Source organism: Hakea prostrata, chromosome 8 (genome assembly GCF_041222555.1).
Source record: "Hakea prostrata isolate BN-2017 chromosome 8, UWA_Hpros_2, whole genome shotgun sequence".
Lineage (NCBI taxonomy): Eukaryota > Viridiplantae > Streptophyta > Magnoliopsida > Proteales > Proteaceae > Hakea > Hakea prostrata.
Genome location: NC_142607.1, coordinates 2,839,955 through 2,893,631, shown reverse-complemented (window position 1 = coordinate 2,893,631; position 53,677 = coordinate 2,839,955). Strand labels below are relative to the sequence as shown.

Here is a 53,677-nt window from a genome sequence, read left to right as displayed (position 1 = left end):
GTGGGCTACTCGAATGATTAATTTGCAAAGATTTGTGGTAGAAACGGAGGGCTTGATTCGACCTGTTTATCTGAGTGGAGTATATATGTGTTTTTTATGTTCACCTACCGCATTATTGAAAGATTTAAAATTTTCGATTAGAGTTTTGGATAAGAGTTCTTGTATTGCCATTTTTTGTGATTATTTGTGAGATCTCCTTCTGTTCTTCTTCTACGTAGTGAAAAGCTCTTCTTCTCATCCCTGATCCTGAATGTACGTAACATATCATATCGGTGTGTGAACCACGTTAAACCTCCTTGTATTACATTTCAGTTGGATTCCTTCAAGTTGCATTGAACCGGATCCATAACATATATTTTTTTAAAGTAGAAAGATAAAATATATACAAATAAACCGTGAAAAAACACAAAGCCGAGTTGCATCAAATTGGCAAGCCACATCCACTGGTCAAATTATATATCCTTGACAAGCTTTTGCCCATTGTGGGCTAGGCCAGCTGCATATTAATGATTCCAGAAATTAAGAGTGAAACACTGAAAGTCTCTAGGACCGACGAACCCATCATCTGCTCCTGCATGTTCCTCAGGTTCTGTCTATCTGACATAAGATATTATCGGTAGTCCATAATCCAGATGTTATTTGTCAGCGTTTCTCAAAGTCTTTTCTTCCCTTCCACACAAAAGCTATTACTAATACAAAATTTGGGACACCAACCACACCAACCATAAAACTCTCACTTTCTCTCTCTCTCTCTCTCTCTCCCCCCCAGATACAGGTGATGTTTTTGGAACACTCAAACAAGGCTAGTAGCCAACTCCCACCAATAGGAGACATTAAAGAAAGAAATTAAATCTGCAAACAAGAAATTATGTTCAGAGCCATACCCAAACAAGGGAACTTCTCTTATCTCCCCTTCTGCTCCTTCAACTTCCTCCTATAACCTTTCGTTTTCATACTCTTAAACAAGAAAGTTAACCATTTTGCTCCAGCTCAGCATACTCTTTTTTTGTATATAAGCTCTTTCAAGTTTCAACCCCTTTCACTAGAACAACTCCTCAATTTTTCAGTTCAACACATGCATCTGTAAGATACCATTTATTCTGTCAGGTATGTTTCCTATTGGGTTCTTAGATATCTCTTCTGTGTTTCATCCTCACCTTCTTTCTTTTTTAACTTTTTACGTGTAATAAAACATAACACCTCTGTGCTCTGTTTAAGCTTGTGGTTCAGCATATTCATACATGGTTTGTCTACTCGACCAATCAGGCTTATCACATTTATGTGCATTGAATGGAAGCTACTTTTCTTTCATTTTGTTGCGAAGAAATGAACTGACCCAATTAATTTCTGAAACTCCACTGTTGACAAATTCTCCCATTTAGTTTGCTGAACTTTCCTATATATTGCTTCTCTTCTGCTGCATTACAGGCCCATATTCATACCTCTAGAGCTTGAATAGACTTTTCAATGGAGGTGTCAAGTGGGCACATGATCGAACTCAGTGTTGAGCAAGGAGAACCAACTCTGGTTGCTCCAGCAGAGGAGACACAAAAGGGCTTGTACTTCCTATCAAACCTTGACCAGAATATTGCAGTGATTGTTCGGACTATTTACTGCTTCAAGTCCGATGAGAAGGGGAATGAGCTAGCAGGTCAAGTCATCAAGGATGCCTTGGCAAAAGTTCTTGTCCATTACTACCCACTTGCAGGGAGGCTCACAATTAGTTCAGAGGGAAAGCTTATTGTGGATTGCACAGGGGATGGTGCTGTTTTTGTTGAAGCAAAGGCAAACTGTACTATGAAAGAGATCGGGAACATCACAAAACCTGATCCAGCAACCCTAAGTAAGCTGGTTTATGACGTTCCTAGTGCAAAGAACATGCTCGACATTCCTCCTCTGGTAGCTCAGGTCCGTGAATCCTTTCTAGTATTATTTTGCAGAAACAGATTTCTCATGGAAGATTTTTACTATAGTAGCGCATAACATGTCCAAGAGATGCATGTATTTAACAAATGTGTGGGTTATTTTCAGCCATCTACTCTGTAGGACTTTTTTTTCTTCTTTTTTCCCTCTCTCTGTCTCTCTAAATGATACAGCTAAAGTGAGAAATCCTATATGGACATCTTAATTCATATCTTCATACAGCTGCTCAAAATTTGTGAGATCCTTTGATGGATGGCTACCATACTATGTTTTTCTCATTTATTTTAAGTAAAGGGTACCCCTCAAGCTTATGATGAAGCTAGACTTGGAAGAACTGTTTGTTTCTAGTTACTCTAAAGAAGGTTCCCCTGAAACTTGAACTAGTCAGGAGGATCAGGACCCTGGTTTATTATGGTATCAAGATTGTCTAGTTTCTCAGCTATTTGACTCCTTTAGTTTCAAAATTTTCTCACTCTGATCTGAAAATTTCATTCATTACTCTTCTACTTCCACCCCCTTTTTTTGGTTTTTTTTTTGTTTTTCTAAGTTATTCAGCCACTGATTGATTGCACTGGGATCTTAAAAACATCTTTATGTCCCAGGTGACTAAATTCAAATGTGGAGGATTTGTCCTTGGCCTATGCCTGAACCACTGTATGTGTGATGGAATTGGGGCTATGGAGTTTGTCAATTCATGGGGGGAAACTGCCAGAGGTTTGCAGCTAAGTGTTCCACCTTATCTTGATAGAAGCATCCTAAAAGCCAGGGACCCACCAAAGATAGAGTTTCCTCACCGTGAATTTGAAGAAATAGAGGATATATCAAACATTGCCAATCTTTACCAGGAGGAAATGCTCTACAACTCCTTCTCTTTTGATGCGGATAGACTAGAAAAACTGAAGATGAATGTCATGAAAGAAGGAATTCTTAAGAAGTGCACTACTTTTGAAGCTCTCTCTGCATATGTGTGGAGAGCACGTACCCAAGCACTGAAATTGAAGCCTGACCAACAGACAAAGCTTCTTTTTGCTGTTGATGGAAGGTCTAGATTTGATCCACCATTACCAAATGGGTACTTTGGCAATGGAATAGTGTTAACAAATTCTGTATGTAGTGGAGGAGAGCTGCTGGAGAACCAACTATCATTCACAGTTGGGTTAGTCCAGAATGCAGTGCAGATGGTGACTGATAATTATATGAGATCAGCCATTGATTATTTTGAAATAACAAGAAGTAGGCCTTCTTTGGCAGCTACCCTTTTGATAACTACTTGGTCTAGGCTCTCTTTCCACATCACAGATTTCGGATGGGGAGAACCTCTTCTATCAGGACCTGTTGCACTGCCTGAGAAGGAAGTCATATTGTTCCTGACTCATGGAAAAGAGAGGAAAGGCATAAATGTGCTACTTGGGTTGCCTGCCTCTGCCATGAAGATCTTCCAAGAAATTATGCAATCTTGGTGAAGATATTTATGGAAACTCTTTTCGGGTTTTCTCTACTGGAGCATCTATCCTAGCTAGATTATAAGTTTATGGTCAAATAAATGACATTCATGGGGTGGTCACTTCATGCACAGTGTCTGTTCAAAAATGATGAAACCATTACAGTCATGTACGTATGGTCAGTCAAAAGAAGAATCCGTGCATGGAGTTTTTTTTTAAGGTTTTTCCTTTTCCTGTTTTTGCTAGGAATGTTAAATTTTCATTCTTGGGAGCTAAGTACTTGAATATTAGGTTTATTAATTCTGTTTTGGATCCATTTACATGTTATGTTTTGTTTTACTGTACAACAAGTTGTTGAAATAACAACCATGGCCAATTGATACGTATCAGAAAAGAATCCTCGTGTGCGCATGTAAATTCAAAATAGATTTGAAGTTCTACAACATACCAATGTTATGAAACCCAATAAAGATTGGATATAAACATATAAAATGTCCAACGCAAGTTTCTGGGACTCTGAGATCTCAAAACGATTTAAGATGTTCATCCTTCCAATGCGTCATAATGATCTAACAGTATTATTCTAACACTCAAGAGACACAACAAACATAGATCGATTACAATGTTACACAAGTTACCCAGAAGAAAGAAGACACTTGCAGCCACATATGGGTTGGCAAGACAAATCAATCACGTAGAATTGAGAAACCTTTTAATTGATGGGTAACATCTGAGATGGACCGAGAAGGTGATAAGAAGCATACCCCTTGGCAAAGCTGCGACCTTGTGGGTTTTCTCTCAGTCATTTCGGACAACACCTTACAGAAGAGATCAACGTCACAAGGCAATGAAATAGGGCCTTGGCTGCTGTAACCATATTCCAGTTCTGCCTCATCCAAAAGCATCTTGAAGAGTGGATGGTTGATGTACTCTGTTTTGATCACGAAGCGCTGTCTCTGTGGCCCAACATAGACTGTGAAGCATCCTTCTGGTGCAATTTGGTGTCTCTTTCTGCTGCTACTGCTCTCCTCAGGGGAATTGGCACTGCGAGGCCATGATTTACTTCTCAAAATGGGAAAGAACTGTTTAGTTTCTGTCTCCATGATTACCCATTGATCTGCATCGTTCCCATGTCTTGGAGATCAGGCCTTTCTTCCCTCTTTTCTTCTCTATTCGTTGCATCTCTTTGATGACACCACTACTACTCTACAACGTTTATAAAATGTGGAAAGAAAAGCAAATCTCTTCAAAAGATGTAGAATTGGATCTAACCTCTGTCATAGACCAAATGGAACATATTTTTGTTCCTGGGTCTCATGGTGTTACTCATTCTCTCCTGAATAAACTCTGGTTCAGAACCTGGGTTCTCAATTCCAGATTACAGAAGCCAACCCAAGTGTATCTGGGTAAGGAGAGATATTTCTCTGCAAAAGATGGAGACCCAATGAACAATACCCTGAAGAAACCCAGACCCAGAAAGAGAAAATAAAAAGGAAGACAGTAGCAGATGAGAACCTCACGAGCAGAGCTCTCAACATCCGATCAATTGCGTCTCCATAGCACACCGCATTATAATTTTCAGCCATCAGGATCAAATCGAGCTCATTAGTCAATGACAAAAACAGAAGTGGTTAATCTTTCTCAAAATTATTATCATTTGTTAAATCCATTAGCCTCACGTCACCTCGATATGAAGAAGCTATTTTTTTAGCTATTTCCATTGTATAAATTCAACGCCGGCAGACAAAATGGACAAAACGCCCACACTTGAAATAAGATATTACATTGAATCATTTCCTCCTGAATCCTGATTTTGTCTTTTGTAGTGGGGAACATTATTTGGGCGGCCATGAAAGGGGCTGCTGGGTCAGGTTCTCATGCAATCAGGATTAATCAATTGTTCATGGAGTTGATAAGTATGACAAAAATAATCAAAGTAAACGCATTTTAGTGTCTGTTGTGATTGAATCTTCCACGCACCAGCTAAACGATCATTTGGATTATGAAAAAAGCCAAGGAAATATATTACATGGAGAGATTAATTTTCATAACAAAATCATCTCTCCCCCCACAGGAGGGGGAGAAGAGCAACACTAGTTGCCAATTTCTTCAAGAATATTATTTCACTCTTAAAGTTCTTTCAAATCTTTATCATGGTACATCTAAAGTACCAAGTTTTGGTGCACTACCAATTAAAAAATCTGTCACTATATTTGTCTCGCGATGAAAATGTGAAATTTTCCATTCTATTTTACCTCTAAATATGCTTCTTTGATGGAACTTTCCATCTCTATATGCCCCACATCATCGCAACTGAGTCACACTCAATCCACAATTTTAAACATTCATTGATATAGTGTAATTGTTGTTGAAAGCCTGTCAGGGGTTAGAATGTCATTGTGAGACATAGGTCTGGGTTAGGGAATATGAGATAATATAGGGGTAGAAAGGTCATACTACTAGATAAATACCTTAGTCTTAATCTCTTAACTTCCTCTCTGCGTTTTTTCTTCTTCTTCTCCAATTTCATCTTCTAAATTGTTGTTCGATCTCTCTTCTAATATTCCTTTGCTCTAAGCTTCAGATACGGGATCGTTACATGTAACGCTACATTTTATCACATGCATTAGAGTTTCAAATTCCTCCTCATAATTTGTTTTAACTCCTAAATAAATTCTATAAGAAGTTAAAATCTCAAAAAATCCTTCTTGCTCCTGTATTCCATGAGTTACCCAATGAAGATCCCTCAATATTTATTTTTCTCCATGACAATAGTTCAATCAGTTCATAACATAGACTTATAATCACATCTCTCAAATTCTTACTCTGACAACTGAACATAACCTAACTACCAATGCCTATCATGTTTAAAATTTTAAATGTATTTCTTTGATTTTGAGTCAGTTGGGGATTAACTTTACCAAACAAAAGTTGGGAATTAATTGAATATTCTATGCTAAATGATTAAGAGCTAATAGTAGAATAACATGGACATTGGGTGTTTTTTTAGTATTATGTCAACATTGCTGACTTTGCACTTTGTATATGCATTGAATTTGTTAGCAGAACGCTAGGCTTCTTTGTTAATCTCCTTTTATTAGTGGTTAATTAATCAGTTGTTGAGGAATTAGTAAATTCCTTTTGCTTGGCTACTTGCTCAAAGAAAGAAGTTTTTTCTTTTCCCTTTCAGTTTGCGTCAGTTCATGATTAATTGGTATACATTACAAGAAAGAACGCAAAGAAATCAAACCTCTTTCGTTTCATATTTAATTTTAAGATACTTAATGGTAAACTAAGAACAAGATACACAACTGAGCGTTTGATGGAACCACAATATCAATCTTCCAATACTTCGAGTCCCGATCATTTCTCCGGACCATAGCACTCTGTACACTCCGATAACTATTGACCACAAATTATAGAAGACCCACAAGATTAAGGTGATGGATTTATTTTTTAAAAAACATTTTATTATTTTTTACTTATAGGTCCTACATAACTTATGATTGTAACACCATTAGGAGAGCACAGGGTGCTTCCATTGAAGCACAGGGGGGATGATCCACACTCTACTCTCCTTCATGTAAACACTTTGAAACCAAATAAAGAGAACATTCATAAACGCATGAGGCCAAGATTTGTCAGCAAAACATTCACAAATATTGACCTCATGTGTATGAACATATACATGGAAATCATGTTTTCTTTATTTGGAATTCTGATCTTTCCCATTCAAGCAGGCCCTTATTCCATCCTTGCACACTTTATGCTTGTTGAACTAACACAGTCTTGCTCGTATACAAAGAGCAAAGTTTGCATCAGTTCTATGACAGGAGAAAACAATGTGCTCCCTGACACTTCTAAACTACACAAAAAGAAGTGGAGCTCATAGAAACCCCACAACAATGAAGAATAGAATGAACTGTTGAAATCAAACCTGGTGAACAAAGGAGTTATAACTTATAACACATGCCCATGTTCGAAAGAATTTTGGGTGATCTTTAAGTTCAAAGTCAACTATGAAATATCAGTTTCTCCATATTGAAAAGCACTAAAACTAGAAGTAGAATCTAATAATAAATTCTTTTATTTATCAATAAATAAAAGAACGTAGGAATATTATGCTTTCCTAGCCATATTTGTCAATCGTACGAAAAAAAAGAAAGAATATTTATCTTTCAAAATTTTAGAATCACTTTCGAGAAAGTGAAATTCTCTTCCTTGTTTACCCTAAATTGAAATTCTCTTACTTTATTCTTGTAAAATTATTTTCCAAAACTGTATGATTTTGAAAATTATTCAGGAGAAGCAGGATATAACATATATATTCGTCTTTTTTATTTGTTTTTATTATTTCAGATGGAAAATCTATAGAAATAGAATTACACATTTGGTAAAACCAGGTCCATATGGTTGCAGTCTTTTCATGTTCCTATCATAGGATAGCAAATTGTAAAATATAAGAATGAAGAAGATTACAATAATTGAATTCCGAATATATCACATATCACGATTTAGTTAAGTTGAATACAGGAGAAGTCTACACGACATCAAATAAAAATTTCATGGCCAATGTTGTATTTTTTTTTTAATTTTTGATGATCCAGAGCCAATCCCCCTCCTTAGTTTCGAGTTTGATCCTTTATCTGTCAAGATATAGGTATGTGTGGATGTGTTTTAAGCACAGTTGTAACAATCTTATATGTAGATGCAATAAGTTCAAGGAAGGCATGGGTTCAAATCTTCAACCTTCCACACCTTTCCCCTTCTCCTAGGTCTGTGAGCCCCCACTTGTTATGACTAGTTTGAGATGAATCCCCACTCAAAGAAAAAAAAAAGAAAAAAAGAAAAAGAAAAGAAGAATAAAGAGTAGTAATCTATGCTTTCTTTACACTTTTCCAGTACATAATAGGAATATGACCCATGTAGGATACACTCGAGGTTCCACCTTTGATTCATCAAAGGTAGAGCTAGGATTCAACATTTGGTGACAATCATGACCTTTCTACCCATTGTCTTTAACCTAAAAGTTTATCTCCAATATGGGATAGAGGGGATGGGGGGAGGGACAAGTGCTGATATTTTACACTGAAATATGGCCAAAAGACCCAAAAAGAGGGGAGGGGAGGGCCCAAAATAGGCTTAAATAAAGAAATATGAGGGGACCACATACCCCGGGGAACTCCACACTTGTGATTCATTTATCCACACTCAAAATAAGTAAGTTTCACTTTTATCGTGTGATGAAAAAATATGAGGGGACCACATCCGTAGATGCAGACTTCTTAATTCCTAGTTTTATACTTTTATCGTTGAGAGTAAGGTCAAATAAGGGATCACCCCCCTCCCATTGACTGTTGATGCTTTTTGGTCATACGTATTGTCTGAGGCGGGCATCTAAAAACTAATTAGGTCTCACATAAACAAATATAATAGAATTTAAATTTCCTCCACCCAATGCACAGTGCACTCAACTTTCTCTTCTCATATTTTGCACACAGGCCAGCTTGGGAGTATTTTTTTTTTTTTTTTTTTTTTTTGCCTATGTCAGTGAATTGTGAGAAGAAAAAAAAATTAGATCCACCGTATAGATTTTGAACGAAACATTATTTGAGTGGTGAAAATACAGGCTCCTAATAAGAACAGATCAAGACTCATCAATCTCCCACACACTTGCGTTATACAAGTAAACGTACACAGCACACGTGCACACAAGCCATACCCACCCTGATATTCTCTTAAGTTCGATTCATTCTCTTCCTCTACATCTCCATCAATCAAACACTCACGCATGCACGTCTTCCGACAGAGATTGAAGAGCGATCTGGAGGTGCGTGACGAAAATCCTAAACCTTTTATAGCTCCAATCGATTCGAACGATCGAAAGATCGAAAATCTAGTTCTGTGGGGATTTATAGCTGTATAAAACCCTAGAAAACTGAAAACCAGTTTTTTTTTCCTTATTGTGTTATTCTAGTTTCTCAACAGCTTCGTATTTTTGCAGTATATCATCTGTAATATTTGTTCTGTCGACTGCTGCAAGAAATCCGGCTCTGTTTTGCTATTTCGATGATTATTTCGATCACACTGTGATTTCTCAGCTACGCGTTGTTTAGTTTCTGGTTTTGTACTTAAGTTTCAGCACTCTGCATCCGTTTTTCAAGGATGTTTGTGGTTTCGAAGACAAAACTCCCTTTCCAGCAGGTTCTACTTTTAACTGCAACTTTTTGGCTTTTTTCCAGATAAACTAGAAGAAAACGAAAAGACGCATTAGTCCATGCTTTACTTTACTTACTTCTGAGGTGATTGCCGAAAATGTTTCTCCGGAAGCTTTTCCTATTTTGGTCGAATGGTGCTGGAAGGGGTTAGCTGCAAAACTTACTTTCCTTTATCGTGTTTCTTCACAAGCTCAGTTGATTTCCAACAGCTTTTGCGTGATTGTACTGTTTCAAGTATACTTAGAGCTCATCCTCCAATGAATATTTTTTATATATGTCAAAACAAATCTCACCAGTTTCCAGTGTTTTCTCCATTAAATTGTTGATGCCTTGGTTTTGGCTGATCTTAATTAATTTATTAATGACGGTAGAGCCATGCTATTTATTCTTTATTCTTGTAATTAAACCACTTTCTTCAATACAGGCAATATATCATCTGTTCAGAGGTGAGGTCGTTCCTACTTTCGGTTCTCCCGCATTAATTTCTTGAGATCGAGTTTCAGAGGAGTCCAGTTTCCGGTTGAGATTCACGAGGATCAAGCTAGTAGTTCTATTGGGAGAATGAAATGTTTGTCGATCCAGATCATCATGAAATCATTTAGCGACTATAGGAATTATTAAGGATTTTGTTCTTTCTCTTCTCCAACGAAGTTACGAACGAGACGATGAAGAACCTTTCAAGTCGGCGAATCTCTCTATTTGCAGTTGTGTTGGTCTCTACAATTGGATTATTGTTCACGCATCACACCGGTACGTACGTGCGTCAAAGTCGAACCATTAACCTCTCTATAAGTTTGCGATCGTGTGTCCTTTCTCTACAATTGGATTATTTTTTGTTTCTGGATTTTGTTCTTTCTCTCTCAAATTTCTTCTTGCTCTAGATTTCGTCCATTTTAAGAAGACTAGGGTTCGCTAATAATTTACGAGAATTGAGAAGTTTATATTTCTCTGTTGTCCCTTTCCAGGTATGCAGCAGCATTCGCATTTGCGTTCAGTGTATTCAGGACTCGCGAGGATCCAGAAACAAAATAGTCCGAACTCTTCTTCTTCGCATCGCAAACTACTCCATTCTGGTAAGAAGAAAATCGTTACTCGAGATCCAGTTAGTAAAGTTTCTGTTATTCTTCTTCTTCTTCTTAGTCTCTTTCGTGTGCAAGTTAGAAAACCAGATGAGATCATAAAAGCAAAAGCTTGTTGCCTCTGTAAACTGCGAACTGTATAAGATCTTGTCGGCCTTTTCTGCTTTTCTTACCTGAACCAACCGGCGCAATGCGAATTTGGGCGCATGCCCCTGTTGGTGCCGATACGAAATCGTACTTGTTTTTGTCTCTTTGGTTTGGGGCGGACCATGCCTCATTACCCAAGTTTCGTTATTATGTAGTCAGTGACTCAGTGGTCCTTCATCTTAGGGTTTCAACTTGATTGGTGCGCATTAGATGCTCTAGCGGCCTCCACACCATTAGGTCCGATACCCGATTTTGGGGAAAAATTACTCCATCATTGCGTATCAGTTATATCGGCCTGCTAAAACCGATTCGAATTCGAACCTATTCACTTCATGGCTGGTTACCAAACTCCAGAAGATGATGAAATGATGTGGAACCAGATCCGCTCCTAATTTATTCTAAATCAGAATAAGATGTCGTAATAACATAATGAAATGACCCCACTGCTCTGTTGACTTCATTTTTAAAATCTATTTTTTCCATTTGTGATTTTATAATATTAAGATTTATTTGATTCATTAAATTCATAACTTTCATCTTTTCTTTATTTTGTTTTGAGATCATTTTTTTTATTATTCATAATAAAGGAAAATTTGTAACCATATAGTGAATTTAACAATTCTTATCATTGTTCCTCTGTTTCGCTTCCAATTTTTGGGTCCTCTTTCAAATTGGTATCTAATTATTTTTAAGTCGATTTTTATAGTTTTTCCTGCTTCCAATTGTTGAATTTCATTCTAAACTTCCTAAATACAAGCTGATTTCATGGTAGCCATCAAAATCATCCTAGACCACCAGTACTCTTGCCATGGGACATCATTTTTTTTGGAGGTTAACTGGGACATTATAGATGTAGTTTATGAGATTAGGGAGCTGAAGTAATTTCTTGAGCATTGTAGTTTTGTTTGTGCATTATATTCATAAGATAATCTCTTATGCAGACTTTTTGACGATTTCCTACAATCACCTTACAATCTTCACTTTGCAGTTGAGGCTTACCTTTGACATTATTCTCTCTTATTAGGGATGATAGTCTTCTAATGGAAAATATTATAGTTTGTAAGTGTATTTTATGTAGTGAACAGAAGGCATATTTATTACTTACCAAAAACAGAAAAAAGAAGGCATCTTTATTATTTTATTCGGGGGTACATGAATGAAGGTATCTTGATTTATTTATTGGAATGATTAATGGTTCGATCATGACAGAAGGAGCGGTGAAGCCGAACAGAGTGTGGGGAGAGAAGTGTTCAACATCGGATATAGTAGTGAACCAGGGACCAACGTCTCCACTGCCAAACGGGATTCCAACTTACACAGTGGAGATAGTGAACGCATGCGCCACGGGTTGTAAAATCTCCGGCATTCACCTCAGATGCGGGTGGTTCAGCTCTGCTCGCCTCATCAATCCAAAACTGTTCAAACGCCTCCGCCATGACGATTGCCTCGTCAACGACGGAAAGCCACTCCAAGGCGGTGCCATCCTCTCCTTTCAATACGCGAACTCCTTCCCTTACCAACTATACGTCTCCTCTGTCGTCTGCCACGGTTGAGAATCTCTCTCTGTCAAATGTATAAAGAAACTTACAAAAGGTTACCACTAATTACCCGTTTTTCAAATGGGTCTGTTTTGTTCTACATTGCTCTGTTTACTTCGTGGTAAGGTTTCAGTTTATTCCTTTTTGCCTTTCTGGACTCGGATCCGGGGGGCCGATAAGGTGCTTCGTACTAACAGCTGTATAGGATTCGAAATTTTGGTTTTTACCGAAAAGGGGATTTTTTTTTCTTTCTTTCTTTGTTTTTGTTTTTCTTTTACTCCATTGATGATAATGGAGTTAAAAGATGATATAGAAGAGGTTATTGTAGTTAATGAGCTGCTGTAAAACATTAATGACATACTCCGATGGACGCATGCTAGCCTGGCACTGGGATGTTGGCCTGGTTTTCTTTGTGTGTTGTCTGTCTTTCTTTTGTTTTCAGGACAGGATATTTCTTCTTCTTCTTTGTTTTTGGGTATAGATAATATATGTATATCTGAAAACTTTTACTGTTCGGCATATTGCCAGGATAGAATGTCTCTCTTTCTTTTACTTTTTTCCCTTTTTGGTGTCAAAGGCCAGGTATTGAACTGGGGTTTCAGTGTGTAGAGTGGAATTACTATGATGACAGGAATAAAAAGAAAATAATACGAAAACCCACAAGTGAATGGGTGGGCTGGGTTGGGGAAAAAAGTAAAGGGTTATGGGCTGAGGTAGGCCAGCATAAGAGAAGCATTAAGAAGAGGAGGGGTAGTTATGGGGTGGATCATTTTGATGGACGGCTCTTATTCTTCCTCTCTTGTTTCCATGTAATGCAGGCTATGCAGCCCCACCCCATCTTACAACCCGTGTGTCTACTTGCCATTTGATGTAGAAAATAATACAGTTAATTTCCATTAACTTATGTAAAGAAAGAAGCCGATTGTCTAGTCGAAACATATCTGATGTTCTTCAAATGAGTTCAAAGGCCTTCTTCGCTCGAGCAAGACGAGACCTGATGAGAAGAGTGTCAAACCCTTGTAATGATGACTGACACTGCCATTATGAATAATAATACTATAAGAATTACAGACACATTGCTGTCCGGCTGTCCGCCGTATGCGTTCATCAGAAATGAATCAGCTCTCATGGGATTTCATTTTCCAGATCCAGGATCTGGCTTCAGACGGTCAAATGATGCATTCTAGTACATGGTCAGGATCATCAATTCTTTGAGCCCCCAGGAATCTGAGGTGAGAGTGAGACCCATCAGATTATGGATTAAATTCTCTTCTTCTACACCTCTCTTTCTTGCAGTCCCGATGCCAAATTGTCAGTTTTATTACTTCAGGCGTTCAAAGATCATTAATTTGAGGGTCACTATTTTTTTGGGGGGTTACTAATGAGTGTAGTTCATCTCATTAGTATTAAACAAAAAAAAACAAAAACAAAAAAAAAAATCTTGTAAGTCCCTGTAATTTGTGGTCAATCTGTGCTTCCTATCGGGGAAGATGATCTGGAATCATTACTAATAGCTACAACCGACATACCTACCTTTTTAGGTAAATGCAGGCAGTGATGTTGCCATCCTTGGAGTCCTGACTTCCTTGAGCTCTACTTGGTGCGTAGCACTGTGTGGTCTATGGATGGTCTAGATGCAGTTAAACTTTACTAAAAAAATTCTCTTACACGAAACGAATGGTTGAGATTTTGTTTGGATCACAAGCATCAATTTAAACCATAAAAATACTTGTTTAATAAACACCCTTACGTCTCACTTCAATGATATCTCACTATAGGTTATATTAGTCGCTGTTTAGATTCTCCCTCAAATAGTGGTTTGCTTTACATTTGGATGTGGAAAAAAATTACCCCATTTCTTTTAAGAAAAATTACATATAAACTCTTTGAATTTGCAATCAATTACATCTACTTGTTGAGAACTTGTAGAAGAATATGCACAAACACTTGAAAGGTTGTAGTAATCATGATATTTTGTCAAAGCTGAAACGTACCATAGGTCTTAAGGTATTTAGACACCTTGATTTGTGTAATACAGGTACCAAATTTGTCTTCACCTCAAGATCAGTCAGCCCAAACTTTTAAAGTTACACCCCAAAAAGGTTACTTAAGGTGTAATCAGGTTATGTTCGCTACTTAATAGAATAATAACAGGGAGAGAAAGTGAGAAAGAAGAGGAGAAAATTCAATATAAAAATGTACTCAAAAAATTTTATATAAAACCCCAAAGGTTGTGAAAGAAATGGTAAGGTTATCTCCCTTTGTGAGGATATCTATTCAGCTCAACCCCTACAGGAACATACCTATTTAGTTGACCTCCCTAAGGAAAGTACCTCTCTAATGACATCTCCATATTTTCACCCCACAGTGGGATTTCCGGATTAGGGCCCATGACAAAATGGGCTTTCCGGATCAAGGTTATGAACCACAACCCCAAGTCTCAAGACCCAAGTCATATAGAAATATTTATTAATATTAATAAATGCATAGCTCTATAACTATGAATAGATCATACCAAGGTTCAGCCTTGGTTCACATCATACTACGTAAGTACGATCCTGAACCCTAAAAATATATTACATAGATCCTTGCTGTATGTAAACGAGATAACTAGCTCATTTCTACCTGATGTGGAACTAATGTTTCTGTATAGAAATCATAACATAAATAAAACATATATTTAAATAATAAAATGATATCTTACCAAAAAAAAAAAATAATAAAATGATATACATAGTTTTTCAAAACAGGCAAGTGGTTGCCCTCCAAAACATGTAGTGGTAAAGCCATAAAAGGTGTGACCGGAGCCAATCCTCTATTCGTCAGAATGGAAGATCCCAATTCCCAACTCTAATCTGTACATATTGTCTAGCTTTTTAATTTACAATGAGAGAGGCATCCATGAAAACCATAAGACATAGGAGTGGCCTTGAGATGCATGCTCAACTGTACATATGTGCAGGTGTTCTATTAATTTTCTTGCCTATGTAGGGTCAGATAAGGAACAAGAAAGTAATAACATTTTAAATTTTCTTTTCAGACACTTGATGGTAAGAAACCTAGGGACAGAGAATCACATACATCAAAAGGTTTATTACAACATTCTTCTACCAAAAGAAAATGTTTATTACAACATTCTATCTATTTGTGGCATCTGGTTCATCTTCACACTCCAGTAGAGCCTGCACTACAGCATCCATGGTTGGTCTTTCACTTCTATCCTCTTCTAAACAAGAGATCCCTACCTCAATCATTGTTGCTGCTTGGTTCCTGTTGAATTGCCCTTTCAATCTTGGATCCACAGCATTTTCAACCCACGTATCTTCTCCATTTTGAATATTTCTTCTAGCTTCTCGCAAAAATCTTGCAAGCATTGCCTCTTGCTCTTCTTCATCATCCCCCAGGACCCAACTTGAAAGCCGAACCCCCTTCACAATCTCCAGAAGTACAACTCCGAAACTATAAACATCAACCTTTGCAGTAATGGGAAGGTTCAATGCCCACTCTGGAGCCATGTATCCCTTGGTTCCTCGTATCCTAGAGAACTCAGATCCGGAAGCACCTCTTTGGGACAATTTTGCGAGTCCAAAATCTGCAATCTTTGGCTCAAAATCATGGTCCAGTAGTATGTTTTCAGGTTTCACATCGCAATGGATAACCCACTCTAGGCATTCATGGTGAAGGTATGCCAAGCCTCTGGCAGCCCCTAAAGCAATCTTAAACCTCTCCTTCCATCCCAGCAAAGTATGCCCATCACTGCTGTGATGACCACTGCTGTTGACCCTGGAGAACAAATGCTTATCCAGTGATCCATTCTCCACATACTCATAAACTAAGAGTCTGTGGACCGTTTCTGAACAAAACCCCCAAATTCTCACTAGGTTCATGTGATTGATTCTCCCAAATGTACTCACTTCAGCCCAAAACTCTTCATCACCATGAATGATGTCACCTAGTTTCTTCACTGCCACTACCCTGTTGTTGCCTAAAATTCCTTTATAAACAACTCCAGAACCTCCCCTTCCCAGTTCTTCTTTGAAGTTATTGGTTGCTCTCTTCAGCTCTCTGTATGTAAATTTCCTGAATTGGTTAGATATTGCTCTGTAACCATCCTCTAGTGGTGTTGAGGTTTCATTTTTCATAAAAACTAACCACCAACCCAAAGTGATTAACAAAATTTCTATTGCACCAATGATTGCAACAAATGAATATAGATACACCCACTTCGTCTTTCCACCAGGCGTTGCATTTGGAATAGAAGATGTAGTATTTTGATATTTTGAAGATCCACAAGAGGTATCTAATCCTTCCAAGGAGAACTCCTCTGAGATTTTCAAAGTTTCAGGCAGTTTCAAATACAGGCTACCTGGAAAGCTTGGAGATTCATACCCATTGAAGAGTGCACTTTTCAAGTAACATTTTGCTTCCCCTGATAACCTATATCCAAAACCCACACAGGAGCAATTGTTTGAGCAGAGCTCTCGGCAATCGTCAAATGATTTTTCTTGCAGGTAGTCAAGGTCAAATCCATAGAAATCCACATGTGGAAGTTCCATAAACCTAACCTTCTGGTTTGGGCCACAATTCTGACTATCAAACCTAGGTTTGCAGCCTTGGTTCCAGTCGTGCTGATCGCTCATTTCATAACCAGGAGGACATGAGCACTTAGGTTTCAGATCATAAACGCAAATACCACTTCTGCCACACAGGCCATGGACATTACACTGCTGTTGGAGAGCTTCCCAGGAGATATTCCAGGACCCATTTGACTCATCCAAGCTATAAAGTCTCAGATTACCATCATAATCAAGGGTGAGTCTCCTCCTAGTCCCAAAACCCATATCAGAAGCAGAAAATGCCATTCTATCACTGGCTGAGAATCTACCAAATTCATCAAGAATGGCAGTTCTACTACTATTGTAAGTAGTTCTGCCATTCTGAAACGGACCGTAATCAGGATTGGGCCAATAAACACTAGAAATTTCAGGGCCATCATACAGAAGCCTCAAAACATTGTCGCTGTCAAAAAAGAAAGAATAATATCCCGGAAGAATACATACCTTCGCCCTTGGCAGAGACGAGTGTCTTCATTTTGGTTAGGGATTGCAAAGGGAGAAGCGTATCAGTGGGAGAATCAAAGCTTTGCCAAAGGATTTTACCTTTTTGATCCGTTAAGACAAGATTTCCTGATTCGAGAAGCTCGACTTTTTGGGCGTCGGTTGAAGTATCGTTGGAGGACCATATTGTTGAGCCATCGAGATCTGTGAGCACCATGATTCCATCTTTCCGAAGTGAGATTGCAGAACGATGACCATTCACAGGCTTGTCTCGATTGGCCATCCATATTACAGTTTTGTTCGCCGAATTGGTAAACCAGATCGAGAAACAGAAAGCATTTCTACCGACTTCGTAAAACCCAGCGGTAAATGATTTGTTCGGTGAGGTTAGAATGTCTGATTTATCTTCAACAGACAGAGAAGATCCTCTGTTTAGATAATTTTGGGTTGCTGAAGACGTGAAAGAAGAGAATAAGGAGGCGAGAATGAAGAGGAGAGGAAAATATAAGGATGGAAATAGAAGAGAAGGGCTTCTCATAGTTGCAGAGATGAAACGATGGAAATAGTTGCAGAGATGAGACGAAGACCAAGTATATATACTAGTTTTTCTAAGCTTCAAAACAGAAGAAGAAAAGATTGGCATAAAACAAGGAATTCCACATAGAAGAAAATATCTCGGAACTATTCCATCTGCTCATCTCTTTAGAGTCGAGAGAGAAGAAAAGATTGTACAGTGTGAAGGAAGAACTCAAGTCAAAGTCGTCTTGTTGTTACCTGGGTGGTAGAAAAGTATGATGTGAAGGTTTTTCCTTTTTTTCTTTTCTTTTCAGGTTGAAGATTAGGTTGATGGTGAATCTCAGTTTTGATTGAAATTCTTTCGCGGGCTCGTTCCAGGTTGAAGATGGAGTGGAGTTGATAGCGATTGTCGGTCTTCAACGAAATTTCTTTAGATACCTGGGTAGCAGCCAGTTATGACTTCGGATCGATTGTGCTTTCTTCACATCTTTAATATCACCCATACAAAATGTGACATTCTTAAATTTGGGGTTGTAACTTGTAACTAGTTGAAAAAGAATCCATGGAAAACATGAGCATTGGCTTCTCTATCTCGGAAGGCTTGAGAGCTTCTCAATCCCAATCAATCTCTTTGGGGAAGGCTGATGAAAGCAAAATATTTCAATAGTGTTCATTTAAAAGCAAAAGCAAATGCAAATTCTTCATGGGGTTGGAAATCAATCATACAAGTTAGAGATCCTATGAAAATCTGGTTTACTGCTTCTGGTGGGGAAATGAAACTTCTATAAACCCCTGGACAGATCCCTAGATCCCAGAGAAACCACCATGCCCATGGTAAGAAATTCATCCAATACCGAAAGATGTGCCAAGGTTAGTCTCTGATTTCATTAATAATACAACCAGAACATGGAATATAGATCTTTTGAATGTTTGGTGGCCTTTAGACTATGTTTCAGCTTTTTGAAGATATAGATTCCCATTGTATAAGGGGAAAAAAAAAAGAAAGATGAAATCATTTGGCAAAAATCTGCTCGGGTATGTTTATTGTGGCCTCAGCATATAGGTTGGGTATTCCTTCCAAGTGCAGACATTGAAGATCATATTTTGGATGAAGTGTGCCACCTTGAATTAGCCCCAAAGATCAAGCATTTCTTCTGGAAAATCCTTCATGATAGATAGATTGTCAACACCAATGCTTCTAAAATGCAAGGGCTGCAATGTTTACTCCAATCTGCTTCGACTAAGTGCAGACATTGAAGATCATATTTGGATGAAGTGTGCCAACATTTATTTCTTGTGTGCAGTCACAGACAGTCCAATTAGTCTGTGAATCTCAGTGAAGAAAGCTCTAATATGGGTAATTCAGAACATTATTCATGACTGCAGAATGCTCAGTCTGGCTTTTGACTCATTTATCTTCAAGTCATATAGAATTATTAATATTAATTAATATATAGTTATATAACTTGTGTCATGGATGCTGCACAGGGGTTCGATTCATAATCCCACAGATATATTACATAAATCATTATTGTATATAAACGAGATAATCAGTTCTTTTCTGTTTGATGTGAGACTAAAATTTTTGTTATAGAAATCATAAGGTAAATGACATGATTAAAACATATATTTAAATAAAAATAATAAATAATTTTAAACATATTTCTTACAATAAATTTTCTATTATTTTTTTTGAGTGGGGGCACTGATGAATTGTAAGAAAAAAATTACAGAGGATGTAGATCCTTGGTTTTTTCTAGCCAATTATTTCTAAAGCTAGAAAGGCCCTATTTTTACTACCAAGCCACTTTGGAGAGGGAAACCACTTTGGAGTGAGTTGGACCATTTGACCACCACCTGAACCCTATTTAAGGCAGGAAAGACAACATGGCGAAACTCTACTCTTCTGCTTCTTGGCTATTGTAATCGCATTGTCTTGTGCTTCTCTTGCCATCCCTCTGTAGTGGATATCCAATTTACCCAAGAAAAACTAAGGGCTTTTTCAGTCAAAGTGACGTTTATATTGGCAATTTGTGATGTGATTTCCAATTAGCAGGGCTTTGAAAACCAACTCTTTGTGCTACAAGTTTTGTTTACAACAGCAATTGAATGATCCAATCAAGAACTATTATGCGAAAAAGCATGGACACAAGCCTTGGGTTCTCCTGTTAAAATGAACAAAAATGTGCTACTCCATGGATAGGAGGGAAAGGAAAACCAAATAGTAAGGCCTGGAAAATCTGTTTGGTTGGGGACATTGGTGGTCTTCCCTCTCTCTCTCTCTAGTTGCCACACAGCATCTTATTTCTCTTTGGTGGTTTGTAGTTCAAAACACCCAAACTGTAAATACAGAGATTAACCTGTTTTGACTTGATAACCATCCCTTCTGCTGTGGTCTTCAGGCCAGGAACGTTGCAGGAAGAAGTTGAGCTTCCAATCAAGCTAGCTTTACAAAAAGTCTGAATTGTATGACTTTCTGCACACTGAAACCCATCAACAGAAGCGATTTCCAACTTATAAACACCAAATTTATCTGTTGTTCTGTTGACTGAGAACGAGAGGTGCTCTGTGGTTGTTGGTGAGCTTGCAAACAATTCGCAGTCCACATGAACTTTCACACCTGTTACAGATAATTTGTTAACATTGGAAAAGAATGAATGTCTAGGAGGAGGATCTGCAGAAGAATTAAGCTATATATGCTTGCGGTCCTTGAACTTTAATTACCTGATAAGAAGTAACTGTGTCTGGAAAAAGTATTGTTGGAGCAAGTATCACAGTAAACGACGCCCATAACGACAACCGTAGCTGGGGAGTGGGTGGTTCCATGAGAAAGTGAGGCAATCAACAGAGAAGTAGCAGCGAAAACAAGAAACTTTGCATCCATTGCAGCTGATGAAATGGGCACAAGATGAGATGAGATGGGTTATGAAGCATTGATATCAATGTAGTCGAAGAATTTGGTATTATATTCAATATTCATTCTTCTGGAATGGAATGAACCCGTGACTGGGTTGGTGTGGGAAGTGCGATCTATAATTCTTCCACTAGAAACAAAGACATGTGAGTGATCCTCTTGGCAGATTGTAGAGCTACAGATGGGGGCACTGTGTTTATGGGTTATGGCTGCCATTCATAGATCACGGGTGGAGATGATTGATTTGGAGACGAATGGGACAACTGATGATGGGAAGGAATATCCAGAATTAATGTTTCTCAGTGCAACTTTGGCCCCTAACTCTTGTCTTTGCCTGCTTTGGCGTCACTTCCCATTTGGAAAACGGTTCAATGATTTCCAAAAACAGTACTGCTTCCCATTTTTGCAATTAAAGAACTGCACTTTCCTGCCATTTGATACGATCAGGTATGCTTGGAAGTTAAACTAGAGATTGATCCGATGGGAAAACTCACTCAAACTAAATTAACCAGCGGGGCAGTTCAAACTGCCCCTAGCAAGCCAATTTCTACCAACGCCTAAAAGCAGCTTGATTGGCTGCTCATGACTGCACTTATCTCTCAGAAGTTCTGAATCTCTTTAGTAGCTGATTCTTCCCAAGCCAATGATATGAAATTTTGACCAACTTCCCTCAAAGTGAGGTTATTTAACAGAAAACTAGATCCTTGAAAGGTTTCACAACGGCTGCAGCCAGCAACCAGCCATTGTGATCTATCTAGCCATGCATACGACAAATAATCCATCACAGTTGCAAGAAAGAAAAAAATGCAGGGTATGAATGTAAATAAATTTTTTTTTTCACATTGAAAAGTTTGATAATTTAAAAATTTTAAAAATAAAACGCCGGATTCCTTTCTCTCTGCACCGACACTCTACCTAGAGGCAACATGGTAGAGAATTAGCAGCACATTTCTCAGGGCCTCTGTCAAGTCCACACCAAATAAATTGAAGGTTACCGAGTCCAATATAACTTCCCTCCTTCCAATAATATTCTTTCCCTGTCAATGGTGGGTTAGTAGAGCGGTTAAAAACCCAAATTCCCATGGAAAGGTCTTGGGTTCACACCCATCCGGTGACATTTCATTTCCAGTATTAAAAAAGCACCAGTACCAAAAAAAAAAATTTATTTCCCTAGAATGGTTGATATGACAAGTCTCTTTGTTTTGCTCTGTTACTGCTACACTAATTGGTATTTAGTTGTTACAGACTATAATGGAGCTCAAAGTTGAAGGGGATTAAGGAGAGCGCAATTCTTGAACCAAATTCAAATCCGGTGTATATAGGGCTAGAAAGCTCTATAAAATTCGAAAACTAAGCAACTACGGTTTCCATGGCAATTAGATTAGAGGCTGGATCCGAGTACAATGGAGGCAGGTTACTTCGATTTAAAAACGGGCCATAACAAAAGATTCAGTGATGAGAAATGAAAATTACGTCTTCTCAACCAACATTTTAGGGATAAACTCGGTTAGATTGCAACAAGCCTCGCATGGATAGACATCGCGCTTGCTCAAGCACCAGACCATACAACTAAAACCCACCAATGAATGAACCAAAACCTACATATTGGAGGAAATCCCATTAATTAAACCTACACAAATCGTCACACATAATAATGCAGCACTGACTGCGAACGGTGAGAATCAAAAGTAGTGCCATTTTGCTTTTTCTTTTCACTGAAAAAACAAACACATTGGTGGTTGATATCACCACTTTGAATGCCATTAGGCAGCTCAGTGCTGCGCATTAAATTAAGCCCCCTCACAACCCTAAACAACCCCCACCCCAAAAAAAAAAAAATTACATTAGACAAGCCTACATCCTCATATATCACTCTCTTACGCCAAGCATGAATTCAGAATTCTTAAAAGTAAAACAATGACAATACAAGTAACAGAAAATATAACCAGCCACAGAAATTCATTACACGTCAGATGAAAAGCTCTACTTCAACTCCAGTTAGGTTCGTGATTCTTGCCCGCATTGTAAAGCATTATCTCTCACACCAACATAACATCCACAAGATAAATAGCAGAAATACTACCTCAAAAAACCAGGAATCTGTTGGTATGAATAAATGGCCAACTGGACACATGAATCCACTCTCAGAAATTAGGAGAGGATAGGTGAGTAAGTACATAAACCACCACTTATACAATATAAACATCCTTCCAATGGATCGAGACCATGCTGTGTCTTTCCAGCTACTCTTGGCTGAAGAAATGAACCTAAGTACCAAGAGTACCAACCTTGCGTTTGCCAATCCCATACTTCTATTACAAAATGGAGCATGAACATACACTTTTCTTTGGGGAGTCGTCGACCTTCTTTTCTGTACACAGGCAAACAGCATAAGTAATTCTCAGCAACAATACCTTTGTACAAGGAAATCTCTACCAACACATATCTCCTTGGTTGTGTTTCCAATTCAAGTTATTCAATAATCAGGGGCTTCAGATAGTTTTTTCATTGATTAGCCTATTTAAACTTCTCCCTCCTAGAAGTAAACCCAATATGTTAAACCGCTGCTAGGGTTTTGGGTACAAGATAACCCTAGGCTATCCTTTGTATCTTTACCAACTCAGCAGGAATAATGAATTTTTACAATTTTTAGTAAGTCATACTCTTTTTCCAATTGACTAACATTTTTTTCAAGACATATAAAAGAAACAACTGTAGCTCACAAAAATGAAAAAGATACAATCAATAGCTTATACGAAATGTTTTGATAGCCTATAGAATCATTATTTTCATTTCATTTACAAACCAAAGCTGAAATTTTATCACGGAGGGCTGAAAAGAGAAACAATATCACAGATGATGAGAAACATATGGAATAAAAAATACTTGAGATGGTAATGCAATCACAGTCCAAAAATTGGTCCTATTTGAATATCTAGAGAAAAACACATGTACACACCCCGCCTGGATTTGCAAACCTAAATTTATACTAATACGTTACAGCCCGTGTTTCAGATTATATATCAACTGCACCCTACTGTTAGAATAACAGGGTTAAGAAATGAATCAACATCCAGTGTATTTTTAAAATTCCCAAAATACCTTCACTAATTAAAATTACTTTAACCAAACTGCCCTTTATCTTAAACAAGGCTATTTTATTCAAAATATCTCTAACTTGCACCTCCTTCAACAACCCTAGTGCTCCCACCCTCTCCAGCCCACCTCTACAGCCCCTTCCTCCACCTGCTTTTCTTGCAACCCCAACCACCTCCACTGTTTTCCCCACATTAATGAATTTCAATCCCAGGTCTAGCAGAATCAGAAAGTTTATTTCTTTCCCAGAAAGGTGAGGAACAGTGTATGGGAGAATAGAAGAAGGAATGTGAACTGAAAATCCAGTTATTCTTCTTTCTCCTTTTGTTCACTTCTTGAAAGCTAGAGGAGAAAATGTTTCATTCGTCTAGATCAAATCATAATTTGATATGCTATTGCTTCCTCCAATGCTTACAGGTGACAACTGGTTTTTCCCTCTGCCGCTGCTCATGGGTCCCTGCTGTTTCACCTGCTGTAGTGTGAACAGTATATCATACACCTTCTCCTCGTTTGGGTGGAAAAGCCTACTCTCTGAGCTCATACCAGGCTTTTTGATCTTGTTGAACAGAGCAACCTAATGTCTGCCTTGGGACTCAATGGAGTTCTCCACCTGTGAGAATGTAACACACAGGAGTACCATTGTAAGCTGCAGTGTTCTCCACGCTAGCACTCTTCTCTTTCTCGTTTCCCTTGGAAGGCCAACCAGTCTCGGTCACCATCATTCTTAGATAGTCGTACTTCAAGGTTGGCATGGCCACAGATATCCTCATCAACTTGCACGCCAAAGAGATTACAATAGAGCAGTCCATTACCAGCATTCACCATACCCGGGTTCTCTCTGAAGAACGGGTGATCTGAAGAGATTGAAGTAGTGCAGTCCATTACCAGTGTCCATCACACCCGGGTTCTCTCTGTAGAGCACGTAATCCAGAGAGAACATCGGCATCAGCAGAATAAGCAAAGAAAGGGTAAAGCATTCACCATTAGATCCAAACTCAGTTTGTAGGAGAAACTCCAGCATGGGAATACAGATTCAGATCTCTATATGGAATCTATGTTAACAGGTTCAAATCTCCGTTGGATATTATCTTTTCTTCCCAATTGTAAATTTCTGTAGCTTTTTAAATCTCGGGAAAGACAATTCCATTGCTGCTGTCTTTATCCAAATTGGGCAAGACATCCAATTCCTTAAATTTTTGGACTTGACCTGGTATTTTTCAAATTCTATTCTAAATTTGCCAAGGACTATTATGGCTTTTATCTATTTAAACTAACATTGTTTAGGCATAAGGGGTTTGTAATTGAATAAATCCCCAGGGTATAAATGTAAGTTTGCAAATCCAGGGGTGTATATGCAATTTGCTCTAATATCTATGGGGTATGGACTTCTAATTCCCTAGTGTTTTATTGTAATGAATTGAAATTTATTGAGTAAAAGTGGGGGAATGAGAAGTGCACAAAAATTATTCTATTCTTGTCCCAAGCGTATATTCCAACTTAGTAAATTATCCTAGCTATCCAAGGAATCCTCTTTGTAGTTATAGTAGGCTAGTAAGAAATTCTATCTACTTTTGTTGTTCAAAGAATAAGTGCGTCAGTGAGAACCTAGATCACCCAACACCCCCACCTGCTGATCTATAACAAATAGAGAGATCCGATTTTGATTCTGGACAATTGGTTGTTGCCAAATTTGCCGGTACTCCCTCTCCCTCTCCCTCTCCACGGTTGGACTTCTTTTTCCTCTCACATTATTTCTCTAGCCCTCCATCTTAGTAAAGTCCTTCCTATTCTTATTTCTTTCTTTCTCCTTCAGTGTCTCCTTATTTTTTACAATTCAATAGCATTCTTTTTCTCCTCTCCTCGTCTGGCAGTTATCCTTCACTTTTAAAAGGCTAGTAAGACCGTCTCCTCTGTTGTTCAGTCTATAACATTATGATCTCTTTCCTCACAGTTACCACCATTGATCCCCTTTTGTCTCTCCGCTTTACCACCTCGCCAATATTCTGGATCTTTTACTTTTATTTCTCATACTACTCCAGAAAGAAGTTATTCTTTGAAAATCAGACATGTTTGACATCAGATTTAGCACAAACTTAACCATTAGAAACTTCATCCTCAATCAGATGGTTATGGTATACACCTAAATAAAATCAACAGACTTGAGAATCTACATTCTACACCATATATATATACGCAGTGAAATATGGACCAAGTCTTCAGAATCCAAAACAATCTAAATTCTCAAAATCAGAAATCATGGAGACAGCAAACAGCATGAAGGATATTGTTATCATGTGCTCTTCACAAACTTTAAAGATCTTTTCCGAGTTCTAACCCAAATAACAATCTAACAAGAAAGGCCCCTGAGAGTTAGATGCAACTACCTGTTTTTGTCTTTGCTAGAGAGGGCTGAACTACAACATGCATGGTGATGACTCCTCCTGGGAGCCCACCAAAAGGTTCTCTACACTGGCCAACGGTCTTGTAGTTCTCCAAGATTTTCCCAGCACATATCAGTTTGACATCATTCGCCGCTTTTGGTATAATTTTTTTGTCTGCGTTGAACATTACAAGTCAAGATAACATAACATGGCAGCAATGAAGAACTAGAAACTATCCTTAAACCTGCAGGTAAAAAATCAAGTAAAAAGCTCAAAAACTGAACACCCCAGATTTTAGTCAATGAAAAAGCAGGGTTTAGCAAATGCTCTAACCAACATCCATTCCATCCACCATCAAACTGTAATAGGAATCCTTTCAGGATGAATGCATTATTGTTTTCCCCCCAAAACGATGCTCCTATTATTTATTGTCAAATGTATCATCGGACCATCACTACTGACATGGGGTTCAAATACAAAACAAATGATGCCTACATGCGAAACAATCAAGGCAACAAAATTTCAAATACAAGTGATTTCATTGGAAGGCTGATATTGTGATAATGATTACATGTCAAATCTCAGGAATTAAAACAATATGTATCATGTATGGATATATCCATTGTATTCTCAGCTACCCATTCCCTTTTGAAGAAATTCCATTTTTTGAGTGGAGTTTCAAGACCTCATTTTGCTACTTGGAACTCTGTATTTGCTGACACTTCACATGTGAGCAAGGGACCTCCAGGCTCAGCTTTCCACAAAACCTCAGCTCTATCCAATCTACCATGTATTTTTGTGATTCAGTTTTGAAAACCCTGTAGACCTCCAAAACTAGGATTACAGGCATTAACTAGCCCATTTGACTTCCAGAATAACGCTACATTCAAATTAAATCAGACAACTTCTTTTAAGGTAGAAGCCAGTGCAGCACATTTACATCTCTCACGCTATGAAAAAAGAGCGAAAGTGAGAACAAATTCCACACAAAAAAAGGTACAAGCATATCACATATACACCCCCACAGTTTTCAAACTATTTCGTTTAAGCCCCCTGAAATATGTCAAATTCCTTCTCAAGAAACAAGAAATTCTTCTAGGAATAATGATGCTGATATTGAAGCAGTCAATCAACAGAGATATTTACAACTTCTGGGTCCAAAAAATGGGTAAGAATATTTTCCACTCAACCTACTACCAAGTCAACAAATCTGGGGTAAAAACACCATCCAAAACTTCAAAAAGAGGGAGATCCAGAAGTTGCACAACATACAACCAGCAAGATCAAAACCAGAAAATAAGGTTTAATGAACTTCTTACCTCATTGTCTCATTATCCAGAAATTTGCAGCTTCAGGTGCTGCTCCCCCCTAAATTGCAGAAAGTATTACAATTGCTTCTTACCAGTCTCAGTCAGCCTCTTCTATGTCTAGCAGAATTGTTTTTGAATGAAGGAGAAGCTTGATTGGGGATCTACAGCAGCATAAGCTGTGATACCATGAAATTTAAAGAAGAAATATGAAGAGAAAAGGAGAAGAGAAGAGGGGAAGAAGTCCCCGGCTTCTGTGGCGGCTCACAGTGAAGATTGTGAGCTCTCCTCTCTCCAAATCTCTTATTTATAAGCTTCTCTATGGTTGGTTTGGAGTTCGCAAGGCTACCAAGAGAAGACCGGCTTTGATGTTGATTCTAAAAACTTCAGTGTTGTCTCTACATGTCTGCCAATACCCAAACCAGCATGGCCACCACCCTAACCAAGTGTATCACACGCAATTCACCGTCAAAAAAAAATGTGAGGAGACTCCACCTCCTACCTCTACAACCCAACAGGAGTGGTCACCACTTCTAACTAAATCAAAAGCTATAGAGACCCACTTCTCTCCAAGCCTGCATGTGTTTATGGTCTGAAAAGCTTTGCTTGAGTTCCAATGGTAACTTCACCAATTTAAACACTTCTTGCAAGTAGGTACAAATTCTTGATCATCAGTCCTTGCATCACAACCATTGGTGCTCTTGAAACCCCAGGAACACCTTCAGATAAGCGTCTCAAAGACTTAAACCATCACAATCCTATGGTCCCAATGAAATTAGATTTTTCCTCGATCTAGAACATGTTAACTATAGACAAGGTTCTCATAATCCCATCAAACATGCAGAACTGTATGGTTCCAATGCCAACAGTCTCGCTCTCACTATTGTTTGCGATTTTGACTGTAACATTTATGATATATAACAAACTGATCCGTAATTGAACAAAAGAAAAACCAAAAGCTAAAATCCAATCTGAACTTCTCATACTAGATGAAATACTGAGAAAATTCTCTATCATTCCAGGACCCTAGCAAATTGGATGATCCATTTCCATTCTGTGTCCTCTTCCCCGTTTTATTCTCCATACAACAAGGTTGACCCCTACTTAAATGATTTTTTTTTCTTCCAAAAATAAGTAATTTTCATGATCTTTAGACTTTGAATTACATTTATTCTTGATGGTTCTTCCCCTAATCTCTCATTTGATCTATCTTTACCCTAACCACCTGCTATAACCAAAGCATTACCCTACATGGCCTGTTCAAAAGACCCTTAAATAGTCCAATTGGGTTAACTTATAACCAGCCCAAGTCAAACATTTTTTCTGGTCATCAACATGTTTTAAGTAGATCAAAATGGGGCGTGGCCAAGTGGTAAGGCATCTGGTTTTGATCCCGCAACTCAAAGGTTCAAATCCTTCTGTCCCAGAGCAGGTTTACAATCTTATCTTTACTAACGAGTGCATGCCAATTTCACCAACTCAAAAAAGTGATTTGGCTTGATCTCACTAAGTTGGTAGAATTTTTAAAGCCGTTTGGACTGAAACTTCCTGCACAACCTGTTTCAGCTCTTCTGAACACACTGATGACCTCAGATTTATGAAAAAGAAAAAGTGTAAATGAGAGTTTCACTTCAGAGTCCAGACCCCACTAAAGTGAAACCTTGAAAAAGACTATTTACACATCATATACTCATACATTAATGGTCAAAACACATGATCTATAGAATTCAAAAAATGATTTGATCATCAAAGTTACGACACAAGACCCAATACAAAGCAAATCGTCTCGTCCAGTTAAATGGAAAAAGTGGGATATCTCACGAGATCTTGTGAGGTCTCCTACCTGTGGTCATAGACATAAGTCATGATATAGCCATGTCTTGTTATACTTATGCCCCTATTAAAGTTCACATTCAGTCGCTATGTAGCCATTGACCAGTGGATGAAGAATGGAGAAAGAGATACCTTGGCAGCTTTAGTCCCACAGCCCACTACGTGGAGAAGGATATTAAGAAGATATATGAAATACAATGGGGCCATATTGAGAATGGGAGCTGCAAATCTTTCATGATCGTTGAGTTTCACCCGAAACTCTTCTTTTCTTTTAGGGTGTATTGCAAACCAATTTTCCTCTTGCGGAGGGCGAAAAGAATTAAATATATACCTTACTCCAATATTAAGTTTACGCCATCATTGTCTTCCTTCCCAAGCCATATGCACCTTCGTTATTCTACTCCTCTGGCAACCTTGGGCTCCATTCTACCCAGTCATCTTCTTTGAAATACAAAGACCAAAAAGATACAAATCACTTACCTCCTTCCTTTCATGTAAGTACATTATGTTCTTTTTGTCCTTCATTTTTTTTCTTTGACCTCCTTCCATCATTGGACAAGCCATCATTGTTTTCTCCTCTCAATCTTGAAATCAAAACTAATACCGAAGTCATAACTCATGATCGCATACTACTACTTCCTACACATATCTTTTCCTTCCCTATTTCTTTCTTTGCTTGACTCCTGCACCATCTACATTAATACAATGGAAGGGTTGAAGTATGTACCAAAAATTAAGAGGTAAGTGATTTTTTTACCCTAGGGTTGAAGTATGTACCAAAAATTAAGAGGTGAGTGATTTTTTTCCCCTTCTGATCACTATGTTGCAAAGGAGGTAGTAGGTGGAACAAGGGGCATGGGTGCAAGGAGAACAAAATAAAAAAGTTGCCTAAAGCAAGGAAAGAAAGACAAAGGAGATGTAAACCTATGTTAAGACATGACCAAACCCATACAAGGCAATAGTACTTATTTGGTTCACTACAGAATAAAAAATAAACCCAACATATGCGTCCCCATTTGTATAGAAGTCCATCCACAACTTGATGAGTGAACAATGTAATCTTTAAAGGGACAACAAACGGTAACTAGCCTCTGGAAGACCCTAAAAGAAAAAACTTTGCACAAAGACACCATCCAGTCCCTACTGAAACAGAAAACCGCATCCAGACCAATGCCATTATGCACACTTTCATTGGTTACCTACCATGCTGGTGTAGGGACTACATGAATGCCCAGCATTCTCTATCCTCAAAGGAATTGTTATAAGCCTGGACCCCCAAAAGGATTTTTATTTGCGGCAGCGCTGCTGCCGATGGCTAGGATTAAGCCACATAAACAAAAGAGATCAAACGGTTGAAAACTGTAAAAGCAAAACTTGATTTTTACATTTAAAAGTTTAAAGGTTTTCAAATTTACAAAACACATCCCTTCAACAACAGCAATCTCGACTGGTTGACAAAAAATCTTTCCATATCTACATTTATAAATCCCAACATCTTTTGACTCTACTACTGCTCCAAAATGGAAACGGGCTACAGAATATGCGCAAAACGGTTACAACCCTAAAAAACAGAATAAGAATAAGTAAATAGATCATATATGCACGAAGGGAAAAGAGTTCACTATAGCAGGGGCCTGTACGTGTGGGATCAGTGAGGGCAAGCACAGCACCCTAAATAAAACAGCCATTACCAACTTTAATTCCTCGTTTTTGGACACGATGCACAACCTTCGCCCAAATTACTCTCAGAGCAGTACTAAAATAACGAGAACCTATAGACAACAGAATCCAATACCGGTGATTCCCCGAGGAAAGAAATAACAGTTTTGAGAGATCAGCCGAACCACAACATTTGATGAGCTTGCCCATAGCAGAAAGGGGCCAATCAATAACATAATTTGGTCAGGAAACACAAAAATACTCATCCAACCCACCTAGAGAAATCTAGGCTGCATAATTAGAACGACCTGCTAGTCGAGTATATATGCAACTAAACTATAAAGTTACAAACCCTTACAAGTCGGTTCCGCAAGAAATAATCAGATAACAACATAAAATCGTATCACGCGCATGGCGACGAACTAGAACGACAACCATAAATTGAAAAAAGAGAGGCTGCTAACCTTTTGGCCATTCGGCAACGATTCTTTCCTTGAGCACAGCAACCGTCGAGGCTGAAGAATATCGGATCGGACCGATGTCTGTTCCATCGTACAAGCGGAACTTAAGCTCGACCAGGTCCTCGTCTGGCATTAGGTCTCTCCCAATTGTTCAAAATCTCCGATCTACCAATCCACTGACTAATTTCGTCCACTACGTCTTACCGACTGATAGATCATCCACCGCATAAAAATAAAAAAGAAAAAAAGAAAAATCTACACCTGAAACCTGAATGTGCAGAAGAAAAACGAGTGAATTAGGGTATCGCTATTCAATCCATCGGAAAACAGGGAACGTCGAGCTGATTTATCACACCGATCGTTAACGAATAACATACACATGGATGAACTAGGGCTACGGCATACAAGAATTTATTGAGTTGTTGAAGAGTTTCGAAAGAAACAAATCATGGAAACTTACCGATTAGAACAGGGAGATCGAAAAATCATGAAGCCAAGCTCTCTGTTTTAGCTTTTTTGTACTCTTCTTTTACTCCGATGCGGTTCACGGTTGTGCAAGTGCAAACAGATTTAGGACTGAAAGCGTAAATAACGAATGCAGCACGAGTCTTGCCTCTTACCGTGTATGGGCATTTCGGTGCCGGCTTTCGTTGACTAGACTCATATGGAGTGCGGACCAGCTCCCCAAAATGTAAACAGAGACAGCTTTTTATTAAAATAAAAATAAAAATCACTATAATTAAAAACTAATAATAATAATTTTATCTTAATAAAAAAAATTATTTTTAACATTTTAGGTGAAAATATTTATGGCGGCCGATTTTTTTTTTTTCTTTTTTTTTGGTTTTTTTGGGTATGTTATGGCGGCCGATTTCACGTGGAAGTGTAAAAGAAGTAAGAAATCACAGTTACCCGTTTTCACTACTGGGTTCACTCATTTATGGTAGTGGATTCCAATCCTTAATTCCTTACATTTCTATTATTAGGAATAATATAAAATTTGAATTTAATCATGTTTCCTTCAATGCTCTTTTCCAAATATTATCAATTCAATTCCTCACACCTACCTTAAATATTTTTAAGTTTCTTTCATTGCTCTTCTTTTACACTATAAATCACAAGTACCAGCAATGTAGAAGATGAAAAGTCAAGAGTTAAAAGATAAAATGGGTTTGAAAATTAGCACTTGGGTTGTCTTGCTCTTTAGTTTTTCAATGTTTACAGGAGAAGCTCTATCAAAACATTTCTTCAATGTGACCAAGTACGGTGCGAAGGCTGACGGTAGAACAGATATCGGAAAGGTATGTGAACCATTAAAAACCATTTTTCTTTTTCTTGTTAGTTTGCGTTTGTTATGATTTCATTTTTTATTTTTGCATATTTCTTAAAAAGTAGTATAAAAAATCATTTTGGGTCAAAATATGAAAAGAAAAACAGTTGGGTAATCAATTTTTCTTTTACTAAAAAACATGTTTGGTATATCTAATATAAAATAATTTTCTACCTACAATCATGGAGTAGAAATGGGTTGGAACCGCTCTACAAGCATGATGAATAAACATAACGATCAAATTGCTTGTAGGACTACAATATGATAATGCCAATTGAGAATACTTGCGAAATTGCTTCAGTAAGTACGGTTAAGTGAAATTTTGATCCGTTGGATCAGAAATCTCTCTTGACCGTCATCATGCGCATTAAATTGAAGCAAAATAATTGAAGGCGTACTAGCATGGTCTCGAATATCGCTTGTCTGCTCCTGATCAATGTCCTTATATCCCAAGCATCATCCTCCAAATAAGGAAAACAGTTGGCCAGCCACCTCAACGAACGCTGTCTTGGCCTAAAAAAAAAAAAACCAACGCTGTCATCAATAGTACTTCCCCAGAAAAGGCAGTGATGTTGCCTCTAAGGATTCTAAGCTTCAATGACTCAAAAACCTGGCATAGCTTTACAATTGTATCTGTTCTCTTACCACATCCACATTTTCTCTTGAACATAAGAAATCCTAAGCTGCAACTTGGTAATCAACAACAACATATATCAAAGATTGTGGGACGAACAGATAATAAGAGAATCGGAGTAGAACACATTGAAATTCTGATCGATTCTCTTCTTTTTTGTTCTTGAACGAGCTGAATTTTAGATCTAGCTCAAAATCAGTACTGTGATGATTTTTCTTCAAAAAGGGTTGAGACCTATTTTCCGTTTTTTGTGTTTTTTTTTTCAACCCTTTATAAATTGAAAAAGACTATAAATTTTACCAAACACTATTTTTATATCTATTCGAATAAAAATTAAAAATGAAAATCAAGCCAAACACTCCCTTAGTTTTATGTCATCATAACAATATTATGTGTTGAAAATGCTTGGATCAGGCTCTTACAAATGCTTGGAGAGATGCTTGTGCTTCACATGTAGACTCTACAGTTTTGATCCCTAAAGGAGCTTATTTCATGGGTCCTGTTCTTCTGGCTGGACCATGCCGGAAATCAATTGAGTTTCAGGTTGAAGGCAATGTGGTAGCACCAATGGATCCCAATGCCTTCAAAGATGGTAGTTGGATTAATTTCCAATATATCAATGGCTTGACAGTCTCTGGAGGAGGAACTTTTGATGGCAAAGGAAAGATTGCTTGGGCGAAAAATGATTGTCGAGAAACCCCCCATTGCCAACAATTCCCTTATGTAAGCTTCTAAGCTTCCATTTCACTATTTTTCTTACTCTCCTAAGTTTTAATGTTGTTTATGTATTGTCTCTGACCAACAGAATTTCAAATTTGATTTCATCAACAACGCAAGGGTGGAAGGCATAACTTCTTTGAATAGTAAAAATTTTCACATGAACATTTTTGGATCCCATGGTGTAAAGATGCAAAGCCTTAGGATTATTGCACCAGGGAATAGCCCCAACACAGATGGAATTCATTTAGGAAGTTCATCTTTCATAAGTATAACTCAATCAGTGATCAGCACAGGCGACGATTGTATTTCTATCGGTCCAGGGAGCCGGAACATAACCATCACCCATGTGTTTTGTGGACCAGGACATGGCATTAGTATTGGAAGCTTAGGTAAGTACCCAAAAGAAGATCCTGTGGTAGGAGTCACAGTAAAGTATTGTGCCTTAAGTGGTACTACAAATGGTATAAGAATCAAGACATGGCCTTCCTCTCCACCTGGTCTGGTTTCTGATCTCACTTTTGAGAACATTATTGTTAAGAATGTTTACAATCCTGTGGTAGTAGATCAAGAGTATTGCCCATATATGAGGTGTGACAAGAGATCACCATCACTTGTTAAGCTGAAAAACATCAAGTTCAAGAACATTAGAGGGACTTCAGCTTCAAATGTTGTAGTCAATATTGTGGGTAGCAAAGCAGTGCCATGTGAATTGTACATTGGAGATATGAATTTGTTGTATAAGGGGAAGAATGGACCTGCCAAATCAATATGTTCTCATGCTAATGTTGTTCTTTCAGGTAGACAAAACCCACCTACGTGTAGGTCATAGGTAATATCCCACATAGTTTTTTTGTAATAACTCATGTAAAACTCTGGTAGATGTATGTATAGCCCTTAACATGCAATGAGACTTATCCAACCCATAATGGATAAGGGTCACAACACGAAATAATTTTCCATTGTCAAGATTTATACTTATCTACTGAAGAGCCAACCTACTTAGCTCTTTACAACATAAACACAACCAAAGATCTAAACAAAATGGCTTGTCAATAGAATCAAAATAAGAAGCTTTTTCATGATCACCATTTATGAATGGGAATCTCCAAAGATTTAAGCAAACAATGAAAACCTGGCCACAAGTATTTAAACATTTTGATATGTTGACAGCCTTAAAAAACTAATTGGAAAATGAAAACAATGAAAACTCAACGGTTGCATCCTTCTATGCTGCTGAAGTTAACTTAGTGTAAACACCAAGAAGAGCTCTGACGAAAGTAAATGATCAAACTCTTGATAAAATAGACTTCCATCCTGAATGTGTGATGAAGGACGTTAGGATAATACTATCTTTACCCGCAAGGATATTTTTTGGTTAAACAATAACTCACCATTTAGACTTACAATTTAATGCCAATTCCAATCATCTCCTTCTTAGTTTTAGTTCTAAACAATTTTCAAATAATTTATCAGAATGGCACACATTGAAATCATGTCCAATCAAACAAACATCCTCTCAACAACTTCTTCAGACATCTCTTTCTGATAGGATCAAACAATATTTATCTATTACATTGATATATGGATAGCCAAGGAGATGTCACTCCTCCAACCTCTTCCAACGGGATCTCCATTAGAAACTCTTCCCTAAATGCCTCTCACCATAATCTATCCAGAATATTACAATACAGGAAACCTTAACCATACAAAAGATATGATCTCAAGAAGAAAATGAAAGAAGAAAAGGAAAAGGAAAAAGATGGGGTTGACTTGCATGCCATGATTTCACGTAGAAGATTAAAAAAAGTAAGAAAACGGAGTTATTCATTTTCACTACTAAATTCACTCATTTATGGTACTGGAATCCAATCCATCATTTTTTTTTAGTCCTACCTTAAATATTCTTAAGTTTCCTTTATTACTCTTCTTTTACACTATATAAGTCATAAGTACTAGCAATGAAGAAGAAGAAGTTGAAGATCGAGTAAAAGACAAAGTGGGTCTAGAAACTAGCACTTGGGTCGTCTTGCTTTTTTGTTTTTCAGCAGTAAGAAGGTCTATGAAACATTAAAACCCTTTTCCTATTCTTTATTCTTCTTAGTTTTTAGTCATCATAACAAGATTATATGTTGAATATGTTTGGGTTAGGCTCTCGCAAATGCTTGGAAAGATGCGTGTGTTTCACATGTAGACTCTATAGTTTCGATCCCTGAAGGGGCTTATTTCATGGGTCTTGTTCTTCTTGCTAGACCATGCTGGAAACCGATTGAGTTTTGGGTCAAAGGCAAGGTGGTAGCTCGATGGATCATGGATCCCAATGCCTTCAAAGCTAGTAGTTGGATTAATTTCCAGTATACCCATGGCTTGATGGTATATGAGAGAGGGACTTTTGATGGCAAAGGAAAAATTGTTTGGGCTAAAAACGATTGTCACTGAAACCCCCATTGCCAACAATTCCTTATGTAAGCTTCTGAGCTTCCATTTCACTATTTTCCTTACTCTCCTATGTTTTAATGTTGTTCATGCATTGTCTCTAATCAAAGAGAATTTCAAATTTGATTTCATCAACAATGCAAGGGTGGAAGGCATAACCTCTTTGAACAGTAACAAATTTCACATGAGTATTTTTGGATCCTACGGTGTAAAGATGCAAAGCCCTAGGATTATTGCACCAAGGAATAGCCCCAACACAGATGGAATCATTTAGGAAGTTCATCTTTAATCAATATTACTCAATCAGTGATCAACACAGACAACAATTGTATTTCCATCGGTTCAAGGAGCCAGAACATAACCATCATCCATGTGTTCTATGAACTAGGACATAGCATTAATATTGGAAGCTTGGTTAAGTACCCCCAAATGAAGATCTTGCAGTAAGAATCAAAGTAAAGTATTGTACCTTAAGTGGTACTACAAATACTATAAGAATCAAGACATATCCTTCCTCTCCACCTGATATAGTTTAGGATCTTACTTTTAAGAAATTTCTTGTGAAGAATGTTTACAATCTAGTGGTAGTAAATTAAGAGTATTGCCAGGTGTGTCAAGAGATCAATATCACTTGTTAAGCTGAAAAACATCAAGTTCAAGAACATTAGAGGGACTTTAGCTTCAAATGTTGTGGCTTAGTATCGTGGGTAGCAAAGCAGTGCCGTGTGAATTGTACATTGGAGATGTGAAATTGTTGTATAAGGGGAGGAATGGACCTGTCAGATCAAGATGTTCTCATGCTAATGTTGTTTTTTTAGGTAGACAAAACCCACCTACATGTAGGTCATAGGTAATATCACAGATAGTTTTTTTTTGTAATAACTTATGTAAAACTTTGGCAGATGCATGTATAGCCTTTAACAAGCAATGAAACTTATCTAACCCATAATGGGTAAGTACCACAACATTAAATAATTTCTCATTGTCAAGATTTATATTTATACACTGAAGATCCAACCTACCTATTTACAACACAAGCATAATCAAACATTCCAACAATATGCCTTGACTGTAGAACCAAATTAATAAATGTTTTCAAGGTCACCATTTACAAACTTGAAACCCTAGAGATTTAAGCAAACAATGAAATAAACAAAATACAGCCACAAGGGGGTATGTAAGATTCCAATTTGTTTACAACCTTAAAAAAATATTTGGAAGATGGAAACAATGGAAACTCAACGGTTGCAACCAGGTATGCTGTTGAGGTTAACTTAGTATAAACACCATTGGAAAATCTTCTTCAATGCACTTAAATGTCTCATTTGAATTCGAAATGGTTAACTGTATCCTAAATAAGAAAAGAGAAATAAAAAAATCAAACCACATGAATATGAAAAATAAATCTAAATATGAATAGAATACTCAAATCATATATTCCCTTACTAATGAAGGGAAGGCTTTGGGTTTTTATTTATTTTTTATTTTTTAATTTTATATAATTTTTAACATAACAAGATCATTATGAATTTTATTTAAATCATATATGTAACAATTATCCTCAAGAGGACGTAGTCAAGATGATGCATGGAAGTTGGTCCTTTAGTTAAAAAAAAAAAAGTTGCTATGTACTTTATTGATAATTGATCCAATAAACTATGGAGTTGCATGCAATGTTTTTTTCCTCTATTTTTGGAGTTGAAACAACAAAACATATGTTCTTGTAATTTGGTTTGTTTCTTCTATATGTAATTATTATTATTAATTTTTGAAATATGAGCAAAACTTATCCTGAAAAGACAGAAATATTATCATATTTTTTACGTACTATCTATTTTTAGACGTGACGTAACTTTTTATTTTAATGTCCAAGTTTCTTCCTTGTTCCATTTTAAGCTCCAAATGCATAGAAAGAAGAAAAAACTATTTTTTTTTTTTTTTTAGAGAAAAAGGAAATTTTTTTTCTTACCATATATATAACATTACATTTCTATAAATCTAAGAGAGAACACCAAATTAACTAAACCGGTTCAACCCAACTGGACTAACTAAACCGGTTCAATCCAACTGGACGGACCAACGGATACCAGACAGCCTCGAAATTACACGAGCCTTCAGGTAACGATAACAGAGAGCGAGATGGAGATCGTATGGCAAACCCCTGCAAATCCTCCGGAACGCCAAGATTACATATTCCGCAACGGTAAGCATTCGAATTCAAACAGAATAAAACTAATTCAAATGCTTTAATGGTTTAATCTTCTCGCTTCCTTGTCACTCCATGTTTAAATACTCTTCCCACCTAAGGATTCAAAAAGAAATTAAATGTTGGCGGGAGTTTTGCAGGAAAGCGCCATGTCAAGCCCTACTACTTCGAGTTCATCGCTAATGTAAGTTTTCAATTCCATATCATTTAAGTTTATATCAGAAGAAGAAGATCTAGTTAACCACACCTATGCATTGAAGGCTATATCTGTGGTTGTTCCTGTTTAGGTTAAGAACCGATGGGTCGGGAAAACCATTGTGGATCTGTTCACTGAAGAGTTCAAAGGAAGACCCTACGATTATTACGTATGTACATATTTCTTAAGTTTTTTCTTTTAATTTCCCTCTATCAGGGATATGATATCTGAGTCTGAATAGATATTTATTTTGTTGAGTACTATAGGTTAGTGCTGTAAAGTCTGGGAGGATCCAAGTTGATGGACAAATCGTACCAGTTTCATATATGGTTAAATCATCACAAAAGATTAGCCACTTCTTACACAGGTTTCTTTTGCCTTATATATTGATTTTAAAGACTTTGATTAAGTGGTCTTGTGAATTTTGTTTTTCCTTCATTCAATTACTTTTAATACTTACCCCAATTTGACTAATACAGAGCCAGTTGTGTAGGCACGAACCACCAGTGTTGGCCTGTGACATATCGATTCTGCACAAAGAACCTGATGTTCTGGCAGTCTGTAAGCCTGCATCTGTTCCGGTTAGTCACCAATACTTGATTACTATTATGTTATTATGATTCTTAAGCTAGTATCCTTATACGGGGGAGCTTTGGTGCTCTAGACATGTTTCTGCAATAGATCTGCTAATATTTGGTCACCTTATTCATGCATAGAAGGAGACCTAGAGAATATGTAGGAAGGTGATTAAGTTGACGCTTTACAGTTTCATATATTTCCACTTCTGGCATAGGGCTTACTGTGATTCTGCTGGAGGATCTGTGGAAGGGGATGGCTTATTATTGTTTGACATACTGATTAAAGTATTTTGCTTTCAAGTGCAACATGACCAAGAATGCCTCTATTTTTATCTCTGTGCAGGTGCATCCATGTGGTCAGTATCGTAAGAACACAGTTGTTGGCATTCTTGAGGCTGAATATGGCTTGTTTCCTTTGTTTCGTATCCAGATAACTTGATCTGAGGATTTCTATTCTATACATGCTCTCATTTTTCAGTTTTCTTTTCTCAATTATTATTTTTTAAATAATTTCATTCCTTCATTTTTATTCCTCCTTCCTCTTACTTTGCTTTCTACTTACATGGATAACAGCATTTATTCTGAATTTGTTTTGGAAGGGTCCTTGTAGCTGTTTTGGTTGGTATAAGGCTGAGTTGTTTTACTGGTTAACTTTGCCTTAATTGTTCATTTTAATTTAACATTTAGCCTTTTTCTTTGTAAATGTTGCTATCTGGCTTCCTTGCTTTTCCTTTACTTGAATATTTTATCAGCTGTACATCGACTAGATCGCCTTGTCTCTGGACTTCTTATCTTAGCAAGAACCTCAGCTAAAGCAGATGTCTTTAGGCAAGAGGTTAGCAATGCTTAGGTGCTTTTTGCTACACAGTTCCTTTTAGATTTTTTTTCTTCTTCCTGCACTGAAAAGGAAAAATCCAATTTAAAAATGGTGCTGGCCAAACCATTGACAATGTTGGGCAGCTTGAGGTAAGTTCCATGTGTATGCATAGATACTCTCTTTCAAATACTGGAGCCGCCCAACAGGGTACAAGGTTACATTGAGTCCCTGAAAATGGGATTTGGAACATGGTATTTTCTTTCTTTCTTTCTTCTCTCTTCTTCTTCTTCTTCTTCTTCTTCTTCTTCTTCTTCTTTTTTTTTTTTTTTTTTTTTTTTTTTTTTTGGATAAGAGCTTTCTATATATGGGGATGAGAAGTATATTAATGCCGCCGGATGGGTGCGAACCCAGGACCTCCCCGTGGGAGGTTGGGCCTTTTACCGCTTTACTAACCCACCATTGGCGGAACATGGTATTTTCTCATAGGCCAAGTTTTGGTGGTTACTTTGATTTCTTCAAAGCCTCCCCTAAGACGGTGCTATTCTGTTGGTGATTATTTTCCAAGTTCATAGAATTTTCTGTACATAATGATCTTTGCCATACCCAACAATGGTGGTAGCCTCATGCATTCAGTGTGCCCTTTGATTTGTCTCCTATACAGTCACGAATAAAATCTCAAAGTAAAATGTGTCCAAACCACCAAGGTTAACCTAGGTATTCTGTCACGAAATCTAGTTTTTCTTTTCCCCCCTTTCCCTTAGGGTTGGGTGGTAATCTGCCTATCGGGGTTGGTTTTGTGCTAAAAATTGATTGGTAATAGATACATAAAAGAGAAGTTGCCTCTTTCTAATTGTCTTGAGGTCAATTGCATGTATTGCAGATGAAGGATGGGAGTGTACATAAACAGTATATTGCAAAGGTTGTAGGGGTATTCCCAGAGGAAGAGGTATTCTTTGACTGTTTACCATGTGGGCCTTTTTTTCCCCCTTCCTGGGACAAAAGTTGATTATATTTTATTTCATATTTTTATTCAGAAGCTATAGGTCATGTTACTGGATATTTCTCTTGGGAATCTGGCTATTTTAAACAGAAAGTTACATTTTTACACTATATATGGTCTACAGGTTAACATTTGAAAGATGTACTTCAGTTTTTGCAATGTCTGCATTGTAATTTATTTGGTTAAGGGATTAGTTCCATTCTTATGTTGCTCATATTTACCTTGCCTGTTTATCTTATTTACACCCATGAGGTGGTGCCTTTAAAGGTTTGATAAAAGAATTGTTCAGTTTTCACTTTGATCACTTTGAAGTTTTATTTCTAATATTACATTCTTCAATTTTTAATAAAAAGTGTTCTCTTTTCCTAGCAAACAACAAGGAATTTCCCTGTTTGACCTTTGGACAAAATTTTGTTTCCAGCAAGTTGTAAATGTTGGTATCAGTCATAATGCGAGGGAAGGAAGGAGTTCAGCTGAGGTAAGGGTCTCTATTCATCTTGTTTTCGTTTACCAACTATGGTGGTATGGTTAGTAACTGGAAAAAAGAAAATGGAGATCTGGAAGAAATATGGTTGGGAATCAGCTAATTTAAGTATGGTGTTTGTTCATTGTCCATATTTTGTTAAAGGTGACTTGAATGGTGAGATTGATGGCTGTTTTCTACTAAGGAATATGAGTGCTTCATCCCACAATTTAGCAGTAAAATTCTCCTTTATTTCTTTACCTATGGAAGACTACAAATGGAAGATGGATGAAAGTCACAGGGACTGGCTGATCCAAACTCCTGCCAACAGCATGTAGTATGTCATGGTGTTTCCCATGACATGTAATCACATCCTAAATCATTGCTTCACCCCCCCCCCCAACCACACACAAACACACCTTCCTACTCATGAAATTTCTTCTCTTTTTTCCCTGCAGCTCTGTTTCTGCTCAGGTTTCCCTTCTTCAGCTTGTTTGTCCCCCATTAAGTGGTATCAAAGCCCAAAACCTGGGTAAGTGGGATTCTTCATCCTCTTAGTCTTGCTTCCTTGCTCTTTCTTCTTCTTCTTCCCTATATTTCTGTTGCATCTCTACCAATAACCAAAATCTAATGCTTTTGCTCTTCAGATGGATTTGTTCCATACAAAATTTAATCCCTGATTTACCAAAATTCTAGGACAAGTTTTTCTCTTAAAGCTGGAAAATTGATGCAGCGCGACTTGAGATGGAGCCCCAGATCACAGGGTTTTTCAGCCCATATTCCAGATTTAAATTAATCCATTGAACTAGTCTATCTTGGCTCAACTTTTTGCCTTACTGCTGAATCTAATTGCCATCAACTCTGATGTGAAAAGAGATTATTTCCCTGAATGGTCAGCTAAATAATTTTCTAATTTGGGCCCACAACAAGCTAGCTTGTGATCAGTACTGAGATGTTTGGTGAAGGGAAGTGCCTTAGTTACTGATCAAGCTGTGGTGACGTGTACAATGTTTTGCTAATTAGATATTTGGGATTTTATTGATTATGTTATTGGGATAAGCATGTGTGCATATTTTTTTAGTTTAGATAGGATACTAGTGAATAGTTTTAGTAAGTTTTAAATTGTTAAAGAGTTTTTTTCACTAAAAAAATAACTTGTAAAGAGTTCTAGTATCATGTTTCTTATTGAAATTATTTATATGCTTATGTACAATGGATTTAAGATATAACCGAATGAACTAACTTGAGTTTGCGCATGTGCACTTCTCATCTCTTTTTTCCTTGTGTGATTTCTCTTCTCCCTCTTCCCTCGCAACTTCGGTTCTTCTTGAGTTTTTCCTCCATTTGTCTTCTCTTTCTTTCTTTCTTTCTTTCTTCTCTCTTCTCTCTTCTATCTCCTATCAGACTATAAGTACTGGGTCAGTAGAATGCAAGAAGGAAGGGAAGGCTGCCGAGGTCCCAGATAATCAATGTGGGAATCTGGGGTTATTCCTCCATTACTCCCACCTCAACAGTTTTGCATGACGACTGGGGTAGAATTGGAATTGGTTGATGAATCAGTATTGTTGTAAACAAAAACGAAGGAAAAGTATAGTTTCTCATTGCATGATAGAATCATCAGCTGACTAATGCATCACACTTCTAGGGAGTATTTGATGAATCACTGAATCCATTAACTTATTGTCACTCTGATGTGGAAGACCTTCAATTGGGTCAACCAGGTTATAGAGCATTGTTCCACTCAATATTGATGACAAGTTTTAAATTTAGAGTTCCTATGTTATAGAAGACGTTTTTATTTTGTGTTTGTAGACATTGACTGATAAGAGCATCCTTAAACAAAGTTAAAACAGATGATACTCGGATCTGAAGCAAAATCTAAAAAGTGGAAAAATGTTATGCCAAAAGTTCCAAAAGCAACCACCACATGTTCTAGATTTCATCAATGCTGAAAGTAGTCAGATTTCATGATTTTTTTTCTCTTATCTGTAGTGTTAGCTCATGAAATAATCACTATATTTTTCTCAGAAAGACTTTTAGAGATGTGGTTTTTATATTTGCAATTTCCATGTGGCATTTGTTGATGGTTCATTGCCCAATTATTTATGGTTAAAATTATTTTTCAAAACCTTAAGTCTGTAGTAAATGAAGAAATCTCTCTTTTAGCAGGAGGGTGACAGTTTTCGTGAGACAGCCTTGAAGGGAAAGGTTGCATGTACTAAGTTTACTAGGATATGTACCAACGGGACTCATAGTATTGTCTCATGTGAGCCAATCACTGGTCGGACTCATCAGGTAAGAGAATTTATAATTCAGAGCTGACATAGGATATATGAATTACTTTGCCAACACTATTAGCCAGGACAGCTTCTTTAACTAATCAAAGACCTCTACTGTAAGATTTGCATTTCACTTCCTGATAACTCTGCAAATTCGTCATCTTTATGAAGTGTTCAATGTGCTTGTAGTATATTCTGCCTTTTTCATGGTTGAATTCTTATTAAATTTCTAGAAGCTGAAAATGAAAATCTTGTGATGTTTTTGGTTAATATATGCTTAAAAAATTTAGCCTGAATAATCTTGATGATCCTGGATGCACATAGATCCGCGTTCACTTGCAATATATGGGCCACCCCATAGCCAATGATGTTCTGTACCTTTCTGAAACTGTTGTGGGTCGTTCTATTGAAGGAACAACAGCTGACAGAGCAGCGGCAGTTAACTCAGACCATTCTCTCATATCTGGAATTTCTTGTGACGCTGAATATGATGAAGATTCTTGTGAAGATTTCATCATTGATCCCATGTGTACTAATTGTCCAAATTTGACTCCTAAAGGGTAAGAAGTTTTACTGTGATTTGATTTTAAATGCATCTTGGCATAAACTATCTGAGTTGGATTATCTACTTTTATGTGGTTGCTTCTTATGTCTTAGTTTTCCATAAGCTGGAAAATAGTGCAGATAGATTCCATCTTGTATGAAATTTGCAACCCTGCTAGTCAATTTTGAAGCCAGTTTGTGACAATTCACTATGGAGGCAAATCCCTACACTGACATGTATAGACTTCCAAGTTCGAATTGACTTTGTTTCTATTACTGAATCAGATATGACTTCCTTAGCAGTTGTAACTTGCTTTTCTCTGTTTTCTATTACTACTACCACCACAATAAAAACTCAGCCTTATCCCAACCCATCCAAATGGAGTCAGCATGGACCTCTGCTCCCTTGCTCTTAATGGGCTTGGCATTGATACAAAAATGTAAAGCTTAAGAAACATGATGAAAAGCATCTTCAACACCATAACAACAACCTACTTTTCCCAACTGAGTGGGGTTCAGCTGCACAGTTCTTTGCCCTCTAACGGTCATTATTTGAAGTCATACTTGAAACAAGGCCTGTAATCTGCAACTTTACTGCTAGTTCTCCGTTTTCTGGAAAATTCAAGAAAGAGACTATTTCCTGATTAAAAAAAGGTTGATGAGAATTACTGCTGAAAGCAGCATATGAAGCAACACAGGCCAAGCTAAAAGGTAGAGCAGAATAGGAGTACCAGCTACCAGAGTAGTTAAATCAGGCTAGCTAGTCTAGGAAGGTCAAACATGGAGTTTTAGCTGACTAAAGAGAAGCCAAAAGAAAGGAATACTACGAGCTACACTAATACGAAGAAGAGAAGTATTCCTATCATTTGATAATCAAGTGTAATTTATAACAGAGGTTTTTATATGACACCATACTCTAGATTTGCACCAATTGGGGTGGCCGGTGCTAAGGGAGAGAGGAGAGGGGGGGAGGGAAAGGGGGAGGGAAGTAAGCATACTTTGAGAGAGGCTGTGTCGTTATGGAATGGTAAAGGTTACTCAGATGTGACAAAGTGGTCATGGGTTTAAATCTGGAAAAACGCCTCTCTGCAAAAGCAGGGGTAGGACTGCTTACATTATGACCCTCCCCAGGCCACAGTGGTTGAAGCCTAATGCCCTGGATACATCCTCTTTTAGAGTGTTTGATGTCCATGAGTAGTTCATGCATGTACAGGAATCTATGCATTGGCATTGTGCACTTCTTATCCTAATTGATAAGACATGTTCCTAGGTTTTTTCTGGTGCAAGTCTATCTCATCTATACACATGAGTATTCACCTTCTGGCTCTTCCTTTTGGACATAGTTGTTTTGACTCTTAAGTAATTGTCTTGGAAACTGTACCACAAACTAGGCACCTGGATGATGCCTTGACAACCATGATTTTGCAGTGGAAGATGTAAAAAACTTGCATCTCAAAAATCAATTCGGTAAACCATGAACTGACAACAGAGACTACATTACCATATCCTTCTTTGCTCAAATGGACTAGTTTTCCGGCTCAGCTTTTCTTAATTGTCTCTAGTGACCAAACCAGCAAACCATGAACTGACCTTAGACTGACAATTTGATAGGAAATTGAATTTATTACCTTTATATTCTGTAGTATAGCAGCATGGAGACTGTTGCCGTCCCTTCTAGTGTTTTTTGTTTTGATAGGTCAGGTGGGAAAATGTGAACAAGGAGCCCTGAACCCAATAACTCTTGGTAGCAATGGCCTTTTTAGGCACCAGAAACGACCAAATGCACTACGTGGGGCATTTATGTTGAAGGGGAAAACATTTTTTGTTCAGAAAAAACCCACCTGATTATGATCAGCCATATCTTTGATGAGCTGGTCAAGTCAGAAGTTATCCTCTATGTTTTGAACGTTGGTTATTGGGGATGCTTGAGTTGGATTCTAAGTGTGTTTTCCACTACTATTGATATCTCATATCAGGGTAGCACTACTACTGACAGAAGGTTGGGTGCATTCTAATTTAGTTCTGGAGAAAGTTAGTGGACCTAGAAAAGGATTTTGAATTAATGCTGATGGCTGTCTGATTTTTAGTGCTGTGTACCCATCAAAATGTTCATGTAGGACTGTGCCTATCTATGCAAATTTAGTTGGTATAATCCAAAAGGAACATAATTTTGGATTGGCGATTGGTGCTTAAGATCTTTCATCGTATGGTCATATCCAATTTGATAATCGTAATTGTAATCTGTGCTACAGCTCATCATGCTTTGCTAAATATTCTCTTATTTGTTGCAGATATGGTGGACGTGAAGAGGGTTTGTGGCTTCATTGTGTGAGGTACTCAGGTCCTGGGTGGACTTATGAATGCCCAAGTCCAAGTTGGGCATCTCTTAGTTAATCTCTCTGTTACTCTCAGTTTTGTAATTAGGTTGGTTGCTAAGGTGAAGGTATGTCTGTCAAGTGACAATTCTTTTACAGAACAAATGTCAAGAACCATGGTATCAATCTTTAAGCATAAATCTTCCTGGGGGTCAAGTTGCAGAGACATCTTCAGCTTAGTGACACCGTTGATGGTCAAAAGCATTTCTTTGGAAAATACCTTGGATCAGAGAATCTGAAACTCATGTGATGAAAGAGGTTCAGCCGAACAAGTGGTACTTTTCACTAAATCTTTTTGTATTCAAGGTTTCAAGTTGCATTAGATAAGAAATTCGATAATGTGATTATTCTTACCTGAAAAGTTGACATTTATCTGATAATACTAGCATGATTAACTAGTTATCCCCTTTCACGGACCATTTAATCTGTTGGCTGCCACGCCAAGCTTGGTTTCCAAGGTCATCAATGTTTTTTTACTTCAGGTTTCTGTCTTGACTGACTGATATGCTTTGATTTGTTTATTTATTTATTTATTATTTTCTATTTTTAAAAAGTTGACCAGTTGTGCTTTATATTCATGTTGGCAATTTTGGCTTTATTGTAGGGAGGCTTACCCTCCACCTCCATGTAACACTTATTTTGCCTTGTGATTAGATGATGTGGCTTATTTTCCCTTTTATGTCATATAGAACAGAGGCTTCTCTCCAGGAACAGAGTCACTTCTCCCTACCAACTCCACTTCCCAACAACAAAAAAGCAGTTGTATTTAGCATGGGTAGGTTCATAAGATAGAGGATTATAAGGTCATTTTTGTTGGTGAATCCACCCCCCCCCCCCCCCCCAAAGAAAAAAAAGAAAAAAAGAAGAGGAATGCTTGAAAATCGAGTTTTGAAGGTGAAAGTTACGTTACTACCAGTTGGTTCTTTTACAGGGGAGTATTACAGAGTGAGATGGCAACAAAGTTATTTCATCTGAGAATGAACAGACATCCTGCCCTAAGTCAGAGAACCCTTGCCTCTAATTTTAAATGACTAGCTGTTTCTTTCAGTTAGCCTCTAGACGTCATTCTTGTGTTCTATGTGGCATGGGTGACGAAATGTAGATTTTCCCTTTTATTTAGTTTCCCCACAAAGACTGCAGGTTTAGAATTATCTTCTCAGAATGAGAAGCTGAAGGTAAATTCTGCGTTTTGACTTCGGACAATACAGAGTTAAATATCTAATTCAGAACCGTTTATGAGAAACTATAAATGCCAGAATCCCATTTTATTCGTGGTTGAAAGATGACTGACTATGCTCCAAGGATAAATGATCAGATTGATGAAGCACAGGACTCGGAAGGGCTGGGTTTGGGTCTTGGGTTAACCCTTGCTTTTAAGGTCTAATGTCATTGCCTCTTTTTTGAGGAATAGATGCTTTACTTCCTAAAATTGTGATACTCATTGTAAACTCTGTGACTATGGGCATACCCCTTCAGCAAATACATGACTAGTGATTGATTTCAAATTCAATACCCACAACTGGGTAGACATGTTTGTTGAGTAGTCCACCCAGAGTCTGAATGATCTCCCGTCGGGAGAACACTGTGCTCCCCTGATAGTTACATAATAAGGGATGGGGCCCATTGGGGTTCCACTTCTCATTAATTTTTAGTATTTGCAGGTGAGTCCTACCACTATCATGTGGTTAAAAACTATCAAGGGAGTCTCCGCTGACGGGGAGGTGATCCAGCCTTGTTCATCCATAGCTGTAGGATGCATGATTATGGCACAATTTCAGGAAGTAGATATCATTCCCTTGTTTGTATTAATACCTTCTGGGGTAAGAACTCGAGTTTGGTCCCCTCACATATCTCAACCATATATATAGGAGGGTGATCTATTTCTGCTCCACCTTATCAATATTCAAAGGTAGGTTTCCTTGCTAAATGTGTAGTGGAGGAATGTGTTTGTACCCAAAAAAAAAAAAGTGTAGTGGAGGGATGTGAGGTAGAGTACAATCCTCTACCCATAAAGGATCCCAACTCAAGAACTTCCATGTATGCATGCTACTATTTTTTCTGAGCTTTTGTCGATGCATAAAGCCTTTGATGAGAGTCAAGCCTGAAATTTGAATAGGCCTGGGATTTATGAGTCGATAAATTTTCTGCACCCTCTTGGAGTTGCAGACCTTTATGTTCTTTATGCTTTTTTCTTTTTGTTTCAAATGGTCCCTGGTAAGTGGTAACCCTTCCATTCGGTAAAAGGGTGCTCTCTCCTGTTTGGATGGCAAGGAATGTATGTTTAATTTGCGCTATGAAAAAAATTAAATCATGACTTGAAACTCCCTAAATAATACCAGGAAATTATCTGATGGTCAAACAAGAGAACTCATCAACGAGGATAGTGATGTCATTTCAACATCACTGGAGGAGAGAGGCCACTCCGAAAAACCCCTCTCCGATGTAACACTATTTAAGTATCGCATAGATTTATATTTTTGGGGTTGCCCCGGGGGGGGGGGGTTTGAGCTTAGAGATTGGGCTGAGATCGATCCTCTTTCTCACCAATCTGGGGTGTGGTTCCAAATTTCAGGTTTTCAAAGCCCTATAAAGGAAAGAGGCTACTAAAATCAAAGGAGTCTGTATTCTTTATTCAACAGGGTGGATATCTGTGCTCCCATCACGCTTCTCTATCATGTAGTAAGGATTTTAAGCAGAGTTCATTAAGATTTTATCTCTGATTCATTTTGTTAGCATTTAGAGTTGTATTTTACTTTTATTGTGTAGTGGAGAAACAGAGTCCGGATCCTCATCCCGTTGGGGGAGCATAGACTGCTATCCGACGGCTTCCCAACCACACAAACACATGGGCCCACAGGTGAAAATTTGATGTTTTTTTATTTTTTTTCAAAAAGTGTTTTTCACCTGTGGGCCCCACGTATTTGTGTGGTTGGGAAGCCGTCGGGGAGCAGTTTGTGCTCCCCTGACGGGGTGAGGATCCGGACTCGGAGAAACACAGACCCTTAGCCTTATTGGTGGTAGATTCAAACACAAATGGAAGTGGGTAGATTGTTTGTGGCTATTTGACATTTCAATCGGTAGGGGCTAGTCTAGTTGAGGTAAACCAATCTTGAATGTTCTCATTTTGGAGTGAATATCCTGTGATTTTGGGCGAATTGGCCTAAAGGATCCGGTGTTTTTTAAATCTCTAATCACGCATAGCCATATCATCTGATACATGCTCAGTTGATATCATGCATAGAACCTTGAGGTGTTTGCTCAATTAGAAAGGAGACAACGGTTTTCAAGTACGAGGTTAAGGGTTTAAATTCCTTTATGACTAGAGCAAAGTCTTGTCGTTGTATATTTAAATTATAGCACACTTAGTCTTCGAATGCAACAAGTGGTCAAAATTTAAACTCAACCACGTGATGATCATCTATCGTTCGCATTCTTCGTTTTAATTACACAAGACTGAAGCAAAACCCCGACTAAATCGAATGTGGATTATTGGAAGATGCAGATTTGCAAACGCTTTATCTTCTTATCCCTCTTGTGCCTAAAAAGTGTTTCTCATCTTCCTCCTGCCTTAAAAAGCCACTCGGTCTGTCGTTTTACAGCAGTAAGGTCATAACTCATAGGGTGGTTGACAGGAGACACTGGTGGCCGGCAGCAACAGCAGTGGAGATCTAAAGGAAAGGAAGACCGCCTTTCTTGAATCTCGTGTGATTCGCGTGCACCGTTAGAAATAGCAAAAATTAGTGCTCTGCTCCGCTGCAGCTCATCGCCTAGGGTTCAGCCGCGTGGCGCGGTTCTGCGGTTCTGCTTGTGATGGTTTGAGATGAGAGGCGAGGGTGAGGGGACCTCATTCCTCTTCATCATTCTTTAGAGACACTGTTCAGCCACTGAACAGTGTCAACTCAACCGAGTCACCGACCTATAGTTTCTCCTTGTCCAACGTGGCCCTTATCGCCACGTAGGAAAACCATTGCGTCAGATACGAAAGACGAACAGGACAAAGAAGATTATTGCAGTGTCGTTGCAGCAATCCCAGGGGAAAATAAAAAGACAAAGAAAGGAAGGATTGAAAGAGAGATGCAGGATAGGTAATTTTTCTCCAACATTTCTTTCTTTGTTTCTTTCTATACAGAGGAGGGATCTACTATAGTTCTCTCTGCAACCTGCTACAGTCATTACATGACGAATACTCAAGAGAAAGATCTCATTACCCTTACCCACAAGAAGAAAATTAAGGAAAAAATGCCTAACAATAGAAATAAAAAGCACCAAAATGGAGGAAGACCAAAACTACCCAACCCACTTGATCCCCTCCTTTTCCTATTCTATGTTCTTGGGGATAAATGAAGCCTTCAGGCTTCAGAGTTCAGAGCCAGAGTGCTCCAGCCTCCTTGAGCAATGGAACCAAGGTTCCGTTGATGTGGGAAGCCATAACTCTGTCCATGGACCCAACGAGCTTCCCACCGATGAAGACGACGGGTACAGCAGAAGAAGTACCAAGTAGCCTCACGAGAGCTTTCTCCATCTCTTTACCTCTTGGGTCCTCGTCAAGCTCGTGCACAGCAGGGTTCACACCCATTCCACAGAAGAGCCTCTTAATGGCATGGCACATACAACAACTACTGATGCTGAAGATCACAACCGCGTTCTCTGAGGCAAGTCTCTCCACTCGTTCTAATGGGTCACTCACGCTTCTTGAAGACATATATGATCCCCATGACCCCATCTGATAATGCATTGCCTCTGCTCTGCTATGCTCTGCAGATAACAACCAAAGAACAGTGAAGAAGAAACAGTGAGGAATGACAAATGGGTTGAGTGGGTATTTATAAAGTAGTGAGGTAAGGCCTCCTTGAGCGCATGCAGGAAAAGAATAAAGAGATTGGATTCTTATGTCATGTTAAGGGCTTAAAGCCTTGTTTAATAGGTGGGATTAAGAAGAACTTGAAGTACCCAATAGACCAACGTAATGGTTTTGTCACTTTCTTACGATTGAAGCTTTGGAAGAAAATAAAAGAATTAAGGAACGAAGAGGGAAAAAGGGGAAAGAGGAGAAGAGACAAAAAGAAATGAGAGATGATTTATCCAATGAAGAATGGAGGAGGAGGTGTATGTGTTGTTGGGTTGCGACATGAGACAGGCTTTTGCAGTAAGGTTTGTTGGTTATTAGACGGCTCTGCTCGTCTTTGTTGTCGGCTACACTTGAAAAAGGTGGAAGTGGAATGGCCTGTGGTGATCACGATTTAAGCCCAGGCCAGTGTGCTTGTGTTTTAAATTTCTCCAGTGATTCTCTCTCTCTCTCCCCCCTCTCAACACGCTTTCTCTGTGTTTGCCCCACTATACGCGCATGTTAGGATTGACCAGGGGCATCGACTAGGGTTATGAAAGTCCCAATCTACCATTGCAGGTCATATGTTGTGATCCAAGTTCTTGTATTCAACTTTGAAGATGAACTTGCACTAATATATTATGGTGGGAAATTTGAATAATTCGATTCTGGAGATCTCCGATGGAAATAGAGGTCTTGGGCTGATGGATTGACCCATTTATTCAGTCCGATTGATCGACTTATATACCCAATTAAAGTCTATACATATGTATCTTATATTTGCTTATGAGGTCATCATGAAATTTGGGATTTTTGCTTTAGGATTTTGAATAAGAGTTCTTGTAACACTATTCTAATAGTTGGTTGAGACCTCTCTATTATGTTCCTCTTTTACTTGGTGGAAAGACATCTTTATTATGTTCCTTTTCTACATGGTAGAAAGCTCTTCTTTTCCACCCGTGGACGTAGCGCACCGTATTGATGTGTGAACAATGTTAAATCTTTGTTTTCTTTCTATTTCAATTTGTGATTTCTGGGGGTTCGCTTTAACAAAAGGATTGCCCAGTTAGTAATGACCGGCATCTCTTAGTGAAGAGGTCACAACTTCTAACTCTCCCTGTGGTAATATAGCAATAGAGCTCAACTGACTCTCATGTGGGTTCTAATGTTAGGCCAAGTTTTGGCTGATAAAGAATGAATTTTCACTAATCTTAGTTCATGACTGTATCAGCTGAGATCGAGCTGGAACTAGAACCAGAACTAGAACCAGATTCCAGTTCTGGGTGGTTTGAACTTCATATCCTCTACCCCCACCCCACCCCCCAAAAAAAAAGGAAAAAAGAAAAAAAGAAAGAGGTTTGAGCTTCATATCCCCATTTCCTCCATCCCTCTTCTACAGTTCTAGGCTTACTTATAGGTCACTAGGAATCTAGTGTGGTCTTCTCATCTTTTACATATGATAGGTTACTATTTCCATACAAAACGTTTGATCCCATGACATTTGAATTAATACTTATTATATGTTGGAGTTAGCTAGGGACCTCCCTAACAATAGATGGATGATGTAGTCCTGTTAGAGAGCTTTATTATTTTGGTATATTTCCCATTACATATAGGGATTTGAACTCTCTTTGTCTTTGTATATCTGGTCATGGGTAGACATATTTGTAAGATTTATATCTCTGTATGAGAAATATAATCCAGTCA

The 53,677-nt window shown here is 38.0% G+C and overlaps 7 protein-coding genes and 1 pseudogene across 14 annotated transcripts; 4 read left to right on the top strand and 4 right to left on the bottom strand.

The window, feature by feature from the left end:
* The first annotated feature begins 916 nt into the window (after positions 1–916).
* On the top strand, positions 917–4,189 carry LOC149006267 (omega-hydroxypalmitate O-feruloyl transferase-like). Its single transcript, XM_089167375.1, has 3 exons — positions 917–1,107; positions 1,429–1,908; positions 2,526–4,189. Exons 2-3 carry the CDS (start codon positions 1,468–1,470, stop codon positions 3,384–3,386), a joined length of 1,302 nt encoding a protein of 433 aa, XP_089023501.1. The 5' UTR covers positions 917–1,107; positions 1,429–1,467; the 3' UTR covers positions 3,387–4,189.
* Positions 4,190–9,035: 4,846 nt separating this feature from the next.
* On the top strand, positions 9,036–12,980 carry LOC149006266 (protein TAPETUM DETERMINANT 1-like). Of its 4 annotated transcripts, XM_089166141.1 has the most exons (5): positions 9,036–9,195; positions 9,608–9,667; positions 10,008–10,333; positions 10,549–10,656; positions 12,019–12,980. In XM_089166141.1, the coding sequence occupies exons 3-5, from the start codon at positions 10,249–10,251 to the stop codon at positions 12,360–12,362; spliced, it is 537 nt and encodes a 178-aa protein (XP_089022267.1). In that variant the 5' UTR covers positions 9,036–9,195; positions 9,608–9,667; positions 10,008–10,248; the 3' UTR covers positions 12,363–12,980. The 4 variants fall into 4 exon arrangements, with proteins under 4 accessions (XP_089022267.1, XP_089022266.1, XP_089022269.1 ...); XM_089166140.1 differs by lacking the exon at positions 9,608–9,667; XM_089166143.1 differs by lacking the exons at positions 9,036–9,195; positions 9,608–9,667 and adding an exon at positions 9,674–9,729.
* A 2,155-nt stretch (positions 12,981–15,135) lies between these two features.
* LOC149006265 (putative receptor protein kinase ZmPK1) lies at positions 15,136–18,872 on the bottom strand (annotated as a pseudogene).
* Positions 18,873–19,625: 753 nt separating this feature from the next.
* LOC149006264 (uncharacterized) lies at positions 19,626–20,941 on the bottom strand. The gene is made up of 2 exons (XM_089166605.1): positions 20,645–20,941; positions 19,626–20,540 (listed from the first exon to the last, which is right to left on the bottom strand). Exons 1-2 carry the CDS (start codon positions 20,802–20,804, stop codon positions 20,203–20,205), a joined length of 498 nt encoding a protein of 165 aa, XP_089022731.1. The 5' UTR covers positions 20,805–20,941; the 3' UTR covers positions 19,626–20,202.
* Positions 20,942–22,769: 1,828 nt separating this feature from the next.
* LOC149006263 (membrane-anchored ubiquitin-fold protein 3-like) lies at positions 22,770–32,228 on the bottom strand. The gene is made up of 4 exons (XM_089165322.1): positions 32,032–32,228; positions 31,575–31,839; positions 26,315–26,485; positions 22,770–23,205 (listed from the first exon to the last, which is right to left on the bottom strand). Exons 2-4 carry the CDS (start codon positions 31,702–31,704, stop codon positions 23,150–23,152), a joined length of 357 nt encoding a protein of 118 aa, XP_089021448.1. The 5' UTR covers positions 31,705–31,839; positions 32,032–32,228; the 3' UTR covers positions 22,770–23,149.
* A 509-nt stretch (positions 32,229–32,737) lies between these two features.
* Positions 32,738–35,084, top strand: LOC149006262 (exopolygalacturonase-like). The gene is made up of 4 exons (XM_089165378.1): positions 32,738–32,741; positions 32,796–32,872; positions 33,950–34,258; positions 34,341–35,084. The coding sequence occupies exons 1-4, from the start codon at positions 32,738–32,740 to the stop codon at positions 35,082–35,084; spliced, it is 1,134 nt and encodes a 377-aa protein (XP_089021504.1).
* A 3,715-nt stretch (positions 35,085–38,799) lies between these two features.
* LOC149006261 (RNA pseudouridine synthase 7-like) lies at positions 38,800–49,606 on the top strand. 5 transcript variants are annotated; one of them, XM_089165493.1, is made up of 12 exons: positions 38,800–38,891; positions 39,035–39,078; positions 39,182–39,259; positions 39,357–39,457; positions 39,584–39,671; positions 40,012–40,090; positions 40,421–40,503; positions 41,366–41,431; positions 41,907–41,963; positions 44,118–44,243; positions 44,552–44,787; positions 47,062–49,606. In XM_089165493.1, the coding sequence occupies exons 1-12, from the start codon at positions 38,828–38,830 to the stop codon at positions 47,162–47,164; spliced, it is 1,125 nt and encodes a 374-aa protein (XP_089021619.1). In that variant the 5' UTR covers positions 38,800–38,827; the 3' UTR covers positions 47,165–49,606. The 5 variants fall into 5 exon arrangements, with proteins under 5 accessions (XP_089021619.1, XP_089021618.1, XP_089021622.1 ...); XM_089165492.1 differs by having other exon boundaries at positions 44,115–44,243; XM_089165496.1 differs by having other exon boundaries at positions 44,115–44,243; positions 44,640–44,787; positions 47,062–47,151.
* An 890-nt stretch (positions 49,607–50,496) lies between these two features.
* Positions 50,497–51,918, bottom strand: LOC149006260 (glutaredoxin-C1-like). Its single transcript, XM_089165600.1, has one exon. The coding sequence runs from the start codon at positions 51,878–51,880 to the stop codon at positions 51,509–51,511; it is 372 nt and encodes a 123-aa protein (XP_089021726.1). The 5' UTR covers positions 51,881–51,918; the 3' UTR covers positions 50,497–51,508.
* Positions 51,919–53,677: the final 1,759 nt, after the last annotated feature.

Bases quoted from the DNA above. Each gene is read 5' to 3' on its own strand.
- LOC149006267 (XM_089167375.1), top strand. From the start codon at position 1,468: ATGGAGGTGTCAAGTGGGCACATGATCGAACTCAGTGTTGAGCAAGGA. The intron at 1,909-2,525 runs GTCCGTGAATCC...TTTATGTCCCAG, and splicing joins TTCCTCCTCTGGTAGCTCAG to GTGACTAAATTCAAATGTGG.
- LOC149006266 (XM_089166140.1), top strand. From the start codon at position 10,249: ATGAAGAACCTTTCAAGTCGGCGAATCTCTCTATTTGCAGTTGTGTTG. The intron at 10,334-10,548 runs GTACGTACGTGC...GTCCCTTTCCAG, and splicing joins ATTGTTCACGCATCACACCG to GTATGCAGCAGCATTCGCAT. The intron at 10,657-12,018 runs GTAAGAAGAAAA...CGATCATGACAG, and splicing joins TCGCAAACTACTCCATTCTG to AAGGAGCGGTGAAGCCGAAC.
- LOC149006264 (XM_089166605.1), bottom strand. From the start codon at position 20,804: ATGGATGCAAAGTTTCTTGTTTTCGCTGCTACTTCTCTGTTGATTGCC. The intron at 20,541-20,644 runs GTAATTAAAGTT...TATCTGTAACAG, and splicing joins ACACAGTTACTTCTTATCAG to GTGTGAAAGTTCATGTGGAC.
- LOC149006263 (XM_089165322.1), bottom strand. From the start codon at position 31,704: ATGCCAGACGAGGACCTGGTCGAGCTTAAGTTCCGCTTGTACGATGGA. The intron at 26,486-31,574 runs GTTAGCAGCCTC...TGTTCAACGCAG, and splicing joins CGTTGCCGAATGGCCAAAAG to ACAAAAAAATTATACCAAAA. The intron at 23,206-26,314 runs GTAGTTGCATCT...GCCTGTGTACAG, and splicing joins TCTAGCAAAGACAAAAACAG to AAAAGAAGGTCGACGACTCC.
- LOC149006262 (XM_089165378.1), top strand. The intron at 32,873-33,949 runs GTATGTGAACCA...TGCTTGGATCAG, and splicing joins GTAGAACAGATATCGGAAAG to GCTCTTACAAATGCTTGGAG. The intron at 34,259-34,340 runs GTAAGCTTCTAA...TCTGACCAACAG, and splicing joins ATTGCCAACAATTCCCTTAT to AATTTCAAATTTGATTTCAT.
- LOC149006261 (XM_089165492.1), top strand. From the start codon at position 38,828: ATGGAGATCGTATGGCAAACCCCTGCAAATCCTCCGGAACGCCAAGAT. The intron at 39,079-39,181 runs GTAAGTTTTCAA...GTTCCTGTTTAG, and splicing joins ACTTCGAGTTCATCGCTAAT to GTTAAGAACCGATGGGTCGG. The intron at 44,788-47,061 runs GTAAGAAGTTTT...TATTTGTTGCAG, and splicing joins CCAAATTTGACTCCTAAAGG to ATATGGTGGACGTGAAGAGG.
- LOC149006260 (XM_089165600.1), bottom strand. From the start codon at position 51,880: ATGCATTATCAGATGGGGTCATGGGGATCATATATGTCTTCAAGAAGC.